Below are 72089 nucleotides of genomic sequence, written 5' to 3'. Positions count from 1 at the left end.
TGTCTTAATTAATAATTATAGATGTCGATTCCTTTCATATGGTATTCAGGCATGTAGCTGGATCTGCTCAAGTCAATTTATTTTTTCAATGTTTTTATTTAACCCTAACCCGGACGACGCTATGGGACTATGGGACTCCCAATCACGGCCGGTTGTGATACAGCCTGCAAACGAACCAGGGTCTGTAGTGACACCTCGAGCACTGAGATACAGTGCCTTAGACCGCTGCGCCAGTCGGGAGCACTTACAACTATCATCATGTTAACATTAGACCACGTTTCAGGTCCTGAGCGCCACTCGGGACCACTCACAACTATCATCATGTTAACATTAGACCACGTTTCAGGTCCTGAGCGCCACTCGGGACCACTCACAACTATCATCATGTTAACATTAGACCACGTTTCAGGTCCTGAGCGCCACTCGGGACCACTCACAACTATCATCATGTTAACATTAGACCACGTTTCAGGTCCTGAGCGCCACTCGGGACCACTCACAACTATCATCATGTTAACATTAGACCACGTTTCAGGTCCTGAGCGCCACTCGGGACCACTCACAACTATCATCATGTTAACATTAGACCACGTTTCAGGTCCTGAGCATCACTCGGGACCACTCACAACTATCATCATGTTAACATTAGACCACGTTTCAGGTCCTGAGCGCCACTCGGGACCACTCACAACTATCATCATGTTAACATTAGACCACGTTTCAGGTCCTGAGCACCACTCGGGACCACTCACAACTATCATCATGTTGACATTAGACCACGTTTCAGGTCCTGAGCGCCACTCGGGACGACTCACAACTATCATCATGTTAACATTAGACCACGTTTCAGGTCCTGAGCGCCACTCGGGACCACTCACAACTATCATCATGTTGACATTAGACCACGTTTCAGGTCCTGAGCGCCACTCGGGACGACTCACAACTATCATCATGTTAACATTAGACCACGTTTCAGGTCCTGAGCACCACTCGGGACCACTCACAACTATCATCATGTTGACATTAGACCAAGTTTCAGATCTTGAAATATCGGACAAACATTTTGTAGTGAACTATCACTTTACAGGGTTAATCTGCAGATGCTACAGTACATAGATTTTTTTTACATACTATAAATGAATGATATGTAACCATTGTGTCTTAACGAATATAACTTAGAAATGCCTCATGAGCTCAGATCAACTGTAATACTCCATCAGAACCCAAAATATAAGCTTGTTTTACTCCAATGTTTATAAACAAAATAAATGTTAACAAACACTGTAAAGCCTCAAAGCATGGTTGAAACAATCATTTTGATATCATGGATGGTCAGTCCTTGCATCCATAGCTCTGTCTATGAATTAACGAGTGGTTACATTTCTCCAGCCTCATCTCTTAGCTTTTTTACCGAAACAGTGGTGGGGAAAGAGATTTGTTATTATTTCAACTGCAGATTGCGCCTTTAAGAGGGCTGCAGGGCAGATCGAAGGTTGTCTAGTTGTTTCTATAAGACTGCTGATTTGGTGCTTTCAATCTGCATTTCAGACACTTGCTGTTGTGACAAAATTAACACCTGAAACATTCACAGGATTTACAGAAACATCATGCAGGTAACAATGTATTGCTGATAACATTTAATACATCTGATTCAGAGAATTTGTGTTAATTATTGTAACTAATAATTGTCCTGTGTGCTCCAGGCTCCAGTGCTCCCATGCAGGTCTGTTCCAGTGCAGTTTGACAGGGCTAGTGTTTCTGATGAAGGGGGAGGGGGAAGTGCTGTACAGAACTGTCCAATGGGATGAGAATCTCCTGCACTCCACAGGCCAGACTCCTGCAGGACCGCTGTTCAGTATTGAGTGTCATCAGGGGTCTATCTGTCAGCTACATCTCCCACACTGTGAGATTCTCTCTGGTGAGTTACACACCACTCACAGCTATCATCAAGATGACCAATACAACAGCCAAATGACAGTGGATGAGTAAGATATATTTGTTTTGCAGGAGAGGGTCTTGATTCCCTGTCTGTGGCCCATGTTACTGGTGACAGTGTGGAGGTTTTACCACCACTGAGGGCGACTGACACACACGTAGTGGTGAACATCACAGACCTCTCCTTTAAGGGGCCTGGTCAGAATGTTTAGACCCTTCCTCTCCAATCATTCGGCCATCCTCAGTCAGCTCTGAATGTAATCGTCCTGCCATCAAATGTGCCCCTCAATGGGGTACAGACCAAATCCATGCGCTAACCAGAACATGTCTTGTCATGTATTTTAGAACGGTTGTGCTTACCTAAAGAAGTCTGCAAAAATAACGAAATGTTTATTTTTTTTATACGTGACCTTCCTTTAGGCAGGAAATGGCCTGATAGGGGCTGATGGAGATGAGGTGTGGGCAGGACGTGTCCTTCTGCAAGGTAAAACCATACAATTATTCTATCATTTCACTCAGGCGGTAGTAGGTAACCTCCATTACAAATAAATAAATGTGCCAATGAATGCCCAACTGAATATGGTTGAGGTATCTAATATCTGAATGAATCCCTGATTAATTGGGAAGGATGCATACCAGCAGGGTTTTGGACCTCAACGCCTGTATTTGAGCAGAGGGTCTCTAAATTTAACCAGCCACCATTCCGACCTTACTCTGGCCTTACAGTGTCTGTAATGTGAATTAGCTGGTGGTGCGATTGTAGAAGGGTTCAGCTGCTGCACCCCTAATGTAAATACTGGTTTGGCACAGCGTATATTCAGACCTAGGTCAAACACATATGTGAAATACTTGAGCTGTGCTTGATTTAGTTTGCGTAGCTAACTATATTATACACAGTTGAATGTATTTTTTAACCCCCCCGACTTCCAGGTGCTGTGTTGATGGGAGGGGATCAGGCTGAGACCAATCAGATGATTTCAGCAGAAGATCTGCATTCTGTGAGGACTGATTTTGTAGATGGAGTGTCAATACCTGTGCTCGAAAGTCTATTGGACAGACTTCTGCAACGGAAAGTCTGCAGTAAACTTGAAATGGAGAAAGGGAAGGTGATTCTTGAGAGGGCAGTGAAGGCACGTGAAGTCATTGACAAGCCTGTCCAATAATGAAAATCCTTCTGGTTGAACTGGACCCCTTCTTTTGCCGAACGCTTGGTTTCCACTGAAACATGTTGGAGTATGAGTCATTGATGAGCATGGCCAATGATGTATGTTTTCAATGATACAATTGGTCTGTAGTTTGCATATTGAGTGAAATCTATTGCCAATTCACATTATTAACACTGCGTTTAACATTTAACAATGTTCCTTTTACAACGTTAAAATGTTCTAACGTGATAAGATGTTGAAACCAATGCAAAAACCTTTGTAAAGTGTGACCTGTAGATAAAACGAATGATTCACACCTACACATGATTTGGGATAGTGAGAAGAACAATGCAATCACATTGTCATTGTCATGTGTGCTGATATTAACTGACATGTCAATGTATTCTTTACCTGCACTAGCTGTCTATGTTAGAATATTAAGCTGTGAATAAGGCCCGTAGTCACATCATATTCTGTTTGACATGATAATCCCCTCCATGATTAGTTACGACGCGATTGATGTTTCATTCATTCATTTTTATTTTTTTATTTATTTTTATTTCACCTTTATTTAACCAGGTAAGCTAGTTGAGAACAAGTTCTCATTTACAACTGCGACCTGGCCAAGATAAAGCAAAGCAGTGCGACACAAACAACAACAAAGAGTTACACATGGAATAAACAAACATACAGTCAATAATACAATAGAAAAAAGTATATATTAATAATAGCTAATCTTTTTGATTGTGTATAGTATTTTAGTCAAATACAAAAATGAATTTATTTTTGTTAACATGATATGGTGCTTTATTTGAATTTGTATCAATGATATTTTCAATGATTAGATTGTCATCGATTGATCATCTCTTAATTAATTTCAGTATTTTTTTGTTGTTCAAAACTACAAAAAAGAGGATAAGATAAAACATTTCCTGAGGAGAAGCTTGAAAATAAGCTTCAATAAGCTTGAAAATAAGCGTATGAAAATAGGTGAAGAGAACATGGACATGTACAGGAGCTGAATGCATGTAGGTTTACTGTACATCAGTCCAAACCTAACCCAACTTTTTCTTCTTGTTGAATATCCTTTTATACAGATTATGCAATTACACCCCCTGGTGTCCATCATATGTTACTACTCCTCTATTAGGCTTGTTCCTTTCAATCTGTAGTATATATACATTGGTCTATAGACTACTCAACTGCAGTTCACTTGTTATCTCATCCGGTCATTAGATTAATCAATTAATCAATTTTTTAAGGGGTCAAGCACTATTACGTGGAATTCCCCTATTGTTATAGGACTCCTAGTTTGGGGACCACGGATTTAGAATTGGCACTTGGAACTGGCTTAATCTAAACAAGTTAGCCATCTTTTTGAGGAACCAGTCAGCAACATTCCAGTGACCAATACCAGTCCATGTACCGGGGGTTGAAGACCACTGAATAAAGATAGCACTTCACTTGGAATTGGTGGCAGTTGGACTAACCTCCAGCTTTGTGAAGTGCAGTGATTTCTATCTGCTCCAGCCAGGGATGGGACGAAGCCTAGCTGTCTGTCAGGGTTAACCTACTACAGGTATTACAGGTGCAGCTCTGTTAATAACAGACTCTAACCCAAGAATAGAGACACTCATTAATAACATTTTACTGCAGCGGGCTAAATCAGGGCCACACAGAGTGTTTCTTGGTAGTCTTAAACAAATCTAGCCTACCTGGTTACTTTGAAACAAAAGTATACTCCTCACATGGTTATGGACTTAAAAACAAGAAGACAACTGTACTGTGTCAGATAAAGAGTTGAAATGTATTACATTTTGAGTTTAAATTCCAATATTACACTTTACAGACATCACAGAAGACTGAAATATAGAAACACCAGATTTTTGGCGTTTTTTCTATTTTTATTATGTTTGTTAATTATTTAAAATATTAATAACATTCCACCCATGAGGCCACTAAAGGGTGATTTGGTCATTTGACTGTTAATGAGAATGTCATTACAGCATTCTAACAAAGATGGGTTCGTTGAGTTCATTAGTTTAGTGTTCGCACGCACGCACGCACGCACGCACGCACGCACGCACGCACACACACACACACACACACGCACACACACACACACACACACACACACACACACACAACCAATCCACTGTAGCCATCTGTAACACACCCTTATGTCTGCATCAGCCCTGCAGGGTTGGAGGCCTGGCTCAGCTTCAAGTCATACTCGTGTTTTTCTCTCTCTGTTGTCTCGCGCTAAGTGAATGCGTTGTCCTGACATTTCTATCCAAACCTTTTTCTCTTCAGATTAGCACAACATGGCGGTGGCATTAAATCTAATCCCTTATGAAGGTCCTATGTACCAGGGGGATTTCAGGCCAGTTTGACAGGAGTTAATTAGATGACAGTGCAGGAACAGTAAAACGTATTATTACATCAAAATAAAAAAATCGAATCACATTTTATTTGTCACATGCGCCGAATACAACACAGTACGCACTACCCTCTGTAGTGTCTTGCGGTCGAAGGCCGAGCAGTTGCCATACCTGGCTGTGATGCAACCAGTCAGGATGCTCTCGATGGTGCAGCTGTAGAAATTTTTGAGTATCCGAAGACCCATGCCAAATCTTTTCAGTCTCTTGAGGGGGAACAGGCATTGTCATGCCCTCTTCATGACTGTCTTGGTGTGTTTGGACCATGGTAGTTTGTTGGTGATGTGGACACCAAGCACCTGGAAGCTCTCAGCCTGCTCCACCACAGCCCCGTCGATGAGAATGGGGACGTGCTCGATGGGAGGAGAACAAAAGAAAGCAGTTGAACTTGATAAGTCATCAAAAAGTCACACAAGTTGTTTGTTTGTCTAAACACAATCAATATGAAAGGTCAAAGGTCATCCTCCTGGTTCATTTTAGGGCCTGGGGTTTTTCCTTGTTCCATGGACTCTAGTCTAGTTCCTAGTTTTTCAGAGGATGGGAAAAATGATGATGCAATATGGACGGGGCTTTGTCTCATCTTAGGAATTATTCCTAGTAATTCTGCCTCGTCCTAGAATTCCCAGGGATTGTGGAAAAAATTCCCAAACTGACATAATGCCATGAAACATGGGCTGTTGATAGTTATGTACAGGATAACACCTGACTTCACTGAAAAATTTAGTCTGTTGACAAACAAGTGACACCTCGTCCTCACTCGGTCTAAACCACACTATTATGTTAAGGGATGAGTGGTTAGGGCCTCTATAAAAGCCCTTAATGAGGATGTGATTTAGCTCTCTGCCCTTTTGACAGTTGCTTTCTTCACTGTGTTACACCCAAATGGGAGGCAATAGACAGAGAGAAAAGGATAGATAACTCTTGGAGAGCTGTTGTGGTTACTTTCTCTCTATGTGTAGATGACAGTAATCAACCTGCTGAGTTTGGCTGTGGTACAACAGAAACTTAGCTAGGCTTGTTCCTGCCTGCCCAGAGAGCCTATGCTGACTGGATCTAGTGTGTTCTCTCTCTCCTGCATCCCGCCCCTCTACCGACACACACTCACACGCGCACACGCCTACACATACACGCATGCAAACGAACAAGGAAGTACAAACATGCAGCTGTGATCAGGCCTCCAGTGTGTGTGTGTGTGTGGGGGGGGGGGTGGGGGGGGGGGTTAATGGTATTGGTGGGGTACATTGTGGGACAGGGAACAACCAAAGTCCTCATCCTCTTTCACACCCTCTCAGTGAAATGAATAAGGACTGCTTCTGGCAACAACAACAGAAATGTCTCTCTCCTTGTCAGCTTCTGCTGCTGTTACCTTTCATTCACCTCAGCCCAGACTCTGTGGCGTTGACTGACTGATTGACCAAAGTGTGATTCCCATTGAGAATTGTAGACCTGGGAATGGTTATCTTCTTGATTTGATTGGCATGTGAGCCCTGCAATGAAAGTGGATGTAAAGCAGAGGTAAAGTCTGTAAAGTTGCTTTGGAAGCAGGAAACATGTTAATTGCAGACATATTAGACTTCATTAATTGGTTCAACGTTGTTCAAACGTCTTATGTTTCAGCTGTAAACTAAACAAGCTTCAATGGTTCTTAAAATGGTTTCTGAGAAAACAGTCATAGAGTGAATCTGCATAGGACTCTCTCAAAGCAAAAGAGAAATGTTGCAACACCTACACAAACAGTTAAGGATTGGAATCCCAGGCCAATCACAGTCAAAAGCAAGAGAATGACTTCCTCTAAGATAATTTCAGGTTTCATAACAAATACATGCACAGCACACACACACAAATGTATTTGACAAAACGTGATTGGTGTGAAAAAGAGGGCTGACCGGACGAGACAGGGTGAACGTGTTTGGTGGCCTCCCACGCTTACCTGACACAAATTCCCCCTAACACAAGCATTCCCTAACACAAACCTTCCCGAACACAAACCTTCCCTAACACAAACCTTCCTGAACACAAACCTTCCTGAACACAAACCTTTCTGAACACAAAACCTTCCTTTACACAAACTTACTCTAACACAATCCTTCCCTAACACAAACGTTCCCTAACTCAAACCTCACCTCAGTAAAGCATTTTTGTATTAATATATACAGTACGTGTAGAGTACCAGTCAAAAGTTTGGACACATCTACTCATTCAAGGGTTTTTCTTTATTTTTACTATTTTCTACATTGTAGAATAATAGTGAAGACCTCAAAACTATGAAATAACACATATGGAATCATGTAGTAACCAAAAAAGTGTTGAACAAATCAAAATATATTTTATATAATATAATATATTGATTTTATACACCTGTCAGCAACGGGTGTGGCTGAAATAGCCAAATCCACTCATTTGAAGGGGTGTCCACATACATTTTTATGTATAGTGTATATATATTATTTTCTATATACTTTTCCGCCCATACCCTACCATCCCTAGCCTGATTGGGGTAAACTAACTGACAACAATACTTCTACTGCTACTTACAGCTATTTCGCTCACATCTTCGGTACATGTAGTTAAATAATTATACATATATTCCTATTTTCCTCTTTCTGCAAGTGCTGGATTTTCACCCACAGCGGCCAATCCACCATTCATTGTGATTTTAACTCCAGCCCTCCGGTGTCCACAGATTAACCCATCTTTCCCAGTATAACGCCATTTAGCAATTTCCTTTTGCAATACATCCCTCCATTTTACTGTGATGTCTTACGAGAGTGTTGTGATATGTCCTATATCACCCTCTAACTGTTTGGATGCTTTGTCTTTCAAAGTTAATCTCACATGCTGAAAGTTGTTGTATGTAATATATAATAATTATACAGTAAATGCCATTTAGCTGACACTTTTATCCAAAACGATTTACAGTCCTGAATTTGTATTTTTGAGTAGGACTAGGCACAGACAAGTCAAATACAAGTACTGCTGTAATAGCATACCAAACATAGTTATGTATATACTGTAAGGACCTATGGTTAACTGGACTGTGGCTAACTTAAATAGAGTTACTGTTGTCACTGTATATAACAGCCTTTCACAGTTTGATTATATTGTGTAAAATCCTGCATGTGTCAATATTTGATGAATATACTTTCTCATAGTATTGTTTAGCCTACTACATTCTTATAAAAAAAGAAACCAAAAATAGTTCTTCAAAGGGTTCTCCTATGGGAACAGCCAGAGATCCCTGTTAGGTTCTAGATAGCACCTTTTTTTCTAAGAGTGTAGTCCCTGAACAAACAATGTAATCCAAGTGTGGTGTGGACCGGCACTCTGAACCGTAACGTTATAAAGTCTTGGTAAACGGCCCTTCCTACAGGATTCTGATCAACATAACCACCACAATATCATACTGGTCCTATGGGATCTGTGCCAGATTTGAGATGACTCCATAGAGGTTGGTAACGTCCTTTTAGTCAGTTGAGAGCCACGTTAGCTTCCACACAGGGTACAGTGAAGAGCTGGTCTGGGGTGGGTGATGATGGTGGCGGGGTTAGTATACAGGCCTGTCTCCCAGTATTTGCACTGTAAGCATAGAGAGCAGTGTGATAACATCTAAACCGAGCCTCAGCAAAACACCTCCTCAACTCATCCTGATCCATGTGCCCTGTCCCTGGCCTAGTCATCATGTTTGTATGCTGCAGCTCTCTGTGTTATGTCCCCCTGGCAAAATGTGCAGTCGCGTATGGGGATATTGTGCATAGAGGACTAATATGGTTCACTTGAACAGCTTTTCCACCCTGTGTTTTATCTAATTCGACCTGCATGTGTTTCCACCCTGTGTTTTATCTAATTCTACCTGCATGTGTTTCCTCCCTGTGTTTTATCTAATTCTATGTGCATGTGTTTCCACCCTGTGTTTTATCTAATTCTATGTGCATGTGTTTCCACCCTGTGTTTTATCTAATTCTACCTGCATGTGTTTCCACCTTGTGTTTTATCTAATTCTACCTGCATGTGTTTCCACCCTGTGTTTTATCTAATTCTACCTGCATGTGTTTCCTCCCTGTGTTTTATCTAAATCTACCTGCATGTCTTTCCACCCTGTGTTTTATCTAATTCTATGTGCATGTGTTTCCTCCCTGTGTTTTATCTAATTCTACCTGCATGTGTTTCCTCCCTGTGTTTTATCTAAATCTACCTGCATGTGTTTCCACCCTGTGTTTTATCTAATTCTACCTGCATGTGTTTCCTCCCTGTGTTTTATCTAATTCTACCTGCATGTGTTTCCTCCCTGTGTTTTATCTAATTCTATGTGCATGTGTTTCATCCCTGTGTTTTATCTAATGCTACCTGCATGTGTTTCCACCCTGTGTTTTATCTAAATCTACCTGCATGTGTTTCCACCCTGTGTTTTATCTATATCTACCTGCATGTGTTTCCACCCTGTGTTTTATCTAATTCTACCTGCATGTGTTTCGTCCCTGTGTTTTATCTAATTCTACATGCATGTGTTTCCTCCCTGTGTTTTATCTAGTTCTATGTGCATGTGTTTCCACCCTGTGTTTTATCTAATTCTACCTACATGTGTTTCCACCCTGTGTTTTATCTAATTCTATGTGCATGTGTTTCGTCCCTGTGTTTTATCTAATTCTACATGCATGTGTTTCCTCCCTGTGTTTTATCTAATTCTACCTGCATATGTTTCGTCCCTGTGTTTTATCTAATTCTATGTGCATGTGTTTCCACCCTGTGTTTTATCTAATTCTACCTGCATGTGTTTCCTCCCTGTGTTTTATCTAATTCTACCTGCATGTGTTTCCTCCCTGTGTTTTATCTAATTCTACCTGCATGTGTTTCCACCCTGTGTTTTATCTAATTCTACATGCATGTGTTTCCACCCTGTGTTTTATCTAATTCTACATGCATGTGTTTCCTCCCTGTGTTTTATCTAATTCTACCTGCATATGTTTCGTCCCTGTGTTTTATCTAATTCTATGTGCATGTGTTTCCACCCTGTGTTTTATCTAATTCTACATGCATGTGTTTCCTCCCTGTGTTTTATCTAATTCTACCTGCATATGTTTCGTCCCTGTGTTTTATCTAATTCTATGTGCATGTGTTTCCACCCTGTGTTTTATCTAATTCTACCTGCATGTGTTTCCTCCCTGTGTTTTATCTAATTCTACCTGCATGTGTTTCCTCCCTGTGTTTTATCTAATTCTATGTGCATGTGTTTCCTCCCTGTGTTTTATCTAAATCTACCTGCTTGTGTTTCGTCCCTGTGTTTTATCTAAATCTACCTACATGTGTTTCGTCCCTGTGTTTTATCTAATTCTACCTGTTTGTGTTTCGTCCCTGTGTTTTATCTAAATCTACCTACATGTGTTTCGTCCCTGTGTTTTTTCTAATTCTACCTGCATGTGTTTCCTCCCTGTGTTTTATCTAATTCTACCTGCATGTGTTTCCACCCTGTGTTTTATCTAATTCTACCTGCATGTGTTTCCACCCTGTGTTTTATCTAATTCTACCTGCATGTGTTTCCTCCCTGTGTTTTATCTAATTCTACGTGCATGTGTTTCCTCCCTGTGTTTTATCTAATTCTATGTGCATGTGTTTCCACCCTGTGTTTTATCTAATTCTACCTGCATGTGTTTCCTCCCTGTGTTTTATCTAATTCTACCTGCATGTGTTTCCTCCCTGTGTTTTATCTAATTCTACGTGCATGTGTTTCCTCCCTGTGTTTTATCTAATTCTACCTGCATGTGTTTCCTCCCTGTGTTTTATCTAATTCTACCTGCATGTGTTTCCTCCCTGTGTTTTATCTAATTCTACGTGCATGTGTTTCCACCCTGTGTTTTATCTAATTCTATGTGCATGTGTTTCCACCCTGTGTTTTATCTAATTCTACCTGCATGTGTTTCCTCCCTGTGTTTTATCTAATTCTACCTGCATGTGTTTCCTCCCTGTATTTTATCTAATTCTACGTGCATGTGTTTCCTCCCTGTGTTTTATCTAATTCTACGTGCATGTGTTTCGTCCCTGTGTTTTATCTAATTCTACCTGCATGTGTTTCCACCCTGTGTTTTATCTAATTCTACCTGCATGTGTTTCCTCCCTGTGTTTTATCTAATTCTACCTGCATGTGTTTCCACCCTGTGTTTCATCTAATTCTACCTGCATGTGTTTCCTCCCTGTGTTTTATCTAATTCTATGTGCATGTGTTTCCTCCCTGTGTTTTATCTAATTCTACCTGCATGTGTTTCGTCCCTGTGTTTTATCTAATTCTACATGCATGTGTTTCCTCCCTGTGTTTTATCTAAATCTACCTGCATGTGTTTCGTCCCTGTGTTTTATCTAATTCTATGTGCATGTGTTTCCACCCTGTGTTTTATCTAATTCTACATGCATGTGTTTCCACCCTGTGTTTTATCTAATTCTACCTGCATGTGTTTCGTCCCTGTGTTTTATCTAATTCTATGTGCATGTGTTTCCACCCTGTGTTTTATCTAATTCTACATGCATGTGTTTCCTCCCTGTGTTTTATCTAAATCTACCTGCATGTGTTTCCTCCCTGTGTTTTATCTAATTCTATGTGCATGTGTTTCCTCCCTGTGTTTTATCTAAATCTACCTGCTTGTGTTTCGTCCCTGTGTTTTATCTAAATCTACCTACATGTGTTTCGTCCCTGTGTTTTATCTAATTCTACATGCATGTGTTTCCTCCCTGTGTTTTATCTAAATCTACCTACATGTGTTTCGTCCCTGTGTTTTATCTAATTCTACATGCATGTGTTTCCTCCCTGTGTTTTATCTAAATCTACCTGCTTGTGTTTCGTCCCTGTGTTTTATCTAAATCTACCTGCATGTGTTTCCTCCCTGTGTTTTATCTAATTCTATGTGCATGTGTTTCCTCCCTGTGTTTTATCTAAATCTACCTGCTTGTGTTTCGTCCCTGTGTTTTATCTAAATCTACCTACATGTGTTTCGTCCCTGTGTTTTTTCTAATTCTACATGCATGTGTTTCCTCCCTGTGTTTTATCTAATTCTATGTGCATGTGTTTCCTCCCTGTGTTTTATCTAATTCTATGTGCATGTGTTTCCACCCTGTGTTTTATCTAATTCTATGTGCATGTGTTTCCACCCTGTGTTTTATCTAATTCTACCTGCATGTGTTTCCACCCTGTGTTTTATCTAATTCTATGTGCATGTGTTTCCTCCCTGTGTTTTATCTAATTCTACCTGCATGTGTTTCCTCCCTGTGTTTTGTCTAATTCTACATGCATTTGTGTCGTCCCTGTGTTTTATCTAATTCTACATGCATGTGTTTCCTCCCTGTGTTTTATCTAATTCTACATGCATTTGTGTCGTCCCTGTGTTTTATCTAATTCTACATGCATGTGTTTCCTCCCTGTGTTTTATCTAATTCTACCTGCATATGTTTCGTCCCTGTGTTTTATCTAATTCTATGTGCATGTGTTTCCACCCTGTGTTTTATCTAATTCTACCTGCATGTGTTTCCTCCCTGTGTTTTACCTAATTCTACCTGCAATATGTTTCCTCCCTGTGTTTTATCTAATTCTACCTGCATGTGTTTCCACCCTGTGTTTTATCTAATTCTACATGCATGTGTTTCCACCCTGTGTTTTATCTAATTCTACATGCATGTGTTTCCTCCCTGTGTTTTATCTAATTCTACCTGCATGTGTTTCCACCCTGTGTTTTATCTAATTCTACCTGCATGTGTTTCCTCCCTGTGTTTTATCTAATTCTACCTGCATGTGTTTCCTCCCTGTGTTTTATCTAATTCTATGTGCATGTGTTTCCTCCCTGTGTTTTATCTAAATCTACCTGCTTGTGTTTCGTCCCTGTGTTTTATCTAAATCTACCTACATGTGTTTCGTCCCTGTGTTTTTTCTAATTCTACCTGTTTGTGTTTCGTCCCTGTGTTTTATCTAAATCTACCTACATGTGTTTCGTCCCTGTGTTTTTTCTAATTCTACCTGCATGTGTTTCCTCCCTGTGTTTTATCTAAATCTACCTGCTTGTGTTTCGTCCCTGTGTTTTATCTAATTCTACCTGCATGTGTTTCCACCCTGTGTTTTATCTAATTCTATGTGCATGTGTTTCCTCCCTGTGTTTTATCTAATTCTACCTGCATGTGTTTCCTCCCTGTGTTTTGTCTAATTCTACATGCATTTGTGTCGTCCCTGTGTTTTATCTAATTCTACATGCATGTGTTAACTCCCTGTGTTTTATCTAATTCTACATGCATTTGTGTCGTCCCTGTGTTTTATCTAATTCTACATGCATGTGTTTCCTCCCTGTGTTTTATCTAATTCTACCTGCATATGTTTCGTCCCTGTGTTTTATCTAATTCTATGTGCATGTGTTTCCACCCTGTGTTTTATCTAATTCTACCTGCATGTGTTTCCTCCCTGTGTTTTACCTAATTCTACCTGCAATATGTTTCCTCCCTGTGTTTTATCTAATTCTACCTGCATGTGTTTCCACCCTGTGTTTTATCTAATTCTACATGCATGTGTTTCCACCCTGTGTTTTATCTAATTCTACATGCATGTGTTTCCTCCCTGTGTTTTATCTAATTCTACCTGCATGTGTTTCCACCCTGTGTTTTATCTAATTCTACCTGCATGTGTTTCCTCCCTGTGTTTTATCTAATTCTACCTGCATGTGTTTCCTCCCTGTGTTTTATCTAATTCTATGTGCATGTGTTTCCTCCCTGTGTTTTATCTAAATCTACCTGCTTGTGTTTCGTCCCTGTGTTTTATCTAAATCTACCTACATGTGTTTCGTCCCTGTGTTTTTTCTAATTCTACCTGTTTGTGTTTCGTCCCTGTGTTTTATCTAAATCTACCTACATGTGTTTCGTCCCTGTGTTTTTTCTAATTCTACCTGCATGTGTTTCCTCCCTGTGTTTTATCTAAATCTACCTGCTTGTGTTTCGTCCCTGTGTTTTATCTAATTCTACCTGCATGTGTTTCCACCCTGTGTTTTATCTAATTCTATGTGCATGTGTTTCCTCCCTGTGTTTTATCTAATTCTACCTGCATGTGTTTCCTCCCTGTGTTTTGTCTAATTCTACATGCATTTGTGTCGTCCCTGTGTTTTATCTAATTCTACATGCATGTGTTAACTCCCTGTGTTTTATCTAATTCTACATGCATTTGTGTCGTCCCTGTGTTTTATCTAATTCTACATGCATGTGTTTCCTCCCTGTGTTTTATCTAATTCTACCTGCATATGTTTCGTCCCTGTGTTTTATCTAATTCTATGTGCATGTGTTTCCACCCTGTGTTTTATCTAATTCTACCTGCATGTGTTTCCTCCCTGTGTTTTACCTAATTCTACCTGCAATATGTTTCCTCCCTGTGTTTTATCTAATTCTACCTGCATGTGTTTCCACCCTGTGTTTTATCTAATTCTACATGCATGTGTTTCCACCCTGTGTTTTATCTAATTCTACATGCATGTGTTTCCTCCCTGTGTTTTATCTAATTCTACCTGCATGTGTTTCCACCCTGTGTTTTATCTAATTCTACATGCATGTGTTTCCTCCCTGTGTTTTATCTAATTCTACCTGCATGTGTTTCCTCCCTGTGTTTTATCTAATTCTATGTGCATGTGTTTCCTCCCTGTGTTTTATCTAAATCTACCTGCTTGTGTTTCGTCCCTGTGTTTTATCTAAATCTACCTACATGTGTTTCGTCCCTGTGTTTTATCTAATTCTACCTGTTTGTGTTTCGTCCCTGTGTTTTATCTAAATCTACCTACATGTGTTTCGTCCCTGTGTTTTTTCTAATTCTACCTGCATGTGTTTCCTCCCTGTGTTTTATCTAATTCTACCTGCATGTGTTTCCACCCTGTGTTTTATCTAATTCTACCTGCATGTGTTTCCACCCTGTGTTTTATCTAATTCTACCTGCATGTGTTTCCTCCCTGTGTTTTATCTAATTCTACGTGCATGTGTTTCCTCCCTGTGTTTTATCTAATTCTATGTGCATGTGTTTCCACCCTGTGTTTTATCTAATTCTACCTGCATGTGTTTCCTCCCTGTGTTTTATCTAATTCTACCTGCATGTGTTTCCTCCCTGTGTTTTATCTAATTCTACGTGCATGTGTTTCCTCCCTGTGTTTTATCTAATTCTACCTGCATGTGTTTCCTCCCTGTGTTTTATCTAATTCTACCTGCATGTGTTTCCTCCCTGTGTTTTATCTAATTCTACGTGCATGTGTTTCCACCCTGTGTTTTATCTAATTCTATGTGCATGTGTTTCCACCCTGTGTTTTATCTAATTCTACCTGCATGTGTTTCCTCCCTGTGTTTTATCTAATTCTACCTGCATGTGTTTCCTCCCTGTATTTTATCTAATTCTACGTGCATGTGTTTCCTCCCTGTGTTTTATCTAATTCTACGTGCATGTGTTTCGTCCCTGTGTTTTATCTAATTCTACCTGCATGTGTTTCCACCCTGTGTTTTATCTAATTCTACCTGCATGTGTTTCCTCCCTGTGTTTTATCTAATTCTACCTGCATGTGTTTCCACCCTGTGTTTCATCTAATTCTACCTGCATGTGTTTCTTCCCTGTGTTTTATCTAATTCTATGTGCATGTGTTTCCTCCCTGTGTTTTATCTAATTCTACCTGCATGTGTTTCGTCCCTGTGTTTTATCTAATTCTACATGCATGTGTTTCCTCCCTGTGTTTTATCTAAATCTACCTGCATGTGTTTCGTCCCTGTGTTTTATCTAATTCTATGTGCATGTGTTTCCACCCTGTGTTTTATCTAATTCTACATGCATGTGTTTCCACCCTGTGTTTTATCTAATTCTACCTGCATGTGTTTCGTCCCTGTGTTTTATCTAATTCTATGTGCATGTGTTTCCACCCTGTGTTTTATCTAATTCTACATGCATGTGTTTCCTCCCTGTGTTTTATCTAAATCTACCTGCATGTGTTTCCTCCCTGTGTTTTATCTAATTCTATGTGCATGTGTTTCCTCCCTGTGTTTTATCTAAATCTACCTGCTTGTGTTTCGTCCCTGTGTTTTATCTAAATCTACCTACATGTGTTTCGTCCCTGTGTTTTATCTAATTCTACATGCATGTGTTTCCTCCCTGTGTTTTATCTAAATCTACCTACATGTGTTTCGTCCCTGTGTTTTATCTAATTCTACATGCATGTGTTTCCTCCCTGTGTTTTATCTAAATCTACCTGCTTGTGTTTCGTCCCTGTGTTTTATCTAAATCTACCTGCATGTGTTTCCTCCCTGTGTTTTATCTAATTCTATGTGCATGTGTTTCCTCCCTGTGTTTTATCTAAATCTACCTGCTTGTGTTTCGTCCCTGTGTTTTATCTAAATCTACCTACATGTGTTTCGTCCCTGTGTTTTTTCTAATTCTACATGCATGTGTTTCCTCCCTGTGTTTTATCTAATTCTATGTGCATGTGTTTCCTCCCTGTGTTTTATCTAATTCTATGTGCATGTGTTTCCACCCTGTGTTTTATCTAATTCTATGTGCATGTGTTTCCACCCTGTGTTTTATCTAATTCTACCTGCATGTGTTTCCACCCTGTGTTTTATCTAATTCTATGTGCATGTGTTTCCTCCCTGTGTTTTATCTAATTCTACCTGCATGTGTTTCCTCCCTGTGTTTTGTCTAATTCTACATGCATTTGTGTCGTCCCTGTGTTTTATCTAATTCTACATGCATGTGTTTCCTCCCTGTGTTTTATCTAATTCTATGTGCATGTGTTTCCTCCCTGTGTTTTATCTAATTCTATGTGCATGTGTTTCCTCCCTGTGTTTTATCTAATTCTATGTGCATGTGTTTCCTCCCTGTGTTTTATCTAATTCTACATGCATGTGTTTCCTCCCTGGGTTTTATCTAATTCTACCTGCATGTGTTTCCACCCTGTGTTTTATCTAATTCTACATGCATGTGTTTCCTCCCTGTGTTTTATCTAATTCTACGTGCATGTGTTTCCTCCCTGTGTTTTATCTAATTCTACATGCATGTGTTTCCTCCCTGTGTTTTATCTAATTCTACCTGCATGTGTTTCCACCCTGTGTTTTATCTAATTCTACCTGCATGTGTTTCCACCCTGTGTTTTATCTAATTCTACCTGCATGTGTTTCCACCCTGTGTTTTATCTAATTCTACCTGCATGTGTTTCCTCCCTGTGTTTTATCTAATTCTACATGCATGTGTTTCCTCCCTGTGTTTTATCTAATTCTATGTGCATGTGTTTCCTCCCTGTGTTTTATCTAATTCTATGTGCATGTGTTTCCTCCCTGTGTTTTATCTAATTCTACCTGCATGTGTTTCCACCCTGTGTTTTATCTAATTCTACCTGCATGTGTTTCCTCCCTGTGTTTTGTCTAATTCTACATGCATTTGTGTCGTCCCTGTGTTTTATCTAATTCTACATGCATGTGTTTCCTCCCTGTGTTTTATCTAATTCTATGTGCATGTGTTTCCTCCCTGTGTTTTATCTAATTCTATGTGCATGTGTTTCCTCCCTGTGTTTTATCTAATTCTATGTGCATGTGTTTCCTCCCTGTGTTTTATCTAATTCTACATGCATGTGTTTCCTCCCTGGGTTTTATCTAATTCTACCTGCATGTGTTTCCACCCTGTGTTTTATCTAATTCTACATGCATGTGTTTCCTCCCTGTGTTTTATCTAATTCTATGTGCATGTGTTTCCTCCCTGTGTTTTATCTAATTCTACATGCATGTGTTTCCTCCCTGTGTTTTATCTAATTCTACCTGCATGTGTTTCCACCCTGTGTTTTATCTAATTCTACCTGCATGTGTTTCCACCCTGTGTTTTATCTAATTCTACCTGCATGTGTTTCCACCCTGTGTTTTATCTAATTCTACCTGCATGTGTTTCCTCCCTGTGTTTTATCTAATTCTACATGCATGTGTTTCCTCCCTGTGTTTTATCTAATTCTATGTGCATGTGTTTCCTCCCTGTGTTTTATCTAATTCTATGTGCATGTGTTTCCTCCCTGTGTTTTATCTAATTCTACCTGCATGTGTTTCCACCCTGTGTTTTATCTAATTCTACCTGCATGTGTTTCCACCCTGTGTTTCATCTAATTCTACATGCATTTGTGTCGTCCCTGTGTTTTATCTAATTCTACCTGCATGTGTTTCCACCCTGTGTTTTATCTAATTCTACCTGCATATGGCGTTCCTCTATGCCTTTCCTATCTATTATCGGCTACCCTCTCAGTCTTCAGGCTATTGGATACATACCATGTGCCATTATTTTTTGTGTGTGTTTGTCTTGAGAATAATGTATTATAACAATAAAGTCATTTTTGGAAGAGGGTGTTTTAATCTGCCATCTTTACCTCACTTGACTGTTTCTATGAGGACTACTGGTCTGATAGAAACCTTCAAATAGGCATACCGTTGCTTGGTTAAAATAGGATATAAAGGATACCTCTTCAAACAGTATCTCCTCCTCACCTCGAAAAAAACCCACTTCACCAGCACTTGCACTTGGAAATAGGCATTTTCTGTGCCTGTGATATGTGATTGTCCCACTTAGCTATCTTCAGATGAATGCAGTAACTGTAAGTTGCTTTGGACAGAGCGTCTGCTAAATGACTAAAATGTACAATGTAAGAAACTCCATTAAATACTCATATTCACGTTTACTTAGTTTCATCAAGGTATTACAAGAAAAGTGACATCCACAATCATGTGCGCGGGACAACATAACATAATTCACTCATCACGGAATAAGGCTCAGCTGAGACATGCGCTAACAAGCCTGGAAAAGAGGATTCATTTGCATGTCGTTTTCATAAGATCCTGGTTAGTTGGAGAGTGCCTGGAGTGTAGAGCAGGCTGTTAGTACCAACTGTCAGGGATTCCAGGATGAACCAACGGAAAAGGGGATGTGAGAGTGAACAGGATAAGAGGCTTTGCCAGCACAAAACAGACATAATATTCCAAACCCACTAAATATATAGACAGTTTGGAACAGTTGGAGATCTGGTGATCACGAAGAGTTGCTAACCTGTTGGAAACCACAGACAAATGCTTGAGGAGCTGATGTTATTGCTGATTTCACAAAGACCACACTGAATTCCCTGACTGCGCTTTGTTGCTTAGACAGACTCAAGTCCAGACAATTCCCAATGAGATACTGAAAGCTTATAATCTTTGTCAATGCTTTATGTTTTAAACAAAACTATATGTTCCTAGTTGAAGCTTTGAATGGATTGTAAGTTATCCTCAGTATTTAGAGCTCTTTTAGAATGCATGGTAATATAATACAGAAATGAATATCAGGTTGATTATCTAGTGGTCATAAAACAAGTAATCAGACACAGATCTGGTGATTTTGATTTGGTCTGTATGTTCAACATACATTATGTATTGTAATCATATGAAACAGAAAAAGAGCCTTGTAGCTCACCACGTGACTCTCTTCACCAAACGAGATGGCATCATACATCCTAATGGTTCAGTTGTTTTGCTCAAAACATGCTTTATCAAAGCTTGCCAAGACTTAGTCCTTAGAAACAATTTGACAGTCTTCAAAAAAAGAACCAACCAGTTGAAGGCTCTCTATCAGTTCCTGGTTATAGCCTAGTGACTAGTCGTACTATACTAAGCAATATTCAGGGAGACGTCTGATGCTCAACGGAATTTAGGCAAAGATATGTCATCGAAATCATTCTTCATTGGTGTTGGAAACAGTAGGGTAATAGTCGGATTCTATATTTCAAATATAATGTCTCAAGGTAAGATCACCTTATGGGTAACCATACTCTCTTGAAGAGTCCTATAGGTTGATCCCATGGGTTTGTCCTGCCTATTTGCTGCATACATACTTCCAGTCTAGTCTACATGCTATACTACTTAGTCAACACCCAGTGTAATTCCGGCCTAATCTCCAGACCTGGCTGCATGGCGGGTACTCCCAACTCCCTCCCTGCCTGTATCCCTACCCTCTGGCTCTGCATGTCCCGAGTGCAAACAAAAACACGTCTTCCAGGAGAAGCAGGCCAGGTGCCCTTCCAACGGGAAATATCAACAATAAAACAGGACATGTGTGTGCTTGTGGGTGTTGGTGTGTGGGTGTGTGTGTGCATGTGTGTGTGGTGGGGCGGGGGGGGGGGGGGGGGGGGGGGGGCCTCTATCAGCACGTTGGGATAAACTTTGCATCTTGCTGATAGCATCTCCAAAGCTCCTCAGATTAAGAAGAGCTGCTGTTTATTTCCCCCCTGTGTGTCTCTTTTTAATTTGATGTGCGTTAAAGCTGGGTATTAAAGATTAGTGGTCCATGTAAATAGGGCTCTCCTCTGTATACCAACCCTACCTTGTCACAATGCAACTGATTGGCTCAAACGCATTAAGAATGAAAGAAATTCCACAAATTAACTTTTAACAAAGCCCACCTGTTTTTTTATTTTTTATTTTATTTTTTGTTTTTTTTGTTTTTACCCCCTTTTCTTCCCAATTTTCGTGGTATCCAATTGCTAGTAATTACTATCTTGTCTCATCGCTACAACTCCCGTACGGGCTCGGGAGAGGCGAAGGTCGAAAGTCATGCGTCCTCCGAAGCACAACCCAACCAAGCCGCACTGCTTCTTAACACAGCGCGCCTCCAACCCGGAAGCCAACCGCACCAATGTGTCGGAGGAAACACCGTGCACCCGCCCCCCTTGGTTAGCGCGCACTGCGCCCGGCCTGCCACAGGAGTCGCTGGAGCACGATGAGACAAGGATATCCCTACCGGCCAAACCCTCCCTAACCCGGACGACGCTAGGCCAATTGTGCGTCGCCCCACGGACCCCCCGGTCGCGGCCGGCTACGACAGAGCCTGGGCGCGAACCCAGAGACGCTGGTGGCACAGCTAGCACTGCGATGCAGTGCCCTAGACCACTGTGCCACCCGGGAGGCCCAAGGCCCACCTGTTAATTGAAATGCATTCCAGGTGACTACCTCATGATGATGGTTGAGAGAATGCTAAGATTGTGCAAGGCTGTAATCAAGGCAAAGGGTGCTACTTAGAAGAATCTAAAATCTAAAATATATTTTGATTTTGTTTAACACTTTTTTGGTTACTACATGATTCCATATGTGGTATTTCATGGTTTTCATGTCCTCACTATTATTCTACAATGTAGTAAAAATAAAGAAAAACTCTTGAATGAGTAGGTGTCCAAACTTTTGACTGGTACTGTATGTTTAAGCAATAAAGCCAGAGGAGGTGTGGTATATGGCCAATATACCACGTCAAGGGCTGATCAAAGCAATGCGGAGTGCTAGGACACAGCCCTTAGCCGTGGTATATTGGCCATATATCACAAACTCCCGAGATACCTTATTGCTATTATACACTGGTTACCAACCTAATTAGAGCAGTAAAGATTTTTTTTGTCATACACATGGTATACGGTCTGATATACCACGACTTTTAGCCAATCAGCATTCAGCGCTCGAACCACCCAGTTTATAATGACATTTACATTGTTTACAAACATTGGACTAAATCAAGCTTATATTTTGGGTTCTGATGGGGTACAACAATTGAACTAGGCTCCTGTGGCATTTATCCATAGCCTATTATAATATGCTAAGCATTCTAAGCTGTGGGAGGATCTCCTCCTACAACTTTGTGCAGATTTTCTTAATTTTAGGCTCAAAAGAAGTGTATCATTCTCTTACATCAGACTGGCTTCTTTATATTCCACGTGTTTTGTCTTTTGTACCCATAATGCTCATTGACTTGACATTCCAAAGTATTATTAAATAAAGCCCTGAGTGATTACTTCTTCCAGGTTTCATTGAGTAGGCCAAAGAAACGGAATGCTGTTTACATTTGCTAAATCAAAAATATCACTACTGCGTCATCCTGCCAATGCTACTATGACCTCACTGAAGACAATAGTTTAAACAATTCTAACTGTCATTATTGCGTCATAATTTATCCCATGATGATGTCACTCCCGCACCCCGCCATCCATATGAAAGGGACTAAAAGTCATTCATAGTCTTATCTATCAATCAAAATGGCCAGAAGACGCAGACGATCCTCAAGCCGCGCTGTCCGCAGGCGCCGCCGCCGCCCTAGGGCCCAGCGTCGTAGGAGAGGAGGCCGCAGGAGGCGCTAGACTGGCCGGGTAACATATCTGACCTAACTGCCCCGTTCCGGTTCTCCCGACCGACCCCTGTTAGTGTTAAAGTCTGCCTAAATAAAAGATGGGCTTTCAACTAAAACTGTTATGACTTTGACTTTTTATTATTAGATGTTTTATAAGTGTTTCAGGCAGTTGAGTTAATAAATAAGTAGATAATAGTATCTGTTAGGGACATACAGTACATATACAATTTAAAAACTGAATAATTGTATGCCTATCTATTCCTAACAAATACATAAATACATTAAAACAATGTTATATTTAAAACATTGACTGACATATTCAATCATCAACAGTCATGTCAGATGGATTGCAGCATAATGATTTAGTTTGCGCTCATTTACAGTATAGGTCCATCATTTCTTGATCCAACGGTTGATCCAACGGTCCAACCATTATAGGCAAATCACTATAGCTATAACATTGCACATTGACAGACAACTAAGGAAGAGCATAGACACGGGAATATAAATTAAATAGGCTATTAGTTGATAGAGGATAATTTCAAGATCCAACTATTATAAATGGTAAATCATCTATATTCTAATACAGTGAGCCTCTCAGCTGCTTTTACAGATGAGGCCTAAATGACATTACAGAATATACAGACATCAATATAAATACAAAAGGGCGTCGCCCTCTTACATGCCACTGCCCACTTTATATTCTGCTGTGTTTTGTATATTTGTTTATTTTCCCGGTTTTGTTTTTGGAATGGCACGTTTACTGTGGCAGATTCAGCTGTGTTAATGACAACGTTTATAGGCCCATTTTGAATCTGTAGAATGACTGCTACCATAACCAATTGACTGAACATTCCAAATGACCATGGTAATTATGCATCACAATAGTTGTTATATTTATTTCTATGGTGAAGGGCCTTCTAAGGTCTAGGACAAGCCAGTCGTTTTTGCAACCAAATTATTTTCCTGTGCCCGCTCACACACAGACTTTTATGGTCACACAAGTGCAACAGGTGTATTCAAAATGAGTAGCCTAATTATTATTTACATTTTGCATTTGCAAACAAATATTTTTACTGTGCCTGGTCGCACACAGACTTGTATGGTCACACAAAGTGCAACAGGTGTATTCCAAATGAGTACACTAATAATTATTTCATGGCCCCAGTTGCATTTGCAAAAAAAAAAAAATTGTATGAAATCAATAATAAGCATATAGTGTGAAAGTGAGCAAAATAACCATAGATAGGAAGTTGGCAATGGCTTTTACTAGGCAAAAATACATTGTATTTCTATGGTTCAGTCCTCAAAGATGGTATTGATTTGACCATAGTAGGCCTAAGTTATATTCTTCAAGAATAAATGAGTGAATATTATTAATTTATAAATCCCTAAATTGCAGCTATGTAGCATCTAATGATTCTAGTTTATGCAAAGCACATACAAATTAGAATTGCTGGCAATCATGTTGCTTGTCTTATATTTTACATGTTTGTTCTTTAACAGACAGTCTTATCCAGAGCGACTTACAGGAGATAAGTGCCTTGCTCAAGGCAGATGTTTCAGCCTAGCTCAGTGCTTTAAGTGGTCATGGGGCAAGCCAGCAGAAAATAGGAGCATTGCACCGTGATTGGCTCAGTGTTCTGTCACTCATGGGGACACTACGTCATCGCCAAGTTGAAGTCCTTAGTAAGGGTAGACATCCAACATGTCAGCCCTTTGGGTCCTGCATAGAGTTATACTACAAGTGCCCTTCCAAGAAGTCTCAAGGTCATTGGCCACAGATAAAATGACTCAAATCACGTTATATGTAAAGTAGCTTTGAAAGGACTGATCAGTCATCATCATGAATCAAGTGAACAATATACTGGGAAATCCTTTTTAATCCTTGTCATATGAAGAGAAATAATGATGAGAAATTATAGATAAAACCTACCGGTGTTCATCGGCCATTGGTCATAAACATTACACAACAAATTGGAAATCGCAAATTCAACAATGAGTGGTTTGGATAGAATCGGTGACAGTGGCTAACTGCAAGCATTGCAACTGGGAAGTCGGGAATTAACGAGCTCAAAATACGTTTTGAACGGTCATCCAACTTGGAATTGTAAATCCTTTCTCTTTCTTTGATGACAAAATTTGCCCACGAAGGACCGCTGCGCCAACTTCCTGTTCAAGTGAGCACATCACAACAAGGTGAGTCCAAAAATGTCTTATATGCTGCTACATAAATTATGCAATATGCCAGGGAGACATGTATACAGTAGCTAAGAAAGTAATACTGAGTGTATGTTGTATGTAGTAAGCTGTTAGTAGCCCATGTGCCCCACCCTAATAATTTGGTCTATTTACACCTCTTAATTTTGCCTAATGTTACTGTTCTGACTCGGTGGTGCACATGGAGTCAATAACCTGTTTTTGAAAAATGTCATAATCTAATATTATAAGAGCTTTCATTGTCTGCTTATATGCCTCCTTTATTTATCTAACGGTTCTTTCTTGGTGTACAGGGAAAATACTTTAAGAGCAGCCCATGTTCTGCATTCTGTCGCTGTACATTTCAAAAGTGCTGAACACATAGTTATATTGACTACGTCCGTTTTAGCTCGCTCATTAATGTCATAATCGAAATTACAGAATACCTCTTATCCGCTCATCATTCCCTTACGCCAATGTTTGTACATCTCAATTGTCAGTAGAAACCACATTTGTTTAAGCAAGTCAGCCACATCAGCTATGTGTTTTAAAAAGGCAGTAATCGAGGCAGTAATCGAGGCTGAATTAATTGTTTCGCTGCCAGACAAGGCTCCGCTGATAGCCAGGAGTAGCAGTGGTATAGTGCAATTCATGTATTGTTTAGTGTTGTGTTGTGTAGTGGCTTTGCTGGCATGCGTCCCACTTTTTTTTGTTTTGCACCACCAAGGTTTACATGCTAAAATCGCCACTGTCTAGAACTACACAGTTACTAAACATTTACTTACTAGGAAATATAATAAACCATTTTTAAAAAAAAATGGTTTGCCCCACCAAGATTTACATGCCAAAGTCGCCACTAAGTGTGAGACGGTTATTTAAGCCTGCTACATTAGGTTACCCTTCATTCTGTCACAGTCCCATGTCACTGTCATCCTCATTGGCTCATGCTCTGGCTTCTAACCAAGCCCACAGGTAGACCAACACAAAGTACCAACACATGTTATTGACTATTGGGCTCCGCCCCTTACCTCGTTGTAGCCTAATCCAATCCCATGCCCTGTCACAGGTAAAACCGGCCACATATTCTCACTCTACACTCCAAAAGCGAGAAAAGCTGACAAAACCCGTTCGTTCAGAGACACCTTTGCCGTGGCCCTCATCGTGCTTGAGTTTTTCTGGTGAAAGTAGACAGATCGGATTTACAGTACCAACTAGAAAGTCCAGTTCCACCAACCGAGATGTCACAGGATCATGACAAGTAAGTGTTTTTATTCACCACTGCAAGTCCAGCAGAACCAACGTGTTGAGCTCTAACAGTTTACTGAACTTTGGTGCAAAATGACCAATGGATATTTCTTTAGGTGGTTTACCCGCGCAGGTGGATTCTAACGGAGTTTCCTGGACTGTGTGAAAGTTGACTTTTTTCCTGCCAGGCAAAACGACTATGATTCAATCTCCTTCTTCATTGTGCTTAGTGATTCAATCTCTATTTATCGTGTTTAGGATCCGTGTGAGCGCCGTTTGGGGTTCATAGCTACAAGCGCTGTTTCTCTGGTCGGGTTCCAGCCTGCACCGCACAGGTGTATATCTCGGCACCTGTCGTGCTAGTTCAGGCGCCTGTTCCGAGTAACGTTCTGCCAACCCGTGTGTTATTGATGGGCGGTTCATTATTTGATTTGGCTCACAGTTATGTGGTTAGACTTTATTTTGTTTGTCGAAGATATTCGTCTTAACCCCCCCATATTATTTTCCTAGTTGAGGTTTGAAATGTATTATTTGATGCCCTAATCCATGGTTGCAATGGCATTTCTAATCGATCATGCAATTTGAATCGAAAAAATATCATAATTGTCTTGTAGGATTTTAATCTTTGCTCCAGAGTGGTAATGTGTGAATGTATTTTGTCAGTTTTTGAGGGCAATGACAAGGAGACTGTTGACTCCAGTGAAATCGTACACCTTTTAGGCGTTGGCCCCTTTAGTCAGAGGAACAATGTAAGCAAGATTTTCTCCGTTGTATTGTAGACACAGTCACTGGACGAATAATTCATGTTGACATAATTATTTAATTGATTGAGATAGTCAATACGAAAATGTTATATTAAGAAAAGGGATTATAATATTCACAAATAGGCCCTTGTTAAAGAAACATGATACAATGATAAAGACGAGCTTTTTCGATTTCTTTTCTTAATCTCATCATTTTCAAACGATTAATTTAGGCCTTACCGCATAGGCCAGCCTGTTTCACGTGATATCAAAATACGGTGTGAGGCAAATGGGTTCTCTCTCTTCAACCTTTCAGGAAAAACAATTTAGGCTAAGCTATTTTTCCAGTATCCAATTTAATGCTTTTTTCCACATTGAAAACTTTTAGCTATCCTCTTTTGTTTTACAGTGGATTGCATATCATCCAAATTTGTCTGGGGGGGGGGGGGGGGGGGGGGGGGGGGGGGTGAATAACGGATCTATCGGGTTGCAAATCCCTAACGCCCCAATTCGACCCGGGAAACATTTTGTGAATGAAACAATTAGATATTGGATTACTAATAATACGTTTGCCTTGATCATTCCGAATAAAATAATTTGCTGTAGCAACTATAGCTTGGAAACCATCCGTACATTCTATTTGTGCCACTCTGGAGACGCTTTTGTGTGAATTGAGGACAGAAAATGTATATGTCTCTTATCTCACACTAGCCTCTATAGCATTTGGTTTGTTAATTTAAGGGAGTATATTTAAGGAATTGAACAAATAAGGCGTGTCTTTTTGTCTAAGATGTCATCATTGTTTGCACTTTAAATATTGTGCTAAAAATTAAACCTCAAAGGTTCTGTTTGTGACTGTAAAATAATTCAGTTAAAAATAAAGGCAAACTATTTGTTAAAACAATATTTGTGTGATCATCATACACATGTATATAACATAGAATTACACCATGCATGTTAGCCTACATTCAAATCACTGAAATACTACAATCTAATTGTTCAATAATGTAGGGCTTGTGGGCTATGTAACCCTCTCACATTCTATGCAATACATCTTGGTAAAAATTACTTATAGGCTTACTGTAAGTACCAAAATTGTAGAAAGTGTAATAATGGACCCTTTCTCTAATACGTAGAATCACCCATCCTGTATGCTCACTCCTATGTTCTCAAGGTAGATACACTTTTGTTCCTTGTACCTAATCGACCATGACTGACTGACTGACTGACTGACTGACTGTCTGATACAGTACAGAGAGGATGACTGATTCTCTTTGGCATTGAGTCCGTTAAGGGCCTATGATTATGATGATGACGATGATTGTTCCAAACAGGTTCTTTAAAAATAAAACAACAACCCAGTCATATAAACTCTGGAATGTTGTACTAGATCCCTCCCTGGAGACAACAGACAGGTAACCAATAGGAAACACTTAACTGAAGACAGGTAACCAATAGGAAACACTTAACTGAAGACAGAGACAGGTAACCAATAGGAAACACTTAACAACATACAGGTAACCAATAGGAAACACTTAACTGAAGACAGGTAACCAATAGGAAACACTTAACTGAAGACAGAGACAGGTAACCAATAGGAAACACTTAACAGTCGACAGGTAACCAATATGAAACACTTCACAGCAGACAGGTAACCAATAGGAAACGCTTTACAGCAGACAGATAATCAATAGGAAACACTTAACAGCAGACAGGTAACCAATAGGAAACACTTAACAGCAGAAAGGTAACCAATAGGAAACACTTAACAGTAGACAGGTAACCAATAGGAAACACTTAACAGCAGACAGGTAGAGCAGTAGAGCATCTTTTCTCTCACAGGTTGCTGAGATTTGTCTCACAATCGACTTTCTTGTACAACAGGTCTGGAAGATAAAGAGTGACGTTGTTGATATCTCCAACCTGTTCGTCGGTTGTGAACAATGCAGTGATTGTTGCTCTGACTGTCTGTTGAATTACGTGCTGTCAGTCTGGCCTATCCATCTGATGTGAGTGACTCCCTGTCTGAATCTGAAGTGAACCAGTTAGAGAAAAAGGACCATATTAACTAAATATTTATAACTCAGTCCGTCTTTTGTGTGTAGCTAATAATTATGCAGCTCCTGGTTTTGACATACACTTTATCTAGCTAGCACATGTTACTTTCCTTCAATAAATTTGTCACTGCACTCCTGCTAACATGTTTCTGCTTCTCTCTCTCTCTCTCTCTCTCTCTCTCTTTTTCCTCCGTTCTCCGTCTCTTCTCCCTTCTCTTTCTCCCCCTCCCCAGTAAGAGGCCAGTCCTGTTGTTGCAGAATGAGCCCAGCTACGGTCAGCGTCGGCCCTACACCAACGAAGACGAGGCGTGGAAGTCGTTCCTGGAGAACCCCCTGACGGCCGCCACCAAGGCAATGATGAGCATCAACGGGGACGAGGACAGCGCCGCCGCCCTGGGCGTGCTCTACGACTACTACAAGGTAACACAGGACCCAGGCTGGTCGAATACAGCCTGGCACCCTTACTACACGCTAACACAGGACCCAGGCTGGTCGACTACAGGCTGGTACGACTACTACAAGGTAACACAGGACCCAGGCTGGTCGACTACAGGCTGGTGTGCCTACTACAAGGTAACACAGGACCCAGGCTGGTCGACTACAGGCTGGTACGCCTAATACAAGGTAACACAGGACCCAGGCTGGTCGACTACAGGCTGGAATGCCTGCTACAAGGTAACACAGGACCCAGGCTGGTCGACTACAGGCTGGTATGCATGCTACAAGGTAACACAGGACCCAGGCTGGTCGACTACAGGCTGGTATGCCTGCTACAAGGTAACACAGGACCCAGGCTGGTCGAGTACAGGCTGGTATGCCTGCTACAAGGTAACACAGGACCCAGGCTGGTCGAATACAGGCTGGCACCCTTACTACACGCTAACACAGGACCCAGGCTGGTCGACTACAGGCTGGTACGCCTACTACAAGGTAACACAGGACCCAGGCTGGTCGACTACAGGCTGGTACGCCTGCTACAAGGTAACACAGGACCCAGGCTGGTCGACTATATGCTGGTACGCCTGCTACAAGGTAACACAGGACCCAGGCTGGTCGACTACAGGCTGGTATGCCTGCTACAAGGTAACACAGGACCCAGGCTGGTCGAATACAGGCTGGTATGCATGCTACAAGGTAACACAGGACCCAGGCTGGTCGAATACAGGCTGGTATGCCTGCTACAAGGTAACACAGGACCCAGGCTGGTTGACTACTGGCTGGTATGACTATTACAAGGTGGCCTAAAAAAACAAGAATCAGTTGAGTCATTACTGATACAGGAGCTGTGCTCACCCACAGGTGTCATGACACTGTTGAGGTACGACATAAATCTGAGCCTTATAGACGAGGCCTACAACTCTAATAGCAACACAACCTCTCCAGTTATTACTGATACAGGAGCCATGTTCACCCACAGTTATTACAGATACAAGAGCCATGTTCACCCACAGTTATTACTGATACAGGAGCCATGTTCACCCACAGTTATTACAGATACAAGAGCCATGTTCACCCACAGTTATTACTGATACAGGAGCCATGTTCACCCACAGTTATTACTGATACAGGAGCCATGTTCACCCACAGTTATTACTGATACAGGAGCCATGTTCACCCACAGTTATTACAGATACAAGAGCCATGTTCACCCACAGTTATTACTGATACAGGAGCCATGTTCACCCACAGTTATTACAGATACAAGAGCCATGTTCACCCACAGTTATTACTGATACAGGAGCCATGTTCACCCACAGTTATTACTGATACAGGAGCCATGTTCACCCACAGTTATTACAGATACAGGAGCCATGTTCACCCACAGTTATTACTGATACAGAAGCCATGTTCACCCACAGTTATTACTGATACAGAAGCCATGTTCACCCACAGTTATTACTGATCCAGGAGCCATGTTCACCCACAGTTATTACTGATACAGGAGCCATGTTCACCCACAGTTATTACTGATACAGAAGCCATGTTCACCCACAGGTGTTACGACACTGTTCCACAACAATCCGAGCCATAGAGATCGACAGCGTTGGAGAAACTAATTGAATTAACAGCTGTGAGGTCTTAGTACTATTGCCTCTTAGTTCCGACTGAAGTAGCTTTACTTCCTGCATCTGTGAAACAGCAAAAACTAGCCGTGTTGTCTATGTAGACATGGTTCTATTGGATGTGGTCAGACTCACAGCGGCTGTGTTTACCTTCCCATGCAGGTGCCCAGAGAGAAGAGAACAATATCCCAGACCAAGACAGAGTCAATGGGCTCTGATGTGGATCCCAACAAAAGGTCCATGTAGGTAGAACATCCCTTTACAAACCACTGGGGAGGGCAAATGTGCTGTGTGCGCATGTGTGCATTTATAGGAACTACTAGGATTTTAGAAGTGAGAGGAATACAGGTCCTCCACACACCTCACCACCTCTCACTACACCTCACTACAACTTACCTTACCACACCTCACCTCACTACACCTCACCACACCTCACTACACCTTACCTTACCACACCTCACCTCACCACACCTCACTACACCTTACCTTACCAGACCTCACCTCAACTCACTACACCTTACCTTACCTCACCTCACCACACCTCACTACACCTTACCTTACCACACCTCACCTCACCACACCTCACTACACCTTACCTTACCTCACCTCACCACATCTCACCTCACTACACCTTACCTCACCTCACCACATCTCACCTCACTACACCTTATCTCACCTTGCCACACCACACCTCACCTCACCTTACCACACCGTCAGTTTGGTCCTTGTGATATTTCATCATAAACTGACATTTTACCTGCCATGTTTTTTGTTTTTCTTCAGGCACTTGATGGCCCCCCTGCAGGAAGCTTCCGTGGCGTCAGTGGAGAGCAGGATCCAGTTCCTGAAGGGCCCCATCAACATCCTGCTGCCCAACCAGCTAACTGGCCAGGACAACAAGAGAGGGGTCCTTTTCCCCTCCCCGGACACCACTGTCACCGTCTCCATCGCCGCCGCCCCCAACTATCCCAACGTCAAGATGGAGGTGCCCTCCCACAACTTCCACTGTGCCGAGTCCGACAGCCACACGGCAGAGTTCGCCAGGCAGCTTACACACAGCCAGTTCAGCCCTAGCACCCAGCCCCGTACCCCCGACTCCACCTTCCCAGAGACCTACAAGGATGGTTCCCAAGAGGTGTGGACACAACAACAGGAATCCAATAGCCTCTTCTCTAGTCTAAAACCCCCACCACCCTCCTCCACACCCCCACTCTCAGATCTCTCTCTCCAGTCAGACAATAACCCTTTCACCTGAGCCTCTGGAGCTTACAACAGTGGGTCTCAACCCTCCCTGTTTTTATTTGAACATTCCAAAATAGCAGGCCAGTGTGTTATTATGCCATTGTCTGGCCCACACAATAAAGTGCTGTACTATTTCCCCCCTTCAATAGCTCAGGCCTTTATCTCTCCTCGCTCTCCATTTAACCTGGAGGGGGATTACCTTGGAAAGGGATAACCCAACACAACCCCCTTCACACGGGGAGCAGAGGAAGGAGTGAGGGAAGGAGAGAGGGAAGGGGTGAGGGAAGGAGAGAGGGAGGGTAGGATGGGAAGTGGCTTGTTTCCACTTCAGTGAGAGAGAGCAAGAGAGAGAGAGAGAGAGAGAGAGAGAGCAAGAGAGAGAGAGAAAGTGTAACAGAGAAAAATAATGGTAGAGATGCAGCGAGACAGTGTAAGAAAGAAAGAAACACTAAGAGAGAGAGAGAGAGAGAGAGAGAGAGAGAGAGAGAGAGAGAGAGAGAGAGAGAGAGAGAGAGAGAGAGAGAGAGAGAGAGAGAGAGAGAGAGGGCTCCCAATACTCCCTGTAACCCCTGAGAGCGCTAGCTACAACCCTTGTCATGGAGGCTTGTCTAAATCCAGACCCTCTCTCCCCACTTCTCTGTCCTCTTTGTGTGCCACAGGTGTTTTCCTTCCCAGGGGATCTCCAGTTACGCATGGCCTCCATCTCGGCAGAGGAATACAGCGTGTTTGACACCGTGCCTGGGTAAGCCCTCCAGTCCGGCGCCTGCCCGCTGTCGCTCGCACCCCCCGCCATTCAGCCCCTGATAGGAGAATAACCTCATTCACTACAGTCACCTGGGGGTCAGCAGATTCCCTCAGTTTAAAAGCTACAATGCCAAACATAATGTTATCAGGGACTCAATCTAACCAATGGGAAGGGACTGATGAGGGTGGTCTTATTCAAGGGGTGACATTTGCAATGTATTTCAGATGTGGAAAATATAGATAATCAATATTTGCATAAGGTATATTCATAAATACTGAAAACACGTCTAGATTGTTTAGAATAAAGATAGATACCAGATAAACATCAGCTGAATACTAGATACATTACCTTTTCCATCTCTAGGCCTACTCTTTCCCTAGCCTGAAATCCAGGCCTGTTTTGTGCCAAACATATGACATGGAGTACAAGGAGTGGAATGTCAGCACAAAGCAGGTCTGGATTTCAGGCTACTCTTTCCCTAAAGGAAAATACAAATGTAGCCTACTGTGGTTTTGTCACTAATATTTATTTCCTGATTAGGAATAATTTTGAGTACACCCTGGATGCTTCCAAGTCGCTGCGTCAGAAGACAGGTGACGGTACCATGACGTACCTGAACAAGGGCCAGTTCTACCCCATCAGCCTCAGGGAGACAGACAACAGCAAGCTGCAGCACCCCATCAGCAAAGTCAGGGTAAGACCACACCACCAAGCTAGTTAGTTGCTCTACATTAGTTCATGGTCAATAACAGAAAACTTTTAGATTGGTCCTTGTCTGTAACTAAATATGTGCAGATAATTTGGCTAGGTCTCTCATGTTAAAGATACATTTTTTGATAGAATAAACAGAGAAATCTTAGTCTAGTTGGTAGCTATTATGCTAATAGTAGCTAATGTACTAACAAGTAGGAACTTGTTAAGTGGAATGTGTCAGTTAAGCTAGCATGATTGATGGCCCTGGGGTTGTGTGCACCATTTCAGAGTGTGGTGATGGTGGTGTTCGGGGAGGAGAAGTGCAGAGACGACCAGCTGAAGCACTGGAAGTACTGGCACTCCAGACAGCACACAGCCAAACAGAGGTGTCTTGATATTGGTAAGAGCCTATGCTACTGAAACCTACATGGAACACTAGTCCTCACAAACTCTTGAAGGAGACGCTACACCAAGACATGAAATACCTCATTTACGGTGCAAAGCACAAGTTAGTACAAGTTTTCAACTGTTATTATCTAAAGCGAGGAAAGACAAAAAACTGGCTAAAACATGAGTTGATTTACCCTTTAAGATTGTTCATGAACCTTAAATGTTTTATTACCTCTGGGTAAATAACAGGGGCAAACTTCACATTACAAACGCTTATTAAATCAGGCCATAGTTTTTATGTCACATAAAGTCACCAGAAGTACTGCCTGAATGGTTCTGAATACATTTCATCATATTTACCTGACACTCTTCTTACCATACCATCCTGCGCTGTCACGAGTCACTTTTGTTCCCTGAGTTGTTGTGCAACAGTCACCTTCCATCTCCTCCCCCGTGTCACATGCTGTCTCTGTCTCAGCTCAACTCTCATGACCTAGACAGAGAAGCAGCCAGCTAGCCAAGGAGCCAGGCAGACAGACCCACCAAATGAGCCAAAACCTCTATTCCACCTTAAATAAATAACTTAGTAGGAGATCACGTCTCCCTTGTCCATATACTCTTATTCTAAAAGGGAAAAAATATCCTGGATCTGATTGGTTGAACCTTAACAAACCTCTTTAGAACAATACACATGATTGGATGGAGGGTGATAATGTGAGTGGATATGGGACAAGGCCAGTTGTCCTATTTACTTTTACTTCACTACATTCCTAAATAAATGAATGTACTTTTTACTCCATACATTTTCCCTGACACCCAAAAGTACTCGTTACATTTTGAATGCTTAGCAGGACAGAAAAATGGTCAAATTCACGCACTTATCAAGAGAACATCCCTGGTCATCCCTACTGCCTCTGATCTGGCAGACTCTCTAAACACAAATGCTTAGTTTGTAAATTATGTGTGAGTGTTGGAGTGTGCCCCTCACTATCCGTAAAATATGCTGTCTGGTTTGTTTAGTATAAAGAATTTGAAATGATTTATACTTTTACTTTTGATACTTAAGTATATTTTAGCAATTACATTTACATTTGATACTTAAGTATATTTAAAACCAAATACTTTTAGACTTTTACTCAAGTAGTATTTTACTGGGGGACTTTTTCTTGAATCGTTTTCTATTAAGGTATCTATACTTTCACTCAAGTATGACAATTGGGTACTTTTTCCACCACTGCCTATTTGTTAATGATACCTGTGTCAACTGAGCTCCATGGTGGCTCCCTGTCGGGACAATACATCAGCTTAATTCTCTGGAGGTAGACTGATCAATCTTACTCTGCATGCACACACTGTGAAAGGAGAACTTAGTTCTGCTTGACAGAGGAAAGTGTATTGTCTCACTTGCAGTCTGACTTTGATGGAAGGACTGTGGGCGAAAGGTGACCATTGAGACAACCTGCTTGCTTTCGATTAAAGTAGTCAGTCAGCAACGTAGAAGTGCCCTACTAAAACAGTGTGGTTTCTGGCATAGGGGTATAGGTCTAATAAGGGACTTTGATGGGATTGGTCAGAATGTAAAGTTTGGAGACAAGCGCCTCAATTTCCGATAAATGGCATAGTGAAAAGGTTTTCTGAAGGATTAGACTTGTAGTACTACAACGCAAGACTACGAGACCAATACCACGGAGCAAGCTTTTTAAGCCGCACCTTTTGAGGACAAAAAGCTTGTTTGTTTATCAAACATCTAAGATGTGGGATGGGTGCTCACCAGGGTGGGAGCCCATTCTCAATGGTTGTATCTAATACAAGCTACTGACCTTCACTTCATTCTTATGCAAGGTTCCTAAAACCTTTAATTCAGCCCAGTCCTAATAGTGATAATAATAATACTAATAAAATAGCCTTCCACCTCTCCATACTTAGTTTCATAACTTAGCCACCGCCACGCTTATCTTAGCGCCCTCTCTTCATTGAGCGTCTTATGTCAGTGCTAACTGTACTAACAGCCCATGATGTGTCCCATGGTTCCCAGCTGACTACAAAGAGAGCTTCAACACAATCAGCAACATTGAGGAGATCTCCTACAACGCCATCTCCTTCACCTGGGACATCAATGAGGAGGCTAAGGTGAGATATAGGAAACACACCTTTTGGTATGAGGAATCAGAGAACAAAGGTGAAGAGAGATGGAAAGATAATTGTAAGCCTAGTTGTTTTCCCTAGAACACATGATGATGCCAAGTGTTTCTGGAGGATTCGGTTCATCTGATCACAATTTCCTCATCAACATTCTGTGTAAATGTGGCTGATGATTCTTCCAAAAATAGACTGCCTTCCCTTGCTCTGAAGGTTAGGATGTGTTTTGGCCATCACAGAAAAGGTGTCAGGTGATGCAAACCAATTTGTCAGCAAGCGATCGTCACACGCTTTGTCCTTTGTTTTCTTCTAAACGCCTATTATGGAAAGTGGTCCTTCGAGTTTTGATCTTAAAATAAAGACATTTATTGGCCCTTGGGGAGTTTTTCCAGTGTTTTGGGTCTATGGTTGCTTAGAGACCATAGTGAATAGGTGTGTAGGTGTTTGTCTGCCGTCGAGGCCACATGCTGAACTCGTTCTCGTCACCCCAGTTACTGAGCTAAAGTGATGCACGTACAAGGGAGGCCTAAGGATCTAGGACTTGCCTAGTGCCTAACAATGGGAGTTGGAATGAGGAAACGCGGCAGGGGGGCAGAACTGGATTTGACAGCTAGCGATGGAATCCCGTCCGACCGGGTACGAGGTGACAGACATAATCCACCGTCCCTGACCAGTTTGTTGGGTTGTGAGGGATGGCGTCAACAGACAATCTCACAGACGCTTTAGCTAGCGCTCTATGTTCATGGGGTGCTATGACACTGCTACTGTTGACTGTTGTACTGTTAGCCTGGGATGCACAAACAGACTAACAGCTAGACAGTTCATCTATCCCTTCCATCTCCTTGCTCTTTGGCTTTCACTGAGAGACACACACACACACACGCGTGTGTGCGTGTGTGCGTGTGTATGTGTGTGTGTGTGTGTGTGTGTGTGTGTGTGTGTGTGTGTGTGTGTGTGTGTGTGTGTGTGTGTGTGTGTGTGTGTGTGTGTGTGTGTGTGTGTGTGTGTGTGTGTGTGTGCGAGTGAAAGACGCTTTACCTTCTCTCGCTGTGTCCCCTGATGATTTAATAACTTAGGCACACACAGTTTACTCAGAAGGAGGAAATGAAACAAGGAAATGAAACAAGGCAGAGTAGGAGCAGCCTTTCTCAAATGTTGACACGCTTTGGGCTTCTTGACAAAACACTCTGCATGAGAATAGAACATTATACGATGAGATCATCTTTACTGAAGATGAGCAATTGCAAAAACGTTAAAATGGAACATACTTGTATTCGTAGCTCGTGAAACTATGTTGCACCATACATGACTTTACATGAAGTTAGCCACATAGTTTCTTACCACTTTGGGTAACCAGCAGGCTATTTGATTAAACCAAGGATCTCATTTAGAAAACTAGTTACATTCTGCTTAAAATGAACTGCAAAAACGTGTTACGAAATAGTTACTAGGTGGCTATACCAATAAATTAACAGTTCAGTCTAACTACATCAAATCTGTGCAACTTGCAGTAAAGGTTTTTCAGCATAGTGGTTATATGTTAAGTAAGCATATTGAAATAGTTATTTCTCTAGTAAGCGATCTATTGAAATAGCTTTCGGCAACCTTGTTTTAATGGTTGGCACTAAAACCAAGAGTCAACATGTAATTACCACTCTCTGCCAAAAGAGGGAGACACACACCAGTTCAGTGAAGACAGCCTGTTCATAAACAAGGAACCAGACAAAGACATCCTTTGTCAGTGGGAATGCTCTTGAATAACTATTATCTAATTTACTGTGTATGGAACATCAGTTAATGACAAAGAATATAATTAACATTTTACAATTTGCATTATTATTATTATTTTATTTAAAAAATGTATTCATTTTTTTAATGTAACCTTTATTTAACTAGGCAAGTCAGTTAAGAACAAATTCTTATTTACAATGACGGCCTACCCCGGTCAAACCCGGACGATGCTGGGCCAATTGTGCGCCGCCCTATGGGACTCCCAACCACGGCCGGATGTGATACAGCCTGGATACAAACCACGGACCGTAGTGACGCCTCTTACATTGAGATGCAGTGACTTAGACCGCTGCACCACTTATCAGTCACATTTATCTGCTTTCGTTCTTGTAATATCTGTATGCCAATAACAAATCCTATTATTCTCACAAAAACTGTCCCTGCAGCGTTGGTGGTCATATTCTCTAAACTCAGTCCCAACCTCTGACGCACTGTATGCCACTTCTGTGTCCAGAATATATAAACAAGGTATATGCCTTAAGTGTAAGATACCATGCACTGTGCACAATCACTATAATGTTTAACATAGAGGCAATGGAACACATCTCTTTTGTTAATATATCAAACTCCCACCTCCTCCCCCTCCCTTCTGTCCGCCCCCATCCTCCTATGAGCCAGTCAGGAACCACCTCCTATGTAATTCAATGTAATTCCAATTTGCATGTTATGTGTTGCTATGCACAGTTTTAATGTGCCTGAATTTCTCCACAAACAAAATTCAAAAAACAAAGTCATAAATCTTGCTCCTCCTCTTCTGCCTTCATCATCCTCTTCCTCCTCTTCCTCATTTTCCTTCTCCTCTTCCTCCTCCTCAGATCTTCATCTCGGTCAACTGTCTGAGCACAGACTTCTCTTCCCAGAAGGGTGTGAAAGGCCTGCCCCTGAACCTGCAGATAGACACCTACAGCTACAACAACCGCAGCAACAAGCCCATCCACCGGGCCTTCTGCCAGATCAAGGTGTTCTGTGACAAGGGAGCTGAGAGGAAGATCAGAGACGAGGAGAAGAAGCAGTCCCGTAGGAAGGGCAAGAGCACCGACCTCAACACCAGTCTGGGATCATGTGAGTTCCCACTGAACACACACACACACACACACACACACACACACACACACACACACACACACACACACACACACACACACACACACACACACACACACACACACACACACACACACACACACACACACACACACACACACACAGTCAAAGCATGTGTATACGCGCTTATATTATGCTATATTTTTTGTGATCACACACACACGTCTATCTTGCAATGATGCTCATCAACAAGTCTCATTATTTGTCATTTTTGCCCCTCCATAGATGTGGACGTTAAAGTCCCTTTCCTTCAGAAGCGTAATGATGTCACAACCTTTAAGATGATGACTGACTTTGAGACCCAGCCGGTTCTCTTTATACCTGATATCCACTTCTCCATCTTCCAGCGCCATGTGAGTACCTAGCCCCTAAACACTGATATGTGGTCAGTTTTTCATTTTACCCTCTAAAGGTTAAGGTTAGGACTTGGGGAGGGTAAGCTGATCCTAGATCTGTGTCTAAGGGTCAGCATTCTGGGCTAGGTCACGGGTTATGCAGAGTATAGCTACCACATAAATCATGTTAATCAACGAAACCTGTGGCATTCAAACTGATATAAAATCACCGTTTGGTTTTCCTAGTATAGTGTAGTTGTGGTGATAAGGCTGTTATCAGATTCATTGGAACAAAATGATAAACCCCAACCCCAACGTTAAAACATTTTTAAAAAACATTGTTTTTATCTATGTACACTCCCGTTCAAAAGTTTGAGGTCACTTAGAAATGTCCTTGTTTTTGAAAGAAAATCAAATTTTTTGTCCATCGAAATAACATCAAATTGATCAGAAATACAGTGTAGACATTGTTAATGTTGTAAATGACTATTGTAGCTGGAAATGGCAGATTTTTTATGGAATATCTACGTAGGCGTACAGAGGCCCATTATCAGCAACCATCACTCCTGTGTTCCAATGGCACGTTGTGATAGCTAATCCAAGTTGATCATTTTAGAAGGCTAATTGATCATTAGAAAAACCTTTTGCAATTATGTTAGCACAGCTGAAAACTGTTGTCTGATTAAAGAAGCAATAAAACTGGCCTTCTTTAGGCTAGTTGAGTATCTGGAGCATCAGCATTTGTGGGTTCGATTACAGGCTCAAAATGGCCAGAAACAAACTTTCTTCTGAAACTTGTCAGTCTATTCTTGTTCAGAGGAATTAAGGCTATTCCATGCAAGAAATTGCCAACAAACTGAAAATCTCGTACAACGCTGTGTACTACTCCCTTCGCAGAACAGCACAACGTGCCATTGGAACACAGGAGTGATGGTTGCTGATAATGGGCCCCTGTACGCCTATGTAGATATTCCATAAAAAATCTGCCGTTTCCAGCTACAATAGTCATTTACAACATCAACAATGTCTACACTGTACTTTTGATCAATGTGATGTTAATTTAATGGACAAAAAAAAAAATCTTTAAAAAACAAGGAAATTTCTAAGTGACCCCAAACTTTTGAACGGTAGTGTATATTTGCACAAGTGGTTAACAACAGCCATTCCTTTAGATAACATAGTAGTTATATCTATTAAGATAATATACAGTACTTGGTGCAGATTCAATCATAAAAACCGTATCAAAGGGCATTTGAATGCAACTTCAATCAGCCTCTGACTACCAAAGAGTCCAGTCCACCCTCTCCATGTCTCTTTCAGACTTCTAAAGAGCCACTCATTCTGGCAGTCCTTCACTAAATACCAGGAGTTCTTTAGAGAGTGGATATCCCCTAAGGCAATCTTACTTTAGGGTGTATTGGCTTTTGCCTATTGTTAATAGATGAATTAGAGACCAAACCCTAGTGTTTGAAGTCTAAGCCCTGAACACCATTGATGTCCAGTGATTTTCTGGGGATCCGTAGTGCATTATGGGGGATCAGAGTTGAGACATTTCAGAAGTGTTCCCAAAAATTCCCAGGTTTTCCAGAAATCCTGGTTGAAATAACAGAATAGTTTATTTTGGAACTCTACATAGGGGGATGTGCTATGTCTATGCCATGTTATGACCTTGTATAGCCCGCCCAGCACTCCTCATGACAGTCATTCCTCTCCAGCTGGTTGGGCCAGGTGACGGGTCATTTCTCTCCAGCTGGTTGGGCCAGGTGACGGGTCATTCCTCTCCAGCTGGTTGGGCCAGGTCACGGGTCATTCCTCTCTAGCTGGTTGGGCCAGGTGACAGGTCATTCCTCTCCAGCTGGTTGGGCCAGGTCACGGGTCATTCCTCTCTAGCTGGTTGGGCCAGGTCACGGGTCATTCCTCTCCAGCTGGTTGGGCCAGGTCACGGGTCATTCCTCTCTAGCTGGTTGGGCCAGGTGACGGGTCCCAGACCCCACACTCTGGCAGTCGGCACTCGCAGAGTGGTGTTCTCTGGGATGTATATACGATCACCATGGACAAGCAGCTCTTTCTGTTTTCAAGACCTATTAGAAAGAACGGACTAGTCGACTGGTGCCTGGCCAATGTCATTGTCACTTTGTCACTATGAGATCAGAGGGTTTGTCCCAAATGGCACCCAACAGTAGTGCAGTACACTACTGTTGACCATAGCCCTATGGGCCTTAGTCAAAAGTAGTGCATCTATTTCATATATAGTGCACTACTTTTGACTAGGGACAAAACGTAGTGCACTATATAGGGAGCTATTTCAGACACAACCATATAATTTGTTATGATTTTTTTAACCTTTATTTAACTAGGCAAGTCAGTTAAGAACAAATTCTTATTTTCAATGACAGCCTAGGAACAGTGGGTTAGCTGCCTTGTTCAGTGGCAGAAGGACAGATTTTTACCTTGTCAGCTCTGGGATTCAATCTTGCAACCTTTCAGTTACTAGTCCAACACTCTAACCACCAGGCTACCTGGGTCACACCTTATGTGGTTGTTGGCTGGTAAACAGTTTCAACTCCTACTCAGGTCAAGGTGCAGGTCAAGGTGACTAAAATATACAGTGTTTGGCCAATTGGCCAGGATACTGTAATCATGTAATATCATGGGATCGGGGGTTGGTTATATAACCTGGGAGGTTCCAGTGCCATCTGATAGGTGGAGATGGCCTTGGGAGAGATCCCAAGGTTTCTAGGTGTGTGAGTCAAATTATCTTACATGGTGCTTCAACGAATCCAAACATGTTTGGAATCACTCTCATATGTGTGCATATCTCATCATTTCAATATCATTGATTATGGAAGCCCAGTGGTTTCTTAATACGGCACCTAATGCAGTATGTCTAGAGTAGACTGCACCTGTTGCACTTGTGACTTGGCTTGATGCGAAGGGGACAGGAGACAGAGGGGAGTGTAGCACACGTCTGTCTACGTGTGGTATGTCAGGTCGCTCTCTCCATTCCCCAACAACACACCTCTTCCTGGCACTAGCAGTGCTCCTAGCCACCCCTGGACTCTGAACCCTCCTTGGCTTAGCAATGTGATATCACATGGCCCTCAGGGTGGTTGCAGGAAGCCTAGAGTGAACCATTTTCCCTAGACTTGTAAGATGGGCAGACAGTTGTTTTGATTCATCCCTGTGGCTCTGTAGAAAGTGAACTTTGACTGCCCCCTGTTGGCAACAGTGGCACCAAGGTCCGTTCATGAGGTTTGCGTATTTGAAAATATTATTGCAACAGAAAACGAACATGAGTGTTTCACATTGGACAAGTCCAGGTAGTCCCTCCCTGTTTCAGTCCGTTTGGTGCATAATGAACATGACCCAGCTGAGCTGACTGAGTTCTCTGGTTTCTGGGCCACATGACGTTGCTGACATGCAGGGTGGACCGAGCTGAAAATAAACCTTTACTGTTTACCATTCTGATCCAGCCTGGAAGGAAAACATTTCTTTTGACACACGATTGGCATAAAATGGCAACCCAGTAAATCTCTAGCGCTCCTATCAGTTAGTGATTAGCAGGGGGACTTGGTTTCCTCTGAGAATAGACTATTGATGTGGTCTGGTCCAGGTGTTTAGTACGTGCTCCTTAACTACATAGTGGAGGAGTACACACTAACAACCAGAGATAACATTGATTATACATTCCATAATTCCCTCTAAAATATGGACACTGCTTAGTTACAACACACGACTGCACTCTGTTACCTGTGAATGTGTTTAGTATTGATAAGACAATCAATGAAGGAATGGAAACCAGGTTAGAAGGCAAGTGGGCCAATTAAATGTATCCTTCTAACCAGGTCAGAGAGCGAGTGGGCCAATTAAATGTATCCTTCTAACCAGGTCAGAGAGCGAGTGGGCCAATTAAATGTATCCTTCTAACCAGGTCAGAGAGCGAGTGGGCCAATTAAATGTATCCTTCTAACCAGGTCAGAGAGCGAGTGGGCCAATTAAATGGATCCTTCTAACCAGGTTGCACTTATCTTGTGCTGCAAGAATGGCCTTTTGGATTTAGGAATCAAAATGTTACTCAAAATAATCTGCACTGCATATTACAGTAATAAATTAAAGCATGCTCTCATGTTGAGGGGAAAATATTTAAATCATATCAAAAACACTGCCATCAGTTTTGATTCAAGAGGTCCCTTAGGATTGTTGACACGGCCCACAAAGTTCAATAGACCTGTTCCATATTAGATCAAATTACCTCTTTCATATGTATGACTGTGTTATTTCACCCTTGACCCATATCATTCCCTCCCCTCATTCTCTGTTCTCTCCCTCTTTCTCCATCTTCACCTGCTTTCTCCCTCTTCTCTCTCTTTCTCCCTCTATTCTCTCTCTTTCTCCATGCAGCCCTTCTCACAAGAAGATGGAGAGGAAAGGTGAGTTCCTGGAAACATTGACTTCACGCTAATTAGTTTTATTGGACAAGTAGGTGGAAAAGGGCTGGAGTAAATAAAGTATGGCCACTCATATGGTTGCTGTTGGACCGAGACAACCTTTAGCTCTTCCAGTTTCAACCTTTAGCTCTTCCAGTTTCAACCTTTAGCTCTTCCAGTTTCAACCTTTAGCTCTTCCAGTTTCCACCTTTAGCTCTTCCAGTTTCCACCTTTAGCTCTTCCAGTTTCCACCTTTAGCTCTTCCAGTTTCAAACTTTAGCTCTTCCAGTGTCCACCTTTAGCTCTTCCAGTTTCAACCTTTAGCTCTTCCAGTGTCAACCTTTAGCTCTTCCAGTTTCAACCTTTAGCTCTTACAGTTTCCACCTTTAGTTCTTCCAGTTTCCACCTTTAGCTCTTCCAGTTTCAACCTTTAGCTCTTCCAGTTTCCACCTTTAGCTCTTCCAGTTTCAACCTTTAGCTCTTCCAGTGTCAACCTTTAGCTCTTCCAGTTTCAACCTTTAGCTCTTCCAGTTTCCACCTTTAGTTCTTCCAGTTTCCACCTTTAGTTCTTCCAGTTTCAACCTTTAGCTCTTCCAGTTTCCACCTTTAGCTCTTCCAGTTTCCACCTTTAGCTCTTCCAGTTTCCACCTTTAGCTCTTCCTGTTTCAACCTTTAGCTCTTCCTGTTTCAACCTTTAGCTCTTCCAGTTTCAATCTTTAGGTCTTCCAGTTTCCACCTTTAGCTCTTCCAGTTTCAACCTTTAGCTCTTCCAGTTTCCACCTTTAGCTCTTCCAGTTTCAACCTTTAGCTCTTCCAGTTTCAACCTTTAGCTCTTCCAGTTTCCACCTTTAGCTCTTCCAGTTTCAACCTTTAGCTCTTCCAGTTTCCACCTTTAGCTCTTCCAGTTTCCACCTTTAGCTCTTCCAGTGTCCACCTTTAGCTCTTCCAGTTTCCACCTTTAGTTCTTCCAGTTTCAATCTTTAGCTCTTCCAGTTTCAACCTTTAGCTCTTCCAGTTTCAACCTTTAGCTCTTCCAGTTTCCACCTTTAGCTCTTCCAGTTTCAATCTTTAGCTCTTCCAGTTTCCACCTTTAGCTCTTCCAGTTTCCACCTTTAGCTACACCAGTGAAAACCCCCTGTTTCACGTGAAGAGTCTAAACTTCTAAGAAAGACGCCGAGAGTTGTTTGTGTCATGGTCTATTACGTAGTTGTTAGGGTTGTTAGGGTGGTTGTTAGGGTTGTTAGGGTGGTTGTTAGGGTGGTTTGGATGGTTGTTAGGGTTGTTAGGATGGTTTGGGTGGTTGTTAGGGCCTTCCTGCTATTTCTCTGGAAGAGGGCCTCACAGGCTTAACTGGAGTGTGTGTGTGTGTGCGTGCGTGCGCATAAGCGCTCTAAACCAACCTGTCGTGTGTGTCCATTGCAGTTCGGGCATGAAGAGATCGCTCTACGCTGAGGATGAGTTTGGTTCACCTTCCAATAAGCTGTCCAGAATGGACAAGCCCAAGAAAGGTATGACGTGTGTGTGTGCCCACCCACCAATGCGCTGTGTATACACTACTGATAAGGTCACTGTCTACCATGAAACCAGAGAGAGAGAGCTAGGTATGGAGAGGGAGGAGTGTGTGTGTTATGGCTTGCCTTGAAGGCCACCAACACCCCACCACACACACACACCTTACCCATAGATGTGAGGCACGTGATTTCTTATTTACCCAGCTCCTGAAAACACAACAGCATTATCCCCCTTCCCACCGTGAACATCACAATATCATTGTTCATTCTCACCTCTCTCACACACAAGGACACGTTCTTCATCCTTCATCAGCATATGAACACACATGCAAACACACACAGAAAAACATACACACAGAGAGCTGGGCAGTATTTTTGTTCAATTCATTAGAAATACGTATATCAACTACCTTTGACTGTTTTGTAATTTGCATTTCATTAGCCTGTTACAATCCATGTAACAAGACACTTTCGAGAGTTGTAATTTTTGTTTTCAAAATACTTTTCTATACCATTTTGTTATGGTGGTTCACAATTTTGTAGCCCCCTTTTAGCCTGCATTGTTGTCAGAATCTGATTGCACTATAGTGTTATAAGAGACTCTGTTAAATGACCTAAATGTAAATGTCAAAATTAACACTTGCAAAGCATGCTGAGTATTATTCTAAAGCACTCCGACCCCGAAACTAGGCCAATAAAAAACCCAGTGTGCTTTGCAGTTGATCATTTACATTTTGGTCATTTAGAGACGCTCTTATGCAGAGTGACTTACAAGTAGTGCATTAAACTAGGGTAGATGAAAAAACATATCACAGTCATAGCAAGTGCCAAAAGTGTCCCTGAAAATTGCACATACAGTGAGCTCCAAAAGTATTGGGACAGTGAGCTCCAAAAGTATTGGGACAGTGAGCAATTAATTGTTGTTTTGGCTCTGTACTCCAGCACATTGGATTTGAAATCATACAATGATTACGAAGTTAAAGTGCATACTGTCATCTTTAATCTGAGGGCATTTACATCCATATCGGGTGAACCGTTTAGAAATTACACCACTTTCTGTACATAATCTCCCCATTTTAGAGGACCAAAAGTATTGAGACAAATTCACTTATGTGTATTAAAGTAGTCAAAAGTGTAGTATTTAGTCCCATATTTATAGCACGCAATGCTTACATCAAGCTTGTGACTTAACAAACTTTGTTGGATGCATTTGCTGTTTGTTTTGGTTGTGTTTCAGAGTATTTTGTAAAAATAACCTATAACTTCCGTTCTCAAAGCATTATTGAAACCTCTCAGGAAAACTTTCAAGGAACCAGAGTAAAACGCTCTCAGAACCTCCCTGCAACCTAAAGATAAACGTTCCTAGAACAGGCAGCATTTTCACTTCTGTTTTCAGAACATTTAAAAAACGTTAAATTTTACTGGTCAGGAAACGTATGGCTTCGTTCCCACAACCAATGTCAAACCAACAACATACCAAATCAAATCAAATTCTATTTGTCACATGTGCCGAATAGAACAGGTGTAGGCTTTACCATGAAATGCTTACTTACTAGCCCTTTTTTGCAAAAAATAAAAAAGGAAATAGTAATAAAATAACAACGAGACTATATACAAGGCGTAACGGTACCAAGTCAATGTGGGAACAAGGTAGTTGAGGTAATTGAGGTAGTATGTACATACATACTGAACAAAAATATAAACGCAACATGTAAAGTGTTGGTCCCATGTTTCATGAGCTGAAATAAAAGATCCCAGAAATGTTCCATTTGCACAAATTTGTTTACATCTCTGTTAATGAGCATTTCTCCTTTGCCAAGATAATCAATCCATCTGACATGTGTGGCATATCAAGAAACTGATTAAACAGCATGATCATTACACAGGTTCACGTTGTACAGGGGACAATAAAAGGCCATTCTAAAATGTGCAGTTTTGTCACACAACACAATGCCACAGATGTCTCTGTTTTGAGGGAGCATGCAACTGGCATGCTGACTGCAAGATTGTCCACCAGAGCAATTGCCAGAGAATTTGATGTTATTTTCTCTACCATAAGCCACCTCAACTTCATTTTAGAGAATTTGGCTGTGAATTATTTTTTTATGTAACCTTTATTTAACAACGCAAGTCAGTTAAGAACAAATTATTATTTACAATGACGGCCTACACCGGCCAAACCCAGACGACGCTGGGCCAATTGTGCGCCGCCCTATGGGACTCCCAATCACAGCCGGTTGTGATACAGCCGATTGTGATACAGCCTGGCTCGAACCAGGGTGTCTGTAGTGACGTCAGAAATCATCTCAGGAAAGCTCATCTCCGTTCTCGTCGTCCTCACCAGGGTTTTGACCTGACTGCAGTTTGGCATCGTAACCGACTTCAGTTTACAAATGCTCACCTTCCATGGCCACTGGCACGCTGGAGAATTGTGCTGTTGGCGGATGAATCCAGGTTTCCACTGTACCCGGCAGATGCCAGACCACATGTATTGCATCATGTGGGCGAGCAGTTTGCTGATGTCAACGTTGTGAACAGAGTGCCCCATGGTGGCAGTGGGGTTATGGTATGGGCAGGCATAAGCAATGAACACAATATAATTTTATAGATGGCAATTTGATTGTTGGCATGCTCTAGATCGACGTGTACGACAGCGTTCCAGTTCCCGCCGATAACCAACAACTTCGCACAGCCATTGAAGAGGAGTGGGACAACATTCCACAGGCCACAATGAACAGCCTGATCAACTCTATGCAAAGGAGATGTCTCGCTGTATGAAGTAAATGGTGGTCACACCAGATACGGACTGTTTTTCTGTTCCAATCCCCTAGGGTATCTGTGATCAACAGACGCATACCCTCATTCCCATGTGAAATCAATAGATTAGGGCCTAATGAATTTATTTCAATTGACTGATTTTCTTTATGAAATGTAACTCAGTTGCCTAGCAGTTAAGCACGTTGGGTCAGTAACCGAAAGGTTACTTGTTCGAATCCCGGAGCCGACTAGGTGAAAAATCTGACTATGTACCCTTGAGCAAGGCAGTAAACCCTACTTGCTCCTGTAAGTTGCTCTGGATAAGAGCGTCTGCTAAAAATGTTGAATGTTGCGTTTATATAGCAGCAGTGCGCTGTGTGTTACTACGCTGTGTGAGGTATTGGCTACTTGAGACTGGGACATAGTGAGATGCTCAGATGCCCAAACCCACATCAAGGGCTTTACCACTGTTAGCTTCAGCAGAAAAGATATCTGACTTTGCCAAGTTAATGTGTTGTGTGATTCAGGGTGTGTGTCCTGCTATGACCATTTCAGTGTGTCCGTGTGTGAGTCCATTTCTGTTTGTTGTGTGTGTGTGAGTGATCAATATGTCTCACTGCATGCCTCGTCTCTCCTGTGTAGTTCTGCTGTACGTGCGTAGGGAGACAGAGGAGGTGTTTGATGCGGTCATGCTGAAGAACCCAACAATGAACGGGCTGGTGGAAGCAGTAAGTTCTTACTCAATATGAACAGGAAATTAACACTGCCAGACATATGGTGTCCGTTATGGGAGGCTGGTCACATTGCATCACTCCAGTGACATGGTGGGTGGCACTGTTTGTGACACGGCCCACTCTGCCACACAGACTCCTCTATCCTGCAATTACCCATGTCCACTATCTGTCTCTCTCAGCTTGATCCTAATTCAACTCAGCATGAGCGAGAGGGAGAGCTATGACCTCAACTCTTTCCTCAAAATGAAGTAGAGGGACAGACAGAGAGCGAGAGAGAATGAGAAAGGAGGATGCTCAAGGAGGACAGAGGCATTACCATGTGTAGGGTCTCCGCTTCTCCGTACAGTCATTCAGCCTTCCCGTCACGTGGGGGTGCTGTGGTTCTGATCAGGGGGGTCTGTCTGTCTGGCGTAGTGCACTAAGACAAAGGTGACAGGATATCCCTCAGCAGGGGGCAGCCTCAAGGTCTGTGAGGAAACTAGACATGGGTCTCCAACCGCCTCCGCAACAGGCCAAATGAGTCCTGACAGGACTGGACCTGGCCTCTCAGCAGGCCAAATGAGTCGTGACAGGACTCTCAATAGGCCAAATGAGTCGTGACAAGACTGGACCTGGCCTCTTAACAGGCCAAATGAGTCGTGACAGGACTGGACCTGGCCTCTCAACAGGCCAAATGAGTCGTGACAGGACTAGACCTGGCCTCTCAACAGGCCAAATGAGTCATGACAGGACTGGACCTGGCCTCTCAACAGGCCAAATGAGTCGTGGCAGGACTGGACCTGGCCTCTCAACAGGCCAAATGAGTCATGACATGACTGGACCTGGCCTCTCAACAGGCCAAATGAGTCGTGGCAGGACTGGACCTGGCCTCTCAACAGGCCAAATGAGTCATGACATGACTGGACCTGGCCTCTCAACAGGCCAAATGAGTCATGACATGACTGGACCTGGCCTCTCAACAGGCCAAATGAGTCATGACAGGACTATACCTGGCCTCTTAGTTTCTCTGGGAGGGAAGTGTAGTCAGCTGGGGAGAAAATGTGGGCAAAGATACCGCACACCTCTCTTTTCTTTCCTGGTTGAATTCAGATTCTGTTTAATGTCTGCTATTCGACCTGAGTAATTGTTAGAGTGGTGTATTGTATATTTCATTTCCATTCTCTTCTTTCAATAGAGAGACTACTGTATTACAAGCCTTTGTTGCTCCGCTTCTTCTAGATATCCGAGAAATACAACGTGCCGCTCCAGAAAGTAGGGAAAGTCTACAAGAAATGCAAGAAAGGGTAAGTTGTTCTCATCAATGGTAAATCTATTTACCATGATTTAAGAATTCTACAACAAGTAAGTTATATTTGTGAAGAATCAGGCCTTTTATGTATTTTTACACAACATAAGACTCTGACCATAGAAATGTAATGATTCGATGTTATTACTGCGATACTGACATTTCTATCTGTCCCTCTGTTAGGATTCTAGTCAACATGGATGACAACATCATCAAACACTATTCCAACGAAGACACCTTCCAGATCTCTATGGAGGAGCTAGGGGGCATTTATAAACTCACCCTGACTGAAATCTGATTGGCCCAAAGGGAGGGGTGGGGAGTGATTGACACTATCACTGCTCAGTCCGCAAAGAGTGTGGCGATAGGGCAGCTTGTAAAGTTGTTGTAAATGTAAAGACTCTTAGTTTACAGATACACATGGCATTGGCCCAGGCACCAAAAATGGACAGAATGTCTCAGACATTAGCCATATCTACAGTCCACTAGCCTGGTCCCAGATCTGTTGTTAGGCTTGCCAATGATCAGCATAGACAGATCTGGGACCAGGTTTAAACTGTCCACCTGTCTAAGAGTCCGTGTTCTTCTTTATTTGTGACGTCACTAATACAAGTTACAAAGCCACTACTCTTATGCCATGATGACATTGTGTTGATGGCTTGATGTAGACTTTTCATACATTTTTGATACTTTTGTATTTAAGAATTGAGTCTGACAAGAAGCCCTCTTAGCTATGTCTTATAGGTATGCTGAGGCCATTTGAGAATCTTTGTTTATTTGTGTGGCGTGTCTCTCAGTATCTTTGTGTTGTACATGGTATAAGTGAAAGCATCAGTCTAATAGTGCATTGCTTTTGGCATTAGCGTCATAGTGATCTGGAGATGTATGCAATCGTTTAGCCTGGTCCTCGATCTGTTTGGTGTGTCTTGCCAATTCATGTGGGGATTGTCAAGCCAAACAAAACAAGACAGTGAAAACACAACTGGGACCAGGCTAGCTATCCTTATGCCTCAGGCTGCATTCTATCTGCCCCCTTGGAAAGGGTTGTCACTAGTTACCACAGCTACAAAGTCAACAATTGTCCAGATTGTAAAATGAATGAAAACTAAAATGCAGCTTTTTGGTCTTAATTTAAGGTTAGGGTTAGGAATAAGGTTAGCAGTGTGGTTAAGGTTAGGGTTAAGGCTCGTGTAAGGTTTAAAATCAGATTTTAAAGAAGAACATTTTTAGAAATAGCCGAGGTTTAGCCATGACTATGACTATGTGGCTGTGGTAACTAGTGACGAACCTCGGAAAGCCATAGTACTGAAGACAGATCTTAATCTATTAAACTAGGATATCTAGTAGGATATCTATTAGGATATCTATTAGGATATCTATTAGGATATCTATTAGGAGATCTAGTAGGATATTTCGCACACAAGGTGAGTGCAAACGCGTATTGTAAATAGAGAGGATGGATTGGCCTGGTTGGCTTACTCACTGTATTGATACTAAACATCCTGGCAGTATTTAGTATGTATGTAATGTACACGCTACCACAGTCTGGCAGTTAGTATGATATAATCTGTGTTTGTTGCTACTGTATGTGTGTTTTGAGAATGAGCATGTAATGTATGTGTGTGTCATATGGATTCTGAATATGATGGAGAGCAGACATTTTCCCTCATACTGCTTTAGCATATGGCCTCTTCATAAGTATTACATGTCAAAAAATGATAATAAGATAAAAATGTATCAACCCTTCTGTCACTCAGCTATGGTGTGAATAGGATTCAGACCACAGGAGGCTGCTGAGGGGAGGTCGGCTCATAATAATGGCCAGAACAGAGCAAATGGAATGGCATCGAACAACTGGAAACCACGTTTAATGTATTTGATGCCCTTCCACTGATTCCACTCCAGTCAATACCACGAGCCTGTTCTCCCCAGTAAAGGTGCCACCAACCTCCTGTGATTGACTATTAGTCTATTAGTACAAAGGAAGTGCAATAAGTCAGTGATTGAAGCTCAAACACATTCAGATGGACAGATTTTCCCTTTATTTTCATACACATATCAGACACAGTAATAGTGTGATAACATGACATTTGTGTCCATTTGAAAATGTGGGGGACATTTCTTTCCTTGTGTACCTTCGCAGCTCCTATTTGCACCAGAGTAACAAAGTGATGCTCCAGTGCTTATGAATAATTTCAGCCAGTAGTTTTAAAAGTAGTGCTCACGAGCCAAAACCTGTTCCCGGATATTGTCGACTATGTTATCCATTTCGTATGATAAGTTACGTCCTGCAACAACAAAAAAATGCCTTAAAATGTTTTATTCGTATGATATGTTAAGTGCTTAATATCCCGGACTGCATCTTTAATGTCTATATATTTATTATGAGAATGGGAAATAGGGTATTTTTTTACCATATACACTGAACAAAAATATAAATGCAACAATTAAAATGTTGGTTTTCATGAGCTGAAATAAAAGATCCCAGATATTTTCCATATGCACAAAAAGCTTATTTCTCTAAAATGTTTTGCACAAATTTGTTTACATCCCTGTGAGTGAGCATTTCTCTTTTGCCAAGATAATCCATCCACCTGACAGGTGTGGCATATCAAGGAGCTGATTAAACAGCATGATCATTACACAGGTGCACCTTGTGCTGGGGACAATTAAAGGTCTCTCTAAAATGTGCAGTTTTATCACACAATAAAATGCCACAGATGTCTCAAGTTTTGAGGGAGCGTGCAATTGGCATGCTGACTGTAAGAATGTCCACCAGAGCTGTTGCCAGATAATTGAATGTTAATTTCTCTACTATAAGCCGCCTCCAAAGTAATTCTAGAAAATTTGGCAGGACGCCAAACAGGCCTCACAACCGCAGACCACGTGTATGGCTTCGTGTGGGCGAGCGGTTTGCTAATGTCAGCGTTGTGAACAGAGTGCCCCGTGGTGGGGTTATGGTATGGGCAGGCATAAGCTATGGATAACAAACACATATGCATTTTATCCATGGCAATTTGAATGCACAGAGATACTGTACCGAGATCCTGAGGCCCTTTGTCGTACCATTCATCCGCCGTCATCACATCATGTTTCAGCATGATAATGCACGGCCCCATGTCACAAGGATCAGTACACAATTCCTGGAAGCTTAAAATGTCCCAGTTTTTCCATGGCCTTACCAGACATGTCACCCATTGAGCATGTTTGGGATGCTGAGGATCGTCATGTACGACAGTGTGTTCCAGTTTTTATCTAGCAACTTAGCCCAGCCATTGAAGAGGAGTGGGACAACACTCCACAGGCCACAATCAACAGCCTGATCAACTCTGTGCGAAGGAGATGTGTCGCGCTGCATGAGGCAAATGGTGGTCAACCCAGATACTGACTGGTTTTCTGATCCACACCCCAACCTTTTTTAATGTATCTGTGACCAACAGATGCATATTTGTATTCCCAGTCATGTGAAATCCATAGATTAGGGAGTACTGAATTGTCCAATTGAGTGATTTCCTTATATGAACTGTAACTCAGTAAAATCATTTAAATTGTTGCCTGTTGCATTTATATTTTTGTTCAGTATATATACTGTATACATTGAGTGTACAAAACATTATGAACACCTGCTCGTTCCATGACAGACTAACCAGGTGAATCCAGGTGAAAGCTATGATCCACTTTAATCAGCGTAGATGAAGGGGAATAGACAGGTAAAAAAAATATTTTTATGCCTTGAGACAATTGAGACATGGGTTGTGTGTGTGCCATTCAGAGGGTGAATGGGCAAGGCAAAAGATTATCGCCTTTGAACGGGGTATGGTAGTAGGTGCCAGGCGCACCGATTTGTGCCAAGAATTGCAACCTTTTCCTGTGTGTATCAAGAATGGTCCACCACCCAAAGGACATCCAGCCAACTTCACACAACCGTCAGAAGCATTGAAGTCAACATGGGCCAACATGCCTGAGAAACGCTTTTGACACCTTGTAGAGTCCATGCCTAAGGGAGGGGGGGCACAACTCCATATCAGGAAGGTGTTCTTAATATTTTGTACACTCAGCGTGTGTGTGTGTATGTGTGTATGTGTGTGTGTGTATATGTATGTATGTATGTATGTATGTATGTATGTATATATATATATATATATATATATATATATATATATATATATATATATATATATATATATATATATAGATAGATAGATATATAGATATATATATATACAGTACCAGTCAAAAGTTTGGACACACCTACTCATTCAAGGGTTTTTCTTTATTTTTACTATTTTCTACATTGTAGAATAACAGTGAAGACATCAAAACTATGAAATAACACATATGGAATCATGTAGTAACCAAAAAAGTGTTAAACAAGTCAAAATATATTTAATATTTGAGATTCTTCAAAGTAGCCACCCTTTGCCTTGATGACAGCTTTGCACACTCTTAGCATTCTCTCAACCAGATTCATGTGGTAGTCACCTGGAATGTTTTCCAACAGTCTTGAAGGAGTTCCCACATATGCTGACCACTTGTTGGCTGCTTTTCCTTCACTTTGCAGTCCAACTCATCCCAAATCGGGTGATTGTGGAGGCCAGGTCATCTGATGCAGCACTCCATCACTCTCCTTCTTGGTCAAATAGCCCTTACACAGCCTGGATGTGTGTTTTGGGTCATTGTCCTGTTGAAAAACAAATGATAGTCCCACTAAGCACAAACCAGATGGGATGGTGTATCACTGCAGAATGCTGAGGTAGCTATGCTAGTTAAGTGTGCCTTCAATTCAAAATAAATCACAAATAGTGTCACCAGCAAAGCACCCGCACACCATCACAACTTCTCCATGCTTCACAGTGGGAACCACACATGCAGAGATCATACTTTCAACTACTCTGCGTCTCACAAAGACACAGCGGTTGGAACCAAAAATCTCCAATTTGGAATCATCAGACCAAAGGACAGATTTCCACCGGTCTAATGTCCATTACTTGTGTTTCTTGGCCCAAGCAAATCTCTTATTATTATTGGTGTCCTTTAGTAGTGCTTTCTTTGCAGCAATTCGACCATGAAGGCCTGATTCACGCAGTCTACTCTGAACAGTTGATGTTGAGATGTGTCTGTTACTTGAACTCTGTGAAGCATTTATTTGGGCTGCAATCTGAGGTGCAGTTAACTCTAATGAACTTATCCTCTGCAGCAGAGGTAAATCTGGGTCTGCCTTTCCTGTGGCGGTCCTCATGAGAGCCAGTTTCATCATAACGCTTGATGGTTTTTGCAACTGCACTTGGGAAACTTTCAAAGTTCTTGACATTTTCCATATTGACTGACCTTCATGTCTTAAAGTAATGATGGACTGTCATTTCTCTTGCTTATTTCAGCTGTTCTTGCCATAATATGGACTTTGCCTTTTACCAAATAGGGATATCTTCTGTATACCAAGCCTACCTTGTCACAATGCAACTGATTTGCTAAAATGGATTAAGAAGGGAAGAAATTCCACAAATGTACTTTTTAAAAAGCACACCTGTTAATTGAAATGAATTCCAGGTGACTATCTCATGAAGCTGGTTGAGAGAATCCCAAGCGTGTGCAACGCTGTCGTCAAGGCAAAGGGTGGCTACTTTGAAGAATCTCAAATATAAAATATATTTAGATTTGTTTAACACTTTTTTGGTTACTACATGATTCCATATGTGTTATTTCGTAGTTTTGATGTCTTCATTATAATTCTACAATGTAGAAAATAGTAAAATAAAGAAAAACCCTTGAATGAGTAGGTGTGTCCAAACTTTTGACTGGTAGTGTACCTCTGTAGTGCCTTCGGAAAGTATTAAGACCCCTTGATTTTTTCCACCTTTTGTTACGTTACAGCCCTATTCTAAGAAGGATCAAATAAAAATGTTAAAATCCTTATCAATCTACACACAATACTCTGTAATGACAACGTGAAAACAGGTTTTTAGAATTCTTTCAAAAAAACTGAAATAACTTATTTACATAAGTATTCAGATTCTTTGCTATAAGACTCAAAATTGAGCTCAGGTGCATCCTGTTTCCAATGATCATCCTCAAGATGTTTCTACAACTGGATTGGAGTCCACCTATGGTCAATTCAATTGATTGGACATGATTTGGAAAGGTACACATCTGTCTTTATAACGTCCCACAGTTGACAGTGCATATCAGAACAAAAACCAAGCCATGAGGTCGAAGAAATTGTCCGTAGAGCTCCGAGACAGGATTGTGTTGAGGCACAGGTCTGGGGAATAGTACCAAAACATTTCTGCATTATTGAAGGTCCCCAAGAACACAATGGCCTCCATCATTCTTAAATGGAAGAAGTTTGGAACCACCAAGACTCTTCCTAGAGGTGGCCTCCCAGCCAAACTGAGCAATCGGGGTAGAAGGTCCTTGTTCAGGGAGGTGACCAAGAACCCGATCATCATTCTGAATGAGCTCCAGAGTTCCTCTGTGGAGATGGGTGAACCTTCCAGAAGGACAACAATCTCCGCATCACTCCACCAATCAGGCCTTTATGATAGAGTGGCCAGACGGAAGCCACTCCTCAGTAAAAGGCACATTACAGCCCACTTGGAGTTTGCCAAAGGGCACCTAAAGGACTCGGACCACGAGAAACAAGATTCTCTGGTCTGATGAAGCCAAGATGAAACTCTTTGGCATGAATGCCAAGCTTCACATCTGGAGGAAACCTGGCACCATCTCTACGGTGAAGGATGGTGGTGGCAGCGTCATGCTGTGGCGATGTTTTCAGCGGCAGGGAGTGGGAGACTAGTCAGGATCGGGGGAAAGATGAACGGAGCAAAGCACAGAGAGATCCTTGAAAAAACCTGCTCCAGAGTGCTCAGGATATCAGACTGGGGCAAAGTTTTACCTTCCAAAAGGACAAAGACCCTAAGCACACAGCCAAGACAACGCAGGAGTGGCTTCGGGACAAGTCTCTGAATGACCTTGAATGGCCCAGCCAAAGCCCGGACTTGAACCCGATTGAACATCTCTAGGGAGACCTAAAAACAGCTGTGCAGCGACACACCCCATCGAACCTGACAGAGCTTGAGAGGATCTGCAGAGAAGAATGAGAGAAACTCCCCAAATACAGGTGTGCCAAGTTTATAGTGTCATACAGAAGAATACTCGAGGCTGTAATTGCTGAAAAGGTCCTTCAACAAAGTAGTGAGTAAATGGTCTGAATACTTATTTAAATGTGATGTTTCCGTTTTTTATTTGTAATAAATTTGCAAACATTTCTAAACACCTGTTTTTGCTTAGTCATTATGGGATTTTGTGTGTAGATTGATGATGAAAAACAACAATTGAATCAATTTTAGAATAAAGCTGTAACGTAACAAAATGTGGAAAAGGTTAAGGGGTCTGAATACTTTCTGAATGGACTCTATATACATTAAATATACAAAAGTATGTTGACACCCTTTCAAATGAGTTGAATCGGCTATTTCAGCCACACCTGTTGCTGACATGTGTATAAAATCGAACGCACAGCCATGCAATCTCCATAGACAAACACTGGCAGTAGAATGGCCTTACTGAAGAGCTCAGTAACTTTCAACTTGGCACCGTCATTTAAAAACAAAAAACAAAACATTTATTCAACCTTTATTTAACTAGGCAAGTCAGTTAAGAACAAATTCTTATTTACAATGACGGCCTACCGGAGAACAGTGGGTTAACGCCTTGTTCAGGGGCAGAACGGCAGATTTTTACCTTGTCATAGGATTCTACCTTTCCAACAAGTCAGTTCGTCAAATTTTTGCCCTGCTAGAGCTGCCCCAGACAATTGTAAGTGCTGTTATTGTGAAGTGGAAACGTTTAGGAGCAACAAAGTCTCAGCCGCGAAGTGGTAGGCCACACAAGCTCACAGAACAGGACCGCCGAGTGCTGAAGCGAGTAGTGAGTCAAATTTGTCTGTCCTCGGTTGCAACACTCACTACCAAGTTCCAAACTGCCACTGGAAGCAAAGTAAGCACAATAACTGTTTGTCAGAGCTTCATGAAATGGATTTCCATGGCAGAGCAGCCGCAAAGACGCCTAAGATCACCATTCGCAATGCCAAGCGTCGGCTAGAGTGGTGTAAAGCTCGGCGTCATTGGACTTATGAGCAGAAGAAATGAGTTCTCTGGAGTGATGAATCACACTTCACCATCTGGCAGTCCGACAGATTAATCTTAGTTTGGCGGATGCCAGGAGAACGCTACCTGCCCCAATGCATAGTGCCAACTGTAAAGTTTGGTGGAGGAGGAATAATGATCTGGGGCTGTTTTTTATTGTTCGGGCTAGGCCCCTTAGTTCCAGTGAAGGGAAATCTTAACGCTACAGCATACAATGAATTTCTAGACGATTCTGTGCTTCCAGCTTTCTGGCAAGAGTTTGGGGAAGGCCCTTTGCTGTTTCTGCATGACAATGCCCCTGTGCACAAAGCGAGGTCCATACAGAAATGGTTTGTCGAGATCGGTGTGGAAGAACAGTGTGGAAGAACTTTACTGGCCTGCATAGAGCCCTGACCTCAACCCCATAAAACACCTTTGAGATTAATTGGAATGCCGCCTATGAGCCAGGCCTAATCGCCCAATATCAGTGCCTGACCTCACTAATGCTCTTGTGGCTTATTGGAAGCAAGTCCCGCAGCAAAGTTCCAACATCTACTGGAAGAACAGGTGTCCACATACAGGTGTCCACAACAGAATGCACCCATTATTTCTAATATGTTTTATGTTTCTTGTTTTATATGAAATTGTTATAACATAGTATTTACAGTACATGTAAAGGGAAGGTTTAATATTTGAACATGTCTTTGTTTTTTAAATTACATCATGTCTTTCCTCAAACTGTCAACAACAGAAAAATCTCCAGGAGCTGAACTGGTGTCTCGCATCCCAAATGGCACCCTATTCCCCGCATTGTGCAGTACTTCTGACCCTATGGGCCATGGTCTAATGTACTGCACTATATAGGGAAAAGGGTGCTATGATGCACTATATATGGTGCCGTTTGGAATGCAGCCTGGCCTCAGTCTTCCACAAGCCCATATGTCTGGGCACCAACCCCAAAGCCCCACTGACAGGAAACAGGCGTGAAACCAGTAACACCCAGCCTCGCTCGCCAGTCGCCACATTGCGCCGAAAAACCGCCGATGCCCTCAAATGGACTCGCCATCGTAGCCTCTCCCTCTGCCTGTACACACAAAAGATATAGTGGTATGGTGTTGTTTGGTATAGTGCGTCCAGACCAACCAGACTGGTTTATATTTGGGTACTATTTTCAGACATGTTAGGCTAGAGAAACAGGTGAGTGCAGCAGAGAATGAGCCACTTCATAGGGACAGGTGCTGTTTGTGATTATGCAATAGGTGACATGGAAGTACAGTATCCAGTCTGCTAAAGTCTGTGAGGATTCTACATTGCATTGGGCTGGAAAAAGCCCCTCTCTTTACTTCTAATACACGTATCAGTTTAGGAACATTACACCTCTTACATTAGTATTACTGTAGATATTATTCTGTACAGCGGTTCCCCTTAAATGAGCAGGCCAATGTCGGTTGGTATTGTTGAGTGGGCGTCCTCTAATTAACAGGGAGCCAGAACCCTCGAAAGATAAACTAATTGTAGTTTTTTCTTTTGAGGGTTTATCTTTGAGGGTTATGTATTAGAAGTAAAGAGAGGGGCTTTTTCCAGCTCAACGCAATGTAGAATCCTCAGACTGACAGAGAGACTTATATGGCTGTAGATGTGAATGGGCCTGGCCTGCTGTAACCAAAGCAGGATACTGTGAAATAAATCTAAATCTGAGGCTGAGTGGGTGGGTGGACAGGGCGGAGCTATACAACCATGACTGAGCCACTAACTGAGATTTCTGGGTATGAAGATAAGAGGCATGAGGCGAGGCGGACAGATTTAGTTAAACTTTATACACCCAGGCGAGCCTCGAGTGCTACCCATGAGCACTAGGCCATCTGCTCTCTTCCACTCATCCTCCCTTTTACTTGTCTGGCACAGGACTGGGTAGAGGAGGAACACCTGATAAGAGAGGCAACGTAAATTCTTTCTTGGCTGGGGTCCATAGACTGCCCTTAGGGAGTGAAAAACAGACTTGAATAGCTTGAGGGAAGTAGTGCCAGAGACTGACTGGGCCTGCTGCTGGAGACTGGTGGGGTGGGGAAGACATGGTTGCTTAGCAACTCGGTTGCATTTTTCTCAGAATGTCCTGCATTTTACCCCAGAGACTCTTTCGTCTCACCTGTTGGCGCTTACAGGTTTGTTTTGAGCCACTATTTCCATGGCAAGTCATTATTTGCTAAAAAAAACACACATTCAGGTTCAGTTTGAACAATACCGTATGTACAGTATATGAGTTATTAATGCTTACATCCTGTGTAACCCTGTCAGTCATTTTATTAATATCTTGAGTTTGTGTTTTAATTTCAGCTCTTGGGAACATATCTCCGAAGAGCCAATGAAGTTGAGCAATGTCTTTTCCAAAACGTGTGTTTGTTTTGCTACCAGGGGTTTGTAACCCTGGACTGCTCTACTGTGGGAATACCAAGTGAAAGAATGACTGTCTGATTTTTCTTTGTTTGGTCAAGACAGTGAGACCTCAAATGCAGGTCAACACCTCTATTTTCATCAGTGATGGTTCTGTTTTAGTCTGCGTGTTTGTGCAAGATTGATCGGGATATTTATAGGGAGTCCATTGAAGTAGACATCCCGTATCAGTTATATAATGCTGTTCAGTCTATCCTAATGTGTGGACTCATTTTGAGGACTATTGATTCTGTGACAGGTCTTCATTAATGATTGGATGGTTCTTAGGCGTTTGTTCAGAGCTCTCAAAATAGCATCATAGTAGGAGTGTCACGTTCTGACCTTAGTTCCTTTTTTATGTCTTTATTTTAGTTTGGTCAGGGCGTGAGTTGGGGTGGGCATTCTATGTTGTTTTTCTATGTTTTGTTCTGTATGTTATATTTCTATGTGTTTGGCCTAGTATGGTTCTCAATCAGAGGCAGATGTAAGTCGTTGTCTCTGATTGGGAGCCATTTTTAGGTAGCCTGTTTTTCATTGTGTTTTGTGGGTGATTGTTTCCGTTTCAGTGTTTGCACCATTCGGGACTGTACAAGGAGAACATTCTCGATCACAAGTCATGATTAACAACACTCGTTGAAATACTTCTGGGTCACTAATAAAGTAATCTGGAAAGAATGGTATTATTGCTAGAGATGCAAGGTGCTCTCTTTATTTCTCCCGAGCCTATACAGTATACAATTATGCAATAAGGTCCGAGGGGATGAGGTATGTGGCCAATATTCCACGACTAAGGGCTGTTCTTAAGCACGACGCAACACGGAATGCCTGGATACAGCCCTTAGCCATGGTATATTGGCAATATACCACAAACACCTGAGGAGCCTTATTGCTATTATAAACTGGTTAGCAACGTAATTAGAGCAGTACAAATATATGTTTTGTCATACCCGTGTTATGTAGTCTGATATTACCCTGGCTATCAGCCATTTTGTATATTGTTTGCAAACTCTGCCCCACCTTCCCTGAATGACGGGTCACCACTGACTGTACCCATACTTCGAGATATAGATCAGCCCCCCGCATTTCAACAAGTCCTTATGATTCAGCATGGTCTTGATAGATTGCATGAGTGAGTATCTCACCCCACTTATGAGACCCCACTTATGAGTACCATGAAATGTTTCCCACATATGTATAATGATTATTTTGTTGCTGGTCATTTGACCTACACAAAAAAACACTTACACAGAATCTTCAAACAAACCTCATTTGAGATACATTCCAAACCTGTTTGTCATGGGAAAGCCCCAGCTTTCCCCACTCACTGTTTGCATGTTTCCTTGAGAGTATTTTGGTATTTTTCATTAGTTCATTTTTGATACAGTTCCAAAATGTTTTGCAGTTCAGCAGTCACGTTTTTAAGTTTTGGGACTTACAAGAAGCAAAGTGTCACCCGGCCACATCATCACATGATTAATTTTGCGTCATCATGATCATGTGGCCGGTGACACTTTGCTTCTTGAGGCTGTGTCTGAACCTCTGAGGCTTACATGGCCCTCCGCCTGACCCATATTCCCAAGAATCTCTGAGCCTATCACATAGACCCGTGTGTCCATACACAACACAGTGAGTTGGCAGTGAGGGCAGTGCTTCATTTGAAAACCGGGCGGTGCCGTGATAAAAGGTGAGTGTGAGAATTTTGCCTTTTATAAATGCATTTCATGCAATTCTACATCATTTTACATAACTGGAGACTTTGGCAGAATCTTTTATAATTTATGAACAAGTCTTATAAATTGATATATTCTTTCTACAGCTTATTAGCGTACGCCTAATATGTTCCCCCTGTTGATGATGCTCATTATACATTGAGGTTGAACCAAAGATTACAGGTAACAAATATGAAATGAAATACGAAACAACTATGTGAAATTGAATTAAACAATAATGTGTATAATGTATAATATTCAATTAAGTTTCTATATGATAACAATAGCGTAATATATTTAATATGCCATAAACTATTGTTTTTTTAGCAGTTTCACTAATTCATTTTAATTAACTTAATCATTATGACAAACCCCTCACCATTGTCATTGGTTGCACTAATTGCACTGTTTGTCTACATAACGTGGTTCAAGTATTCATGACTTTACCCTGAGGAAGGCACAGTGATGCTGAAATGTTGGTAAATACCCATTAAATTGCTGGCAGTTTATATACGGAGTATGCGACTTTCTTTATTTTGATAATTTATAGTTTATTCGCCGTTAGCCAGCACCTCCACACAAACAATTTTTTTCTGGGTGAGCGCCAGCTCATGTTTTTTAATCTAGAATATTTTATAATACCACACAAATTATCGAAATGACAGGATCATTTGACATTGACAAACTGAGAATCTGAAATCAATAAAAACGACCTTATCTTCAATCCATCAATGGGCTAGGTGTATGGAGACACATATTGTAGTCATATTGTAGTCTAGTCTTTCGTTTATTCACTTTGTTATTTTGTTCTAGTGTTCAGTTTAATAAAATCATGAACACTTACCACGCTGCGCTTTGGTCCGATTCTTCCTCATCAGACGACGACAACCGTTACACTTTCTCAGGCTATTCTGAATTATTTAATTTATTTCTGAACAGACAGCAGTAACTCTATAACTTTGGCAAATGTATTTAAATTTATCAGGGGTGCTGCAACGCTAGAGAGATGAGAGTTACAGGCTCGTGTCTATCAGAGTAGAGAGATGAGAGTTACAGACTCGTGTCTATCAGAGTAGAGAGATCATAAAAGAAGAAAATTCATGCCACGAGAGGTACTGGATCCGGTCAAATAGGTTCCTGAACAAAACAGTCAAAATTTGAGAGGTGCTGGATCCTGTTCCGGTCCGGCTCAAATGACGCACTGAGTGGAGGCATTATTGGACTTAAGTGAAAGTGCACTTGGCCAAAGAGGGAACTTCACAGAGTGGGATCTGGAAAAGGCCTCCATGTAAATTTGCTTAGTGGTCACAGTTGAACTATAACATGGATAGATTATTAGAGTGCACAATTAGATTCCCTTTGCTGCATAGCACCCATCTTTTCCAGTTGTTATTGAGATTGTAGGACCATAAGTAGAGTACAGTGCATTCAGAAAGTATTCAGACCCCTTGTTACAGCCTTATTCTAAAATTGATTCAAATGGATTCAAAATAAACAACTGAAATATCACATTTACATTCAGTATTCAGACCCTTTACTCAGTACTTTGTTGAAGCACCGTTGGCAGCGATTACAGCCTCGAGTCTTCTTGGGTATGACGCTACAAGCTTGGCACACCTGTATTTGGGGAGTTTCTCCCATTCTTCTCTGCAGATCCTCTCAAGCTCTGTCAGATTGGATGGGGAGCGTCGCTGCACAGCTATTTTCAAGTCTCTCCAGAGATGTTCGATCGGGTTGAAGTCCAGGCTCTGGCTGGGTCACTTAAGGACATTCAGAGACATTTCTCCCGAAGCCACACCTGTGTTGTCTTGTCTGTGTGCTTAGGGTCGTTGTCCTGTTGGAATGTGAACCCTTGCCCCAGTCTGATGTCCTGAGAGCTCTGGAGCAAGTTTTCATCAAGGATCTCTCTGTACTTTGCTCCGTTCATCAACGCTGGAGCTTTTTCAGAGTGACCATCGGGTTCTTGGTCACCTCCCTGACCAAGGCCCTTCTCCCCCGATTGCTCAGTTTGGCCGAGCACCCAGCTCTAGGAAGAGTCTTGTTGGTTCCAAACTTCTTCCATTTAAGAATGATGGAGGCCGCTGTGTTCTTAGGGACCTTCAATTCTGCAGAAATGTTTTGGTACCCTTCTCCAGATCTGTGCCTCGACACAATCATGTCTCGGAGCTCTACGGACAATTCCTTCGACCTCATGGCTTGGTTTTTGCCCTGACTTGCACTGTCAACTGTGGGACCTTATATAGACAGGTGTGTGCCTTTCCAAATCATGTCCAATCAATTGAATTTACCACAGGTGGACTCAATCAAGTTGTAGAAACATCTCGAGGAGGATCAATGGAAACAGGATGCACCTGAGCATAATTTTGAGTCTCATAGCAAAGGGTCTGAATACTTATGTAAAAAGAATATATATATATATATATATTTTATACATTTGCAATAAATTCAAAAAATCTTTTTTGGCTTTGTCATTATGGGTTATTGCGTGTAGATTGATGAGGGAAATGTTTTATTTAATACATTTTAGAATAAGGCTGTAATGTAACAAAATGTGGGAAAAGTCAAGGGGTCTGAATACTTTCCGAAGGCACCGTAGATAACAACATCTCTTCAACCTTTCACTGACGGTTCAGTTACTTTTTTGCAACTGCAGATAAAGCTTGAGTGTTTATAGGGAGACATAAGCAGCACAGATGGATGGTAGACACTACTATCTTGTTGTATTGATCCTGGTGCCAGAATCCCCTATCTTCAAAGACCACAAACAATAAAACAGACACTGATCCCAATACCTTGCCCAAACACAAATTACTCCAATTCTCTCGAATTTCAGAGGTAAGCATCAGACAAACCACACATGCCCAGAACGTCTCAATGGAGCTCCACTAGGGAACCGCCAAGCCTTCAAACCTGCCTTGCCGCCCGCAGTTACCTAGACAACAGCCGGCAAATTTAGCAGCTAATGTGTTCATGTGTCATAGTAACAGATTGGTTTTGGCATACAATACACACCAATCCTGAGTGAGTCCTGTTAGGAATTGCACTGCTATGTCTTTGGGGGGGGTGTTTTCAGATGATTGATAGACAGTACTCCCACAAAAGGAAAATGGCCGACTTGAACAGATAGCCTAGTATGGAATATGGTTCACCTGAAAACGGAGATTGCTGCTTAACCAGCATTTCACATTTAAATCTGATGAGAACTGCTTATTAGCATTTGTTTGCTTAATAATTTGCTGTCAATTGTGCTTATTTTGATGAATTTTGATTAATCTTGATCTTATATTAATCAATCAATGTACGATGTATAGTCAATTTAGAGGGACAAAGAAGCTTGGAGTCAAATCGGTCAGTCTTGATAAGGGTAACACTTAACAACAACAATACACACACACAAAGAGGCATAGCACAAGCCAAAACCTTTTTCCGAAACAGATAGGCTAACACACTGATTGACATCAAAATAGAGCATAGGCTAACAACTTGTCAGCAATGTAAAAGGAAGTAGTACAAGTAATCCCCTACCTATGCCAGGCATGGCATGGCATGGCACAGTGGCTGTGCCCCACAGGGCAGGTTGAATGCTGCATGCCAACAGGCACAGTGACAGGTCATAGGACCATTGGGACATGTGCCACTCGGTGACACGGTAGGTAGACGGTCTCCCTTGCTGTTGTCCTTTCACCCAGATGCCAACCCCCCTGTGGCTTCAATGACCGACTGTCAGCGCGAAATGTCATCTCTCCGAGGTATTTTAGGCAGGCCCTCCTCGGAACCTCATGGTCCCATGCCCAGTGAAGCTTCCACTAGGGGATGGGTTCAGCATTCCTCAGACACACAAACAAACACACACTAGGGCATGGGTTCAACGTTTCTCGTGGCTGCCTGTCTGAATTGACAGAGCAGAAGACAGGTGAAGACAGGTGTGTATGTAGACCACAGGAGGTTGGTGGAACCTTAATTGGGGAGGACGGGCTCGTGGTAATGCCTGGAGTGGAATAGGTGGAATGATATAAAATACATCAAACACATGGTTAGATGCCATTCCATACGCTCCATTCCAGCCATTATTATGAGCCGCACTCCCCTCCACTGATGTAGATTCAGGTGCTGCTGCCGTATGTTTCCTGGAGACCATAATGAAGTTCTGGAACCCAGAGTCATACTCAGAGTTCTCACCATTTAACTAGACGTTGATAACATCTGAACAGGACATAATTTTAGAGGAACACACATTTAGTTTACTATGAACAAGTATTTCCTTTTTTATAGTACACAGCAATTAGTCATAATAAGGACTTTGCATTTATGGTCATAATTTATTTGGATAGTCCCATATAGATCATCTCCAGATGGTCATACCATCAAAAAACAATTATTTATTAACCAACTTTAGGGTATTGGTTCAAATTAGAACTCAATGCAATACATGTCATTGGTGTCTGTGGGATCAAATTTGCCCAATAGTAGTTTGTTATAATGCTGTCATGCACAATGTTGATACCCTGATCAATCATTTTTGAGGCCCCTTGTCTGTTTGTTCAGTTGAGGCATTTAATCATTATCCTCATGTTACTGCCAAAACAAAATTCCTGTCCATTGTGCCATCACACCAGCTGATTATATCAAACCCTCTCTTGACAAATCCAAACAGGTTTGTTATCATTAATACACTATTTGGTGTATAGTCAGCACAAGTTTGCAATAACGCATGGCAGCAACCTGGTCCCAGAGCATTTGGTATTACTCTGTATGTAAATTTGGAAAACTCCTTTAGTATGATATGTTACGTTTCGTATGGTATGTATTAATTTGTGGCTGTCCATCATCCATTCCGTATGATATGTTACAAATTCCATTTCGTATGATATGTTCCCGAGTTAGCAAAACGTACAATATGTTACACTATGTTACAAGATTTTGCAAAACATATGATATGTTACAAATTCCAATTTGTTGTGGCTAACATTAGCTAGCTGGCTAATACTAATGTTAGCTAGCTGGCTAACGTTAGGGCTAGGGGTTAGGGTTAAGGTTAAGGTTAGTGTTAAGGTTAGAAGTTAGGTTAAAGGGTTAATGTTAGGGTTAGGGGAAGGGTTAGCTAAAAGGGTTAAGGTTAGGGTTAGGCTTAGAGGAAGGGTTAGCTAACATGCTAAGTAGTTGCAAAGTAGCGAAAAAGTAGTAAGTATTTGAAAAGTTGCTAATTAGCTAAAATGCTAAACTTGTCCGTGTTGAGATTAGAATACGTAACCATTGGGTTGCTACACCCTGACTAACCACCTCCTTTTGTGTTGGACTTAAGTAACATTCTGTCTTAATGTAATCATGCCAAACATAACATATCATACGAATTTGAGTGTCCTGGATTTTCATGTACTATGTTACGTCTAGTCTATGAGACCAGGCTGATATCTGAGACACACCTGTCCGAAGTGTCCGCATATCAGGGCTTGGGGGTGGGAGTGAGTGATGGCCTCTGGGGTGGTATATCTAACTCTCACAGGGCGACTGCCCTCAACTCCCCCTTTCTGTGTCCCCTCATGGAAGTTTCTGAGAGGAGGAGTTATCAGGCAAGGGGAGGTGTGAGCCTAGATTTGACCAGCGTTAACCTTTCCTCCAGTTTTCTTGTTGGCCGAGTTCATACGGTTCTACCCCACTTATATCACAAACAGTTTCTGTTACTGCTGCAGCCTCTATCTCTAGCCCTGCTCCTCCCTTTGCACCTCTCACTGCTTATGCTGTGCTGCTGGCACTGGGTTGCATTGTACAACCAAGTCCTACTCAGCCCTGCTGCCTGAGGTCATTCTTATGTGACTCGAAGTGGGGCACGGCCTCCCGGGTCGCTCCTGACATACCGGGGTTTATGGGTGCGAAAACTGGTTGATTGAACTACAGAGAGAATGAAGATGACCGGTTTCATTTGAATCTTTTCAAAGGTTCAGAGAATGGGGAATGTAGAAAACATTTAAACAGTCTTTAAAAAAAATGTGTTAAGTGTGTGTCAGTTATCTCAGATTGCAATATAATTACATAGGCTACTGCAGTTGCAGAGTTTTTGATGTACACTATAGTTTCTTCCATCATGTAAACAATTTTGATGATGCAACGTTTCGTAGATGTAGGTCAGCACTCATTTGAATTTGTGACATGCAATTCTGAGAAACCATACATGTAGAGGCACAGGAGGCTGCTGAGGGGAGGATGGCTCACAATAATGGTTAGAATGGAGTGAATGAAATGGTATCAAATACATGGAAACCGAGTGTTCGATGTGTTCGATACCTTTCCATTTATTCCATTCCAGCTATTAAGCCCGTCCTCCCCATTTAAGGTGCCACCAGCCGCCTGTAATGTAGAGATATGTACAATAACTGCAACAACAAAATAATATTTGGATATTTAATACCGTTTCGATATTACATTAAATGTGATGCCCATGGTTAAAACACAGCTATGCTCTTGGTGCAATGAAATGTTGAGTCCAGAGCTACAGTAAGCATTCTCTGAAGCCATATGATGCATTGCCTTTGTTATAAGTTCATGACATATTAAATGATGTATTAGGCCTATACAACATCCTGTGATTTTGACATGATATATCCTACATACCGGTACTCTGCTTTTCCGTACCATAACAATGGGGGCCGGGGCAAAATGTTGGGCTCTATGGACAAAAGCAGAGAGGCTAGGTTGTTCACAAGCTCCACCCTAGAATTCCTTTAAAGATGTTTTTTACAAGCCCATATAAACCATATGGGGTTGAGAGAGGTGGGTCTAAAAACAATCTTTAACTCAAATATGACCCAACAATGTTTATATTACTGTGGGGTGTTGAATATTCAATGTGATTTTGGATTTAGTTGAATGTTTGTTATATATTTTTATGCTTTAGGCAACCTGAGGCCTCTGAAGTTCACAATGGTCTCATGCAGTATTTGAAAACAGAAGTGTCAAAATAAATCTAACATGTGCCAAACATGTATTAGCTACATAGTAATATATCTACTAGAGGTAGCAATAAGTAGAGACGTTTTGTAACAGATATAATATGAATGTTACTAAGGTATGATACAATGTTCATTTTACGCCTGCTTTGTTAGGTTAAATACGATGTGACAATGGTGTAGCTTGAAATGCACATCATTAAGGTGGTAAAATAGAGCAAGACGTTTTACTGAATTTGAAAAGCAAGACATTGTGATTTTAATAGCTGACAAACTACTCTAACTGACAAAAAACGAGAGCATTCATCGGCCAACTCTAAAAGCTTTTAGATATCCTGTAAAAAATAATAAACATAAAAGTATGTCAAAACATATGGGGAAAACTCAGGAGTCCCCTCATTCAGCACTAGTTCTGCGTTCAAAACATCTGGGAACTCGGAAAAATACGAGGTTAAATCATGACGTCAGTGATATTCAGGTCGGAAATTCGGAGCTCTAGAAAGAGTCCCGAGCTGGAATTCTGAAATTCTGACCGTTCAAATCGATTAATCTCAGTCGAAGCTAGTTTTTTTCCGAGTTCCCAGTTGTTTTAAACGCATTGAAGTCAGAGATCTCCGAGTTCCGAGCTCCCAGTTGTAATGAACGCGGCATAAGACCTTTCACCTAGTTTTCAGACTTGCAGTTCATCGGGTTCTTTCTGACACCGATGACCCCTTTGCACGCCCACCAACAGCCACGCACCCTATTTCCTCCAATCGTCCGGCCACCATGCACTGATCACGCGTCGTCTCACCTGCTATTGGCTAAGGTCTCACACACATTTGTTTTTCATTGGTGGCATGTTGCCACCCGCCTGTGTGTTGTGAATTTTGTTTTCCTTTTTTTATCCTGATGTTTTACACAGCTGAGAGAGGACGTAGTGAAAACGAATTGAACAGCCAGTCTCTACTGATCGGGCGGAGCGGCACCGCTTCTTTTGTTCCATATCCGGTTGACGCTAAACTTAATTCAAATATACCTAAACAATGCCGTCACAAAAATGTTCAGAAATTGAAGTCTCATATGGGGTAAGAATATATATATTTTTTTATGAATATTATTATTTAAAGTCAACATGCGTGTTATTTCATATGACTTACGTTCAGCATTCGAATAATGGGTCAATAGGATACTGTATTTGTTTGTCACTAGTTTATTAGTTTCACTTTTGACTTTTTACGTTACAATATTATTCAGTTGGTAATTGAGTCATGTTAGTTCAAAATTATTGAGAAAAAAGATTAATTGAGACTTATTTACATTTATACCATCCAATCATATTATCCAATGAATAAGCAATGATTTACTGTTGGTCCAATATCTTTAATTCAACAGTGCCCAGTTGACAGAATTGTGCAATAATGTAGCATTTGTTTTATTGACCGGTGTTAATGTTACCCAACGTCACCCTATGATAACCAGGTAGCCCAGTAGAGTGGTATTGTTTTGCCTAGGCGGGCTACTCTTTCACTATGTGAAACTGGTCACATTATTTGATGTTGGGAGTGGCCATACGATCACTGATGGTGTCATTGTGGACAAAGCACTTCCTGATGCAGCGTTCACACTGGGTAACATCCCCTGTGCATGCGGGTTTCGGTCTCACGTGGCTAGTGGTAGGGATACATCACTAGTTGGTGTATATTTGGCAACGGGAGGTTACTTGGCTCGTAGCCTTAGGGCAGATGGGATGTAATCTCAAAATCCTTCTCCTTCAGCACTCTAACGGCCACACTGTGACAACCTCGCAGCAACTGGCACTTGACATTAAGCTAATGACTGGTAAGAATAGAAACATTTCAGATAATTATTTGAGGTCATTTGGATGCTTCCCTTGGTATACAAATGAATACATCTAACTGTATGGTTTTGATTGGGTCTCACTTCCCAGTTATCGTTGTGATTTGTCCCTATGGTGACTCACCAGTCTTCTATTATATCATCATCAGAAAAACGTTCTTTCCTCCAGGTGAATGGGATGGTGATGGACTATTGTGGCTCCTATCTGAAGAGGAAGAGGCACTACAGTGAGCAGTCGTCCCCAGGCTGCAGTCTGGAGTACACAGACCTGGAGGCTGCAGAGGCTCTGGTCTGCATGAGCTCTTGGGGCCAACACCGCCCCAACCCCTGCAAACCCAGACCCCTTACCCCCGCCTCAGACTCCTGTGACTCCCTCTTGCCTCCGGACCCACCGGAGCCCCCCAAGGACTTTGTCTCGCTCTCCTCCCTGGTAAGAGTGTATTCTCTATGGACAACCATAAACACCACACATCCCTAAACAACCATCACACATAAACATCTGTGAGTCCTAGCTTTGACTTACTGTGTAAACCAGCGTTGAGACAGTGTCTTTATCTCAGGTTGGTGTGTTTGCTAAAAACTTTGCATGGCTTATAGGGGTTGGAGGGGTTAGGGAGGTTGCTGCACAGGTATCAGGAATGAGATAATGCCTGATAGGCGGTTTCAACTTCACCCAGTGCTCATCTCTCTCAGCTGCTGGTTGTAAAAATCATTGTTTTACAGCCACCCAGCTCGAACTAGTCATTAGTGTAGTGTGCCTACTGTGGTCACGTATCTCTCCTAACAGCAACATTAAACCTCCAATTTGAAACAGAACACACCCAACCTAGGACTTCTGTACTAGAACACCCCGGTGGCTGTACTAGAACACCCCGGTGGCTGTACTAGAACACCCCGGTGGCTGTACTAGAACACCCCGG

At 41.8% G+C, this 72089-nt stretch overlaps 3 protein-coding genes across 8 annotated transcripts in view; all 3 read left to right on the top strand.

Moving 5' to 3' along the window:
- LOC129811455 (uncharacterized) overlaps positions 1-3878 on the top strand; it is a 22715-nt gene extending 18837 nt beyond the window's left edge. Inside the window, exons 6-9 of one of the 3 annotated variants that reach the window (XR_008752885.1) lie at positions 1549-1613; positions 1704-1723; positions 1829-2419; positions 2866-3878. Coding sequence is in view for 1 of the 3 variants with exons in the window: in XM_055862766.1 (XP_055718741.1) it covers positions 1549-1613; positions 1704-1918; positions 2356-2381 (306 nt within the window). In the remaining 2 variants the exon portion in view is untranslated. Of the gene's footprint in view, positions 1-1548; positions 1614-1703; positions 2420-2865 lie in introns of all 3 variants that reach the window. The other 2 variants (XM_055862766.1, XR_008752884.1) reach the window with 2 other exon arrangements.
- A 22075-nt stretch (positions 3879-25953) lies between these two features.
- LOC129811454 (grainyhead-like protein 1 homolog) lies at positions 25954-52620 on the top strand. Of its 2 annotated transcripts, XM_055862765.1 has the most exons (15): positions 25954-26121; positions 29142-29328; positions 31134-31213; positions 31755-32106; positions 32873-32955; positions 33499-33652; positions 33940-34051; positions 36077-36171; positions 38787-39033; positions 39301-39428; positions 43812-43840; positions 45260-45345; positions 48748-48833; positions 50058-50122; positions 50308-52620. In XM_055862765.1, exons 1-15 carry the CDS (start codon positions 26102-26104, stop codon positions 50420-50422), a joined length of 1839 nt encoding a protein of 612 aa, XP_055718740.1. In that variant the 5' UTR covers positions 25954-26101; the 3' UTR covers positions 50423-52620. The 2 variants fall into 2 exon arrangements, with proteins under 2 accessions (XP_055718740.1, XP_055718738.1); XM_055862763.1 differs by lacking the exon at positions 25954-26121 and having other exon boundaries at positions 27354-29328.
- A 9608-nt stretch (positions 52621-62228) lies between these two features.
- LOC129811453 (Krueppel-like factor 11) overlaps positions 62229-72089 on the top strand; it is a 15207-nt gene continuing 5346 nt past the window's right edge. Inside the window, exons 1-3 of one of the 3 annotated variants that reach the window (XM_055862761.1) lie at positions 68692-70397; positions 71088-71151; positions 71339-71599. In XM_055862761.1, the coding sequence (XP_055718736.1) occupies positions 71348-71599 (252 nt within the window). In that variant the 5' untranslated portion in view covers positions 68692-70397; positions 71088-71151; positions 71339-71347. Of the gene's footprint in view, positions 62362-68691; positions 70398-71087; positions 71152-71338; positions 71600-72089 lie in introns of those variants that run through there. The other 2 variants (XM_055862762.1, XM_055862760.1) reach the window with 2 other exon arrangements.

The sequence above is a fragment of the Salvelinus fontinalis genome, chromosome 15 (assembly GCF_029448725.1).
Source record: "Salvelinus fontinalis isolate EN_2023a chromosome 15, ASM2944872v1, whole genome shotgun sequence".
In the NCBI taxonomy this organism is placed as follows: domain Eukaryota; kingdom Metazoa; phylum Chordata; class Actinopteri; order Salmoniformes; family Salmonidae; genus Salvelinus; species Salvelinus fontinalis.
The sequence above is the reverse complement of the archived record's forward strand: the minus strand, read 5'-3'. Positions and strand labels throughout refer to the sequence as shown.

What these genes read in the sequence shown, in the direction of transcription:
- LOC129811454 (XM_055862763.1), top strand. Translation starts at nt 29,008, where the DNA reads ATGTTACTTTCCTTCAATAAATTTGTCACTGCACTCCTGCTAACATGT. An exon ending in ACAGAGGTGTCTTGATATTG is followed by an intron (nt 34,052 to 36,076) that starts GTAAGAGCCTAT and finishes CATGGTTCCCAG; the next exon opens with CTGACTACAAAGAGAGCTTC. An exon ending in ACATCAATGAGGAGGCTAAG is followed by an intron (nt 36,172 to 38,786) that starts GTGAGATATAGG and finishes CCTCCTCCTCAG; the next exon opens with ATCTTCATCTCGGTCAACTG.